This window comes from Prunus dulcis, chromosome 1 (genome assembly GCF_902201215.1).
Source record: "Prunus dulcis chromosome 1, ALMONDv2, whole genome shotgun sequence".
NCBI classification, from domain to species: domain Eukaryota; kingdom Viridiplantae; phylum Streptophyta; class Magnoliopsida; order Rosales; family Rosaceae; genus Prunus; species Prunus dulcis.
Genome location: NC_047650.1, coordinates 8206170 through 8275175, shown reverse-complemented (window position 1 = coordinate 8275175; position 69006 = coordinate 8206170). Strand labels below are relative to the sequence as shown.

The 69006-nt window shown below is 37.8% G+C and overlaps 7 protein-coding genes and 1 long non-coding RNA gene across 18 annotated transcripts in view; 5 read left to right on the top strand and 3 right to left on the bottom strand.

Moving 5' to 3' along the window:
* Nucleotides 1-4288, top strand: part of LOC117615200 (autophagy-related protein 18b) — a 5422-nt gene extending 1134 nt beyond the window's left edge. Inside the window, exons 5-11 of one of the 5 annotated variants that reach the window (XR_004583975.1) lie at nt 181-272; nt 400-512; nt 1103-1222; nt 1480-1625; nt 2159-2352; nt 3139-3204; nt 3772-3821. Coding sequence is in view for 4 of the 5 variants with exons in the window: in XM_034344239.1 (XP_034200130.1) it covers nt 181-272; nt 400-512; nt 1103-1222; nt 1480-1625; nt 2159-2275; nt 3139-3204; nt 3772-3913 (796 nt within the window). In the remaining variant the exon portion in view is untranslated. Of the gene's footprint in view, nt 1-180; nt 273-399; nt 513-1102; nt 1223-1479; nt 1626-2158; nt 2353-3138; nt 3239-3771 lie in introns of all 5 variants that reach the window. The other 4 variants (XM_034344240.1, XM_034344239.1, XM_034344242.1 and 1 more) reach the window with 4 other exon arrangements.
* A 5777-nt stretch (nt 4289-10065) lies between these two features.
* LOC117616766 (transmembrane protein 208 homolog) lies at nt 10066-14366 on the bottom strand. The gene is made up of 6 exons (XM_034346176.1): nt 14195-14366; nt 12336-12437; nt 12042-12235; nt 11443-11527; nt 10607-10672; nt 10066-10525 (listed from the first exon to the last, which is right to left on the bottom strand). The coding sequence occupies exons 2-6, from the start codon at nt 12417-12419 to the stop codon at nt 10433-10435; spliced, it is 522 nt and encodes a 173-aa protein (XP_034202067.1). The 5' UTR covers nt 12420-12437; nt 14195-14366; the 3' UTR covers nt 10066-10432.
* A 37-nt stretch (nt 14367-14403) lies between these two features.
* Nucleotides 14404-16833, top strand: LOC117616511 (50S ribosomal protein L6, chloroplastic). The gene is made up of 3 exons (XM_034345848.1): nt 14404-14702; nt 15347-15655; nt 16364-16833. Exons 1-3 carry the CDS (start codon nt 14668-14670, stop codon nt 16698-16700), a joined length of 681 nt encoding a protein of 226 aa, XP_034201739.1. The 5' UTR covers nt 14404-14667; the 3' UTR covers nt 16701-16833.
* Nucleotides 16834-17877: 1044 nt separating this feature from the next.
* On the bottom strand, nt 17878-22208 carry LOC117615625 (protein AE7-like). Its single transcript, XM_034344739.1, has 6 exons — nt 21956-22208; nt 20917-21048; nt 20620-20725; nt 20423-20522; nt 18495-18540; nt 17878-18366 (listed from the first exon to the last, which is right to left on the bottom strand). The coding sequence occupies exons 2-6, from the start codon at nt 21041-21043 to the stop codon at nt 18266-18268; spliced, it is 480 nt and encodes a 159-aa protein (XP_034200630.1). The 5' UTR covers nt 21044-21048; nt 21956-22208; the 3' UTR covers nt 17878-18265.
* A 4478-nt stretch (nt 22209-26686) lies between these two features.
* LOC117615726 lies at nt 26687-27550 on the top strand. The gene is made up of 2 exons (XR_004584052.1): nt 26687-27040; nt 27366-27550. It is a non-coding gene; the product is annotated as an uncharacterized LOC117615726 (long non-coding RNA).
* Nucleotides 27551-31463: 3913 nt separating this feature from the next.
* LOC117614958 (AFG1-like ATPase) lies at nt 31464-37937 on the top strand. 5 transcript variants are annotated; one of them, XM_034343906.1, is made up of 15 exons: nt 31464-31906; nt 32246-32540; nt 32633-32712; nt 33109-33209; nt 33379-33501; nt 33734-33803; nt 34210-34296; nt 34386-34451; nt 34580-34710; nt 34949-35000; nt 35102-35230; nt 35328-35418; nt 36135-36223; nt 36598-36791; nt 37522-37937. In XM_034343906.1, exons 2-15 carry the CDS (start codon nt 32315-32317, stop codon nt 37625-37627), a joined length of 1545 nt encoding a protein of 514 aa, XP_034199797.1. In that variant the 5' UTR covers nt 31464-31906; nt 32246-32314; the 3' UTR covers nt 37628-37937. The 5 variants fall into 5 exon arrangements, with proteins under 5 accessions (XP_034199797.1, XP_034199796.1, XP_034199800.1 ...); XM_034343905.1 differs by having other exon boundaries at nt 31467-31906; nt 32627-32712; XM_034343908.1 differs by having other exon boundaries at nt 31475-31906; nt 34580-34672; nt 34944-35000.
* A 1154-nt stretch (nt 37938-39091) lies between these two features.
* Nucleotides 39092-44392, top strand: LOC117636828 (putative clathrin assembly protein At5g35200). 2 transcript variants are annotated; one of them, XM_034371526.1, is made up of 17 exons: nt 39092-39220; nt 39303-39332; nt 39704-39847; nt 39930-39999; nt 40369-40466; nt 40768-40909; nt 40993-41093; nt 41363-41446; nt 41787-41837; nt 41950-42015; nt 42105-42170; nt 42276-42356; nt 42445-42522; nt 42936-43100; nt 43189-43264; nt 43368-43501; nt 43743-44392. In XM_034371526.1, the coding sequence occupies exons 3-17, from the start codon at nt 39770-39772 to the stop codon at nt 44151-44153; spliced, it is 1701 nt and encodes a 566-aa protein (XP_034227417.1). In that variant the 5' UTR covers nt 39092-39220; nt 39303-39332; nt 39704-39769; the 3' UTR covers nt 44154-44392. The 2 variants fall into 2 exon arrangements, with proteins under 2 accessions (XP_034227417.1, XP_034227407.1); XM_034371516.1 differs by having other exon boundaries at nt 39093-39220; nt 43368-43504.
* Nucleotides 44393-52105: 7713 nt separating this feature from the next.
* On the bottom strand, nt 52106-55663 carry LOC117615025 (tetratricopeptide repeat protein 1). Of its 2 annotated transcripts, none has more exons than XM_034343990.1 (5): nt 55313-55663; nt 54821-55000; nt 53762-53888; nt 53435-53548; nt 52106-52560 (listed from the first exon to the last, which is right to left on the bottom strand). In XM_034343990.1, exons 1-5 carry the CDS (start codon nt 55517-55519, stop codon nt 52445-52447), a joined length of 744 nt encoding a protein of 247 aa, XP_034199881.1. In that variant the 5' UTR covers nt 55520-55663; the 3' UTR covers nt 52106-52444. The 2 variants fall into 2 exon arrangements, with proteins under 2 accessions (XP_034199881.1, XP_034199880.1); XM_034343989.1 differs by having other exon boundaries at nt 54821-55003; nt 55313-55643.
* Between the last annotated feature and the right edge of the window lie 13343 nt (nt 55664-69006).

Below are 69006 nucleotides of genomic sequence, written 5' to 3'. Positions count from 1 at the left end.
ATACATTGTTTTCCAATAAAAAAACTATAAATGCTTTATTTTTTTTTGATACTTTTGTAAAATCATTTAAGTGGTGCAGAACTCACTCAGCCCATTGGATGGTTGTTAATCTATTAAGTGAACTTCAATTTTTTCTCCTTTCTTGTTGAGGATTTTGATATGCTTTTTTGGGAAATGCAGACTTGTTGTCATTTTACAGGACAAAACATATGTATATGACATAAATAGTCTCGGAATCTTGGACACTATTGATACTATACCAAATTTAAAAGGTGAATTGGGTCACATTTCTTCTTGTACCAGTATGTGGATTCACATTCTGTTCAACCAGCAATCTGCCTCAAAACTTATTCGTATAACATTATCTTTTGTCATTTTTTTTTTTTTCATTCTCCTCAGGGCTTTGTGCATTCTCTCCAAGTTTGGAAGGGTGCTTCTTGGCTCTTCCTGCTAGCATCTCCAAGGGATCTGTGTTGTTGTACAATGTCATGGACCTGCATTTACATTGTGAGGTTATGGAATATGATATTCTTTTTCATACATGACAGAAAGATGGTAAAATATGTATGACGTCACTTCATTTTGTTATCTAGATGAATTAATACTTCTGAAAAATGTTTTTCAACATGAATTCAGAGCTTTTGTTTTAATAAGCCTGAGTGTTCTTTTTTACCGGTAATGTGGAAGATTTGTGGTTTTGTTCCTCTTCTATCTTGTTGGTCAATTTTCGTGGTTCTGTTTCATCTACACAGCCAAAAGTATGCAGTAGAGGAAGCACACAAATTAGAAAAATAAATGTTTTTTTTATAAATTTTTCGGAAGACATTAAAAGTAAAATGGTGTAAAGTGGATCCTGCAGTATGCTTCTTTAGATGCCTGCTTTCAAATCCTCAAGAAAATCACGATGCTTTGCAACTGCATTTGAAAATATGTAGTCATATTTCAAGAGTATCTGAATTGAATTTTTTATTTAAAAAATAAAGGATCAATCTTCATGGAATTTTATGTCTTTATTTAGTTGTATTAGATATGCAGCAAAAGATACTTCTCTTTCCATCTTCTAATTCTATGTATATTTATATTTCTTGAATTTGAACTACAGATAGATGCTCATCGAGCCCCACTTGCTGCAATGGCTCTTTCTTCCAATGGGACGTACATAGCAACAGCATCTGAACAGGGGACCATTATAAGAGTCCATCTAGTCTCAGAAGCAACTAAGGTGAAGAAGAGCAAAGAATTTCTTTTATCAAATTGAAGGGAAACAGTTCCTTTTATCAAATCCAAGTAATATTTGTGGACCCGCACCTTGGATCTCAAACATGTGTGTATATTTATATACTGCATAAGAATTACTGTTCCATCATCTCCTTTCCTGACTTATAACCTACAGCCACTGAAGCAAGTAGTGGTAGTACTTTTAATTGACTGTACTTTATTACAAGTAATATGGAGGTCTAATTAATCCTTCTTTGGCAGTCTTATAGCTTTCGAAGAGGGACATATCCGTCAACTATATTTTCTTTGTCATTTGGGCCATCTACGCAACTGCCAGATATTCTTGTCGGCACAAGTTCTTCAGGTTCTGTTCATGCTTTCTCTCTGGGGTTCTCTATTTATCAAAGGTGAGAACTAAAACTGAACATGTCTTTTCGTAACAACTGAACATTCTTAAGTTAGCACATTGATGTTGCACGTACCACATGAAGTCCTAATATATAAGGAAACTGACTCACGTATTTGCTTAATGTTGTTGCACTTTTCTCATGTCCTTAGATAAGTAAAGCTCTAGGCCTTCAGTAGCATTTGCTTATTCTTTTATTTGGTATTTATCTTCCTTCAGCTAGTTGCAATTGCGGTTGCCCTAAAAGAGAAAGGAAAAGCTGTATTAATAAAATTATGTTCTGACAAATGATTAATCCTTATTTTATTTGTTGCATAAGTCTTGCTGTTCAATCTTTGTGTCTAGTAAACTTATAAAAGAGTCTGTTCAAAAAAGTGAATTTACAAAAGAAGATAAAGAGGCAGTTCCTTTCAAATCCTTGGTGTTCACGATGTTCATGCAGTACACTTCTTTATGTTTTCCAATGTTAGAGAATTTTTTTTCATCCTTCTAATTTTCATTTGTAAATTCAAATCTCTTATCTCTCTCTCTTAGCAGAAGCAAAAGATCAGGAAGTTTTCTTGGATCAATTATACCTGGCTCTGTTACGGATGCATTGGATCCAGCCCATCATGATGTACTTCATAATGCTGCACCAGCAGGAGTCAAAAGGTGGACCAGTTTATAACTTACAATACTGTATGCATTAGTACATTTTTCCACTGGTCTTCTTCAACACAGCACCATAGGTGTGGCATATCATGTGAATGGAATGAGACTTATCTGGGCAGTCTGGCTCAGATTCTAAAAAGTCAGTTGACTTCTGGTTGTTTCAAACTCTATTTTCTACTTCTAGGGGAAAAGTTTGCGCCTTTATGGATTCTCCTTTAAACTGAGTGCGGTCTTTGTCTACGTAACTGAACATCTCTTTGATATTAAATTATGGTATAGGCGCTTCTGTCAGACCTTGTGGAAACAATTGTCTGGATGAATACACCTTAATTTCTGGCCAGCCTTGTCTTTTGTTGCTTGTTCTAAGTTCCATAGAAGATTAAGTTTGTTATGAAATCTTTTGGTTATTGGCTTTTTGGTATATTTAAGGGTGAATTTCAAAAACATTGTGGTGTGATGCACAATGTGCACCGTGTACTTTTGGAATATAATACAGACCAGAGTTGCAGATTTAGATTTACGAAGCAACAATATGTTTGACTGCTATGTAATTATGAACTGCTTTCCAGTTAAGTAAGAGAAGTTATTGATAAGAATCCATTTTACATTATGATTATTTTGTTGTTGCTGTGGAATTGTGAACTTTCCAGTTAAGCAAAGGAGTTTGTTTATAAGAGTGGGTCTTTATTCTTTCAACTGGCCCATGGATTAGGATTTTGGTCATAAGCCATACCTGGGTTGTGGACATTTGGCAATTCAGATTTCACTTCTGATATATTATCCTTTCTTGCTATTGTTTTATCTTTAGCCCATTAATTCCTGAAGTCAAGTTTAGTGTTTCATTTTTTAAAATTTTTTAACAGCTATGCCGTGATTCGAAAGGTTGACAAGGTTGCTGATACATCAACTTCAGAAATTGTGGCTTGCAGGTTCGTTACCGGTTGTTGTCTGTAGTCTTATAAAGTTAAGTCTCTTCTTTGGTATTCCTTTGTTGACCCTCCCCATTCTCAATCCCTTTCTACAACTTAGGGTTCTGAATTAGCCAGTTGAATAGTGTTCTCAACAGTAAATAATGTACAAAGCATTTTTATGCAAAACGTTTTTCACATGCCCAACAGGAGTGGCTCTCATTGGGCCATGAACTACTGCTGGATTTCTATGAATGATTAAATTAGTTTGAAGTACCAACTCTCATGTTTAAATTTCTGGTTCGTGATCAACTGGTTTTCATTGATGACCACATAAACTTGACGTGCCATCTCTCTGAGTTATAAGTAAAAGTACATTATTTACCATTATGCACTATTGGGGAAGATGTGGAGGCAACAAATTCCTCGCACCTTTGTGCAGTGTAGGTTTTGAATACTGTTTGAATAAAGCTACTTAATAATCTTCTCTTTTTGAGGTTTGTCTGCTTATGTTTTATTTATTACAGTTGTCGATTATTTCTACCTTCTTATTGGCTTGAATTCTTCCTATTTGGACTTTCATTTCAGGGCAACTATTTCCATTATAACATACAATGGGTACTTCCAGGAGTACAACTTAAGCATCAACAATCAGAATGAGTTCTCATGGAGTTTGGAGCGTGAATTCAAGCTACTGACCGTCATCTCAGACGATGCCATCAGCTCCTGATGAAAGTGTTGAATGGATCATCTCTGAAACTAGGGGAAGTGCACGCTATTATTTAAGCCCAGCAGACAGAATTGTGCTAGTATGCTTCGAGGTCTAGTGACTAGCCTTGAAGGATCATGTAAATTGGGGGCGGTAATTGTTGACACGACACGGTAACAGTAGGTTAGTATTGGGCATATTTCGTGTCAGGATCTCATCCCAGATAACATATGATTAGTTAACAATTTGTGGTGTGCATAAAAGTGGAGATTTCTACATATATACATGTGAATAGTTGAAGCCCTTGACCCTTCCCAAAATATGTATCTCTAAATTGATCATAACGAGCGGGTGCAGCTTTTCAATAAAAGAAGTAATTATTTGGTTGGTCATAAATGGTTTTGTATCGTTTATGTAATGGTCATCAATTGTAAGTGCCCACAATTGTTAGTGTGTATGTTTCCGTCGGATCAAGAGCAATGACATCCAGCAGCACAATTGTTTTTGTATTGAAGCTCTCATAACGTGGGAGGGGTAATCTTCTAAAAGTTCAAAATTAATTCAAACCATTTTAGGGCTTAAGTTAACATACACACCATAGGTAAAATTAGGGGTAGGTATGGTCTGGATTGGATTGGTTTGACCTCAAAATCACGGTCAAACCAATTACAATATAATGATTTGAATCAGTTTGGTTTTGATAAAAGGCATGAAGGAAACCGAACCAAATCAAACCAATTTAAGACGTTTAGTTCGATTTGGTTTAGCCGGTTTAGGCCTAAAGCCCAATTCCTTCAAAACAAATTACTTTTTGAATACACCTAAATTTTGTTTGACTTTTTATTTTTAATGTCAATTGAAATCTGAATTGAATATATCCAAACTTTTACAAACTCTTTTAAAATCTGAATATACCCAAACTTTTAAACTCTTTTAAAATCTTAATTGAATACACCCCTCTCAGATTATATCTCTTGGAGATTGCTCTCATAGCCTTGGGCTTCTAATTAATGTGGAAGGCCAAGATGGTCCAGCCATGAGGGCCGTGGTGGTTCGGCAAGCTGCGGAACAATAGTAATGTTTGATGGTTATGGGATAAGTTGTGTGGTGGTGACTTATGGCCCAATTTGGTCCTGGAAAATGTGCATTTAATGTTGGCTCATTTCCCTAAAGTTTTTCATGGAAATGGAAAATGAAACCCAATGGGGAAAGAGGGTTACATTTTCCCCTCTATTTTCCCACGTGTCAGACAACCATTTCTCATGAACCAAATGCAGCCTTAGTTAAATTTAACATTGGTTTTTATAATTTTTTATCAAACGCACCCTTTCTCCTTGCTGACAACCAACCGTGAGGACACTATGGGGGGATGTGGCCACTGCCCCTCCTCCCCTACGCCCATCTTTCCCTTCCTCTCCTCATCTCCCATTCTTTTTCTCCCATATTTTCCTTTCCTCTTATCCCCTCTTCTCCTCCCATTCCCCTCCCCAGATAGTCTAGATCTGTTTGGATCTAGGTATATTTGTCTGTTTGTTTTGTTTGGTTGTTTTTGCAGTGTTTCAGGTGGCTGGTGTTGTCTTTGTCTCAGCGGTGGCGACAGTAGTGACTTTGGATTGTGTCTCTCCTTGGGAGAGTTGTGATACCTGGTGGCTGATGTTTTGTCTCTGTTTTAACGACGACGGCAGCAGCGACGCTGGTGGTAGTTGTTGGGATGTGGTGCTCTTCTTTACTCTGCGCCGACCGAAAAACTATGCTTGGTTATAGGAGGTTTTCTTTGTCAGGTTCTGAGTTGAAGTGGAGTGCTTCTCATGGGTCTTTTTATTGTTGTTTCTGTGTTCTCCTCCGTGTTCTCTCCTGGTTTCTGCTATAGTATTACTTATAGTTTGTATGGGTGTCAAAGAACTATGATTTTGCTCATAGAAGGCTTCTTTTGACAATTGGGATGTTCTGCGGTCCTCTCATGTGAGTTTACTAGTTGGGGTTTCTACGGTTCTCTCATGTGGGTCTACTGTGTTAGTCTCTAGTTGCGGTTCTCGTCGGAGGTCTTTGTGTTAGGTTTTGTTTTTGACCTGTTCTTTTATTGTAATGGTCCAAAGTGACCTGAATTGGACTCTCTTGTTAGTCCATGATGTGTGTAGTACTCTTTGCTTCCCTAGGATTTGTCCCATGAGGTTGTTTTAAGAAGGTTTTAATGAGGCTACTGTATCATGTCGCTCTTTGTACGTCTGTGGTTTTATGAATGAATTCTTCTTCTAAAAAAAATTTAAGTCCTAAATAACGTTGCACGGGCCACATAATAAATATCTAACTAATCATTTCCAACTTGGATTATAATTTAGTTAATTTATTTTAAGAAAAAAATTTTAAAAACCTAATTAATCAAAAGCCCTGCACCTAAACCTAAACAATTAAACTTGCTGTCGTACCACCATGCACAAGAGAGGAGGCTCTTTCTTTCAAACTCTCTTAGTGTAGGATCCGACGCCCATATATGCATAAGCTATAATTCTATACAGATATGATGCACAATATATACACAAAGCTAATGGAGTCAAAACTGAAATATATAAAAAGCTAATTTAGCCTTCTCTTTCATTCAATCGGTATTAATTCCCCCATCCTCAATCATCTTCATGGAGTCAAAACTGAACTAAGTTTTCATTTCAAAAGTCTCAAATTCAGATCCTTGTTCCAAGACGATGATGATGACAGAAGTCTCAAATTCTGATGCTTGTTTCCAAGATGATGACGATAAGAGTCAACAATGGTAGGACACAAGTTTAATTGTTTAGGGCTGCTGGGCTTTTTGATTAATTGAGTTTTAAAATTTGTTTTAAAAATTGGACTAAAAAGTCTCAACTTTAAATTCTATCTAAAATTCCAAGAGAGATTGAGTTTTTAAACAAAGATAACTTTACAAGGTTAAATTCCGTTACCCAAACAAGAAACTTTACAAATTCTAAATGTCTACACTTCAAGACCCAATTGACCGTGTGGTTGCTGTTTGTATTCGTGATTAGGGACCAATTCGTATCATTACAAACTATTTTATTTTTTGGTACTGTGAGTTTTTGCACTTAATGTCAACTGTCATTGAGTCGCGTGGCAGAGCTTCCAAATGAAAGGCTAGAAGGTTCTATGTCACACTCACACATTGGATCTTTTTGGTAAACTTATTCTTTTACCCATATGTTAGTGTTCGGTTTTCGTCTGAATATATTCTCGACATCGTTGGTTAGTTTTTATGATATAGATATACATATAGTACGAGAGCAGTGAAATGTTGGCTCACTTAAGAAACAAATTCTCTCCATTTTGTTTCTTTTCTATTGATCCATCGAATCATTTGTACAAAAGTGAATCATATTTAATTGAAATAAAATTACAATTATATTTGCATTCAGACCAAAAAAAACAGGAACCTAATAATACAAAGGATAATATTGAACATCAAATATGCCTAAGAAACCAATTCTATGTCGCATCTTTCAGAAATCAGAAAATCCACTAGAAGGCACCTCTTTCGCAATCACAACGTCGTACTCCGGATCGAAGAAGTTTTCAACTCCATGAACAATGAGTCGTCCATTGTTGAAGATAACCCAGTCTGTGACTTTGACTTGGTTAAGAGAAGGGTATGATGCACCGGTGCCGGGTAGGGAAGTAACAACGAGAGGATGACCCGGAAGAAGAGTTTCGACCTTGGAACCAAGATGAAAAGATGCCTCCATGGTATGTGGGTCGATCTTGAATGGCACAATATGGTACTTGAGGAGCGTCAATGGAGGAGGCTGAGGATACTTGGAGTTAAAGAAAGCTTGGTCATGAGGGCAAAAGAGCGTAAGAGTGGTGCTTTGGTTGATGAATTGGGTTCGGATCAAAGGCTCAAGAACAGTTTCTAGGGTTAGTGCCATGGCACGATAGCCTTTGTGAGAGAGTACAGCTGACACCCAACCAAGATTTATGGCTGATGATTTGGGTTGGTGTATTTGTTGATACGGTTGGGCACCTTGAATGGTAATAAAGAGAGTTGAAGATGCAAGTAGAAGGAGAAAACATGATATCGCAAACTTGGAAGCCATGGGAGAAGAAAACAAAGAACGCAAAGATGCTAGGTTGCTATATATAATTGCTTGCGTCTATAGGATCTGAGTGTGTGAAACGAAACCTGAAGGGTGAGGCTATATATACTGATTGCTATCCTAATCCCAATCCCATAGAGATTTCTACTCCTTTTTATTTTCAAACAAATATTAATTTACTTGTGTTTATCTCAATATCAATATGAACCTTCTCCGAAACCAACGTACGTTGTGTAGTAGTTTTTGTTTTTTTCATTTTTTTTCAATATGGGGAGATGCCACAAATTTGAAAACCCTCCAAATTGATTAAAATTAAAAAATTATATATATTAATTTATTCAACATAATGGGTTTAAATTTGGACATTTTATATATTTTTTTATTATAGAATATTTTCTATTGAGAGGGACGATAGCACACTAAACTCACACACTACATGTATACTAAGACTTGAACCTATCCGAGGGAGCAATTGCTCCAAACCACTAAAGTTGTATGAGAGATTAGGTTGTAAATTTAGGTTTCTTTTGGAAAATAAATAATATTTAATACAACAAAGACAAGTACCAAAAATAGGTTGTAGAATTGTACGTCGTTTAGGACTTCTAATAACATTTTGATAAACGAATGTATTTCGTTTTCCGAAAGAAAATGAAATCCTTTTACGATTTTGATTAAACCAGGACAGAATTTGGAAGACCGCCTTATTAGTGTATATATATATATATATATGCTTCACCCTCGTCAGGTTTTGTTTCACCAACAAATCCCTCACAACACTTATCTCTTGTGTTGCGCGCAATGGCTTCCAACTTTGCATTCTGTTATCTTCTTCTACTTCTCTCTTCAACTCTCTTCATAACCATTCGAGCCGCCCGACCCTACGAACAACCAAACCAACCCAAACCATCAGGAGGAATCAGCGTTGATTTGGTATCAAGCGTGCTCTCTGACAAAGGGTATCATGCCATGTCACTAACCCTAGAAGCCGGTCTTGAGGCTTTGACGCCAACCCATTTCATAAACCACAACACCACTCTTACCCTCTTTTGCCCTCAAGACCAAGCTTTCTTGAACTTCAAGTATCCTAGGCCTCCATTGACACTCCTCAGGTACCATGTTGTGCCATTCAAGATCGACAAAGAAGGCAACTTTCCATCATGGTTCCATGGTTGACACTCTTCTGCCTGGTCATCCTCTCGTTGTTACTTCCCCACCTGGCACCGGAAGATACGCTTCTCTTAACCTAGTAAAAGTCACTGAATGGGATCTTTACAATGATGGACGACTGATTATTCATGGGGTTGAGGACTTTCCAAGTACTGAGATATCCAATATACGACGTGATTAACATTCAAGAAAATCCTCGAGAAGGATTTTCTATGCTGAAAGATGCACTAGAGATTATTAGCTTGTTTATCTTGCTAGCACTGGTGGCTGCTTTCACTTATGTACTAATTCGTTCATTTATTTTTCCTCAAAAGCCAAGGGATGGAGAATATGCACTTTTGTATTAAGGTTCTTGTTGTTTGAGTTTTATTTGTCCCTTGGTTTCTTCTTATAAGTCCTTATGTGTTGGTTTTAAGTCTTATATTATTTCCGAACTTGTAACGTAACATAATCAATAAGTTAATCTTTTGGAATAGTCCTACTATTGCACCGGAAGTTATGCGTTCAAATTTTCCCCTAATATCGCCTCCGTCATTCTTCACCTAATATCGCTTGTATCATTCGTAATTTTTTTTCCTTTTGCATTGGGCCACAAATTCACTGTTCTCTTGGGTTACAACAAAATTTGAAACTTACATCCCTTCCTCCTCAATCCATTGTTGTTTCGAATCTTATTTTGTGATAACCTAGGAACATATGAAATGCTTCAGATCATGGGTATAAATTATAACATGGACTATGAAAGCTTGGAACAATTTTTTACTTATATCTTCTTTTTCAAATGCATAGTGCTACTATATCTCCTGTCCAAATGCCAATAATTTATTTTTTGGACTTCAGCCTCAACCTGCAAAGCAGAGGATGAATTACTTATAGGGCATGCATTCTCTTTCTATGATGTATGTGTGTTTATCGTACAAATTTTAAATTTATATCAATTGATCTTCGAGAACTCTTTCATTTACGTCAAGTAATCGTAAGTTTCATTAGTAAGAAGTATCGAAAATCGAAAAGATCAGGAGATACAATTAAAACCCATTCTTCACCTATATATTTGTAGCAGTCTTGCCCAAATGTGAAGGTGCATCTCTATCCATTGGCTAAAACAAATCCCATTTTGAATGCGTTGAGTAAGAAACAAGCAGAGCATGGGCATCCAAACCAAGACACATTTCTTGGCCATCTCCAAGTCGGAATTATACAGTTCATGTACTCGGCCAAGGTACTACAACTCAGCATCAAGAGAACTGGTTTAGAGCAAAAGCTGGTAACTCATTCTGGAAGTAGATTATCTACTTCTTGTCTTGACAAACTGGCCTCTTGAAGCCTTCTTCTCCATCTTTTCCCTCTTCTTCCGAGTCTTTTCATCCTCAACACCTCCCTAATTCACACATAAATGATATCAAATTACACACAATTTCAAATATAATATTCTGTCATGCAAATACAGAAGAGAGAGTACCTCTGAGCCTTGCGACATAAATCCTTTAATGAAACCCCATGATTTGTATACTCCAAAACCTGGGATCTGGAAACCAACAAAAGAAAGTGTAAAACCACCTATTTCTGTCCCTCTTACAGAAGTTATTTGAAAATTTTCCGAGGAAAAAAAAAACCGAAAAAAAAAGACCTTATCTTATAGCCATATTTGTCTGGTATCTCTAATCCTTAAATGTTATTATACATAAATCTGGGATCTGGAAACCAACAAAAGAAAGTGTAAAACCACCTATTTCTGTCCCTCTTACAGAAGTTATTTGAAAATTTTCCAAGGAAAAAAAAAAACTGAAAAAAAAGACCTTATCTTATAGCCATATTTGTCTGGTATCTCTAATCCTTAAATGTTATTGTACATAAATCGAGCAGTCAAATTATGAGAATCTTCTAGTGACACCTTCTAAACCCATCAGATGAATTTCCTACAACAATACAGTTGCCAAAGACAAACTTTTGTGTTACTCATATAACAGCCTACTGCCCCTACCGACAAATGATAAAAATACAGCAAAAAATACCAGGTTAGAAGGGTCATTTTAACCCGTCAAGGACCAAGTGACAGTGCTGCATGGGAGATAAGTCCAATTAAACCAGAGCAATTTCTCCTTCTAAGTCAAAGCTAATATAGCGACTACTCTTCCTTAGTCATGGCCCTTTTACAAAGAAGATTCTAGGTCACCTGGGGGTAGCCTCCCTTAATAGGTGATGAATGCCCACCTATTTGGAAAATATACAAGCAAGGTTCTATTGCAGGAATGTATGAATGCATGACAAGAAGTAAAAACGTTAATCACATCTTACCAGCAGATAGGTGTACCAAAATTTTCCAGAGATTATGGACATGACTTGCACGAAGCTTGTGATGTAAATTACATCATGCATATACCTGCAAGACATGCGTGTGTGTTTGTATTAATACCACAAGAATACATGTTACATTTCTACAGCATTCAAAAGTGCCAGGGATGCTAGATGTCAATAAAGTAGGATAGAACAGAGTCGGTTGTTGAAATATAAAATTGTATGGTTTAACTTATTCATTTGTTGCTGTGTTCCCAAAGAAGAGAAACACACTGTACTCCAACTGTTGCCACACAGCAAATCCTATAACTTCTAAATAAAGTCTAACAGCTCTTAACGTTGAATATAAATAGATTTTTCATTTTTAGTACTTCAAATGAACATAAATTACATAATTCAGTACCATACTTAATTAAGGACCCCAATAGAGCACATACCTCAAGGGTCAAAAATAGTTACAAGGGTATGCCTATAATTCGATAAGAGCCCAAAATTCAAACCCTTGGTATTATCCTATCTAAAGCATTGTCTGAAAGGAAATGAACAAGAAATGAAGGTCCTGCAAATAATAAGAAATATCACTAGAAACAAAGACATACCCACACACTCCACCAGTGGTCATATCAAAGCCACCATCTAGAAGTTCCCCATCATTGCCATAAGAAGGAGTTGCCATCTGGGCAAGTTGTTTATAGGGGATGTAATAAGCCAGGGATGTCAGAAGCAAAGCAACCCAATTTTTCCAGGTGAAAGTAGAATGGAAAATGAGCATCCTTAGCAACACATAAATAACCTACATCCATTAACATAACATCAATATAACTATACTCAATGGGTTTTGAAATAGAAATTATGATTACCAAATACACTCAGCGACGGAGCATTAATCATACATTACAGGCCACAATCAGGCGACGGAGATTCGCCATGTGCCGGGTGTTCTCTTCCTTACGCTTCTTTGCACCTTGATTTGCCATCTCTCTCTAATCTATTCTCTGTAAGAAAGAATGTAACCCTATCAAAATTGAGAATCCTCCTAGTTAAGAAGAAGAAGAGGAAAGCAGATAAAGTTATGTAATGGACGAATTTGACCCTTGACAGGTTGAGTGAGCAGGTTAATATGTAATCCATTATGAAAGTAGGGCCCAGGACTCGCCCCAGAAACCCAATAAAAATGGAAACAAAGCAAATACGAGCTCCATTTCATCAGAAGAAACACAACAAAAATCACCAGAGCTGCAAGTACACAGAAATTCCTAATTTCTCAAAAATCCTCAACACAACTAACCTAATTACCAAAATTAAATAAACATCTTCATCATAAATCAATCAAAACAACCATTAACAGAAAGAACCACAATTGGCAAAGAGCAACTTAAATAATTTTCACAAATCAACAATTTCAACTCCAAACCCAATTTAATCCTACTCCGACGTCTATTTAAATATATGCAATATACGCATGTATCTATATAATATGTATTACATAGAAAGCTGTAATTAAAATGACATGGGAAAGCTGTAATTAAAATGACATGGGTACATATAAAACATGAACAGATCTGTTTTTCCAAATTCAAAACAAAAAACCCAATTTAATATTTACTAAAACTAATGGAATTCAACAGGGGAAGCAAAATTAAGCAATTCCTTCTTCCTCTAACCTACTAAAGAACCCAACAATATATTCTTTAGAAAGAAAACTACAATCACAACTAATATCACAAAGAACATACACTAATCAGTAAGGTCACCACATGGTCCAAGCAATATTAATACCAAGTGCATTTGAGGAAAACATACAATTTTGCATTAGGCCCCCTATATTCACCATCTTTTCATTCGTGTATAACTGAGAGTTGAAAAGACTTGCCGAAAATTAGAAAGCAATGTGCTTGGAGTTAATACATATATTGACTTTCGTAGTGTTTTGATGTAGGTTTGGTAAATGAACCAAGCTAATGCACATTTGTCACCTAGCTTACTTAATTCTTATCCACCGTGATAAACCAAACAATACAATTAGAATAATTTTTTTCCTGATTATTCATACAATTATACAGGAGACTGATGCCTTCTCATTTACTACATTGCAAATTACTTAATATCTAAAAATTCAACCTATATGATAAACAGACTTCAGAAAATCAAGATTATATAATTTTTCCCTTTTTCAATCATTCAAAGTTACAAATGAAACAAAATAAATAAATTTAAGACAAATATGAACATTTCACTACTCCCAACTATTTTCTCTTGTACTTGAGGAATTTTTCAGAGGATATCCCAATTAAATTTAAGAAAAAGCAGACCATGAAAGGACTCAAAAATCACAATAGATGATGGCAAATATCCAGATTCAAGAATTGAAACCCACATTCAAGATTACAGGAACATTGAAAACCAAACATACAAACTCAGATTCAAGATTAAAAAACTCAGAAAAGTTAAATAAATAAATAAATAAAGCACTAATTGAATTGCCATAAACAAAAAACTCAAAATTCAACACAGAGGTGATTCAAGCCATAAAAATTGGTAGAAACCCACATAAACAGAGCAACAACAACAACAAAAAATTCCCCAACATATAGTCGAATATCCCAAACAACAAATAAGTATGTTTTCGAACAAGTCATGCCATCAAAATACATAAAAAAAAAATAATAAAAAACCAACATATCAATCTGCAAAAAATGGAACCCACGATGGTCCAGTAGAGAGAGAGAGAGAGAGAGAGAGAGAGAACTACCTGGGTTCGGCTGAGAGGGATGGGACAATTGATAAGAAGTTAAGCTGATACTGGAGGAAGACTACCAGAGCAAGAACGTCGGGTAGAGACCGTAGAGTAGTTGTGATGGTCGGCTTTTGGAGCCTGCGGGTTCTTGTTTTATTTATTTTATTTAGTGAGAGGACAGCTGTCAGAAGAATAAGGAGGGGAATATGGAGGGCAAAGAGAAAATGGCCACAGGAGAATTGAACCAGTTACCGATTCATTCATTTTCAGCCATAGGATTGATACATTGAATTCCAGCCGTTGATAAAGTGCCTGCACCGGTGTAGCCACTGTACCACATAATCGTCTAATCTTTAACCCCTCCTCTCCTCATTCTCACGCTGCACAGTTAGTAGCTCCTCTCTGCTCTCAGGTTCTATCCCTATCTCTCTCTCTCTCTCTCTCTCTCTCTCTCTCTCTCTCAGGCTGATGCTAACAAGCTCTTAAGAATGGCTTCCTCAATTACCTCATCTTTGCAAACCAGGTCAGTTTCAAACCCTACTGGGAATTTCATGTTTGCTTGTACTTTTCTCTTCAATAATTCAAGCATTGTTTCAGTTGTTCTCTTTTTGGGGCTTATGGCATTGAACCCTTTTCTTGTTATGACATATGGGTTACAATGTGTGGTAATAATTTGCAAAGTTAGAATCTTTTTTTTACCATTTGAAGCCTTTTTCAAACAGCTTGTAATGGCATAATGATGGGTTTTGTGTAAGGAGGCATAGCAGGATTTGGTTTTAGGGTTGGCTAAACCATTTCCAGTTAATTTTGTTTATTAAGTATAATTCTTTTTTTTAGCAAAAAACACACATTTAGGGGCTAGAGGGACATAGCCAGCCAAAACCTTATTCTCAAATGTAAATGCATATTAATAAAGAAAACACAAGTTGAGAAAAAGAAAGGAAAATTGACGAAAAGATAAGAAACAAATGTGCAATGCAAATACAGAGTTAGAGAAATTAGTGTTTAGATTGTGTTCTTATATTTTGAGAGTTTTCATTACTTTCAGTAGCTAGTATTGGAATTTGTTTGCCTGACTTTCAGCATTTTCTGATTTAATGGTGAGTTCACCAATTGGAGTGGAATATTTCTGATTTAGTGAATAGCTCTTTTCCTATCATGTTTCAGCAATTTGCGGTCTGCCTTTTTGGGCGAGAGAAATGGATTCTCTGTTTGTAGTGTTTCTGTAACTCATGTTGGGTTTTTGAAAAAGACTATAGAATGTAAGGAATCCCGAATTGGAAAGCAACCTATTGAAGTGCCATCCAATGTGTCAATCAAATTGGAAGGTCAGGCTTTGGAAGTAAAGGGACCATTGGGGCAACTTTCGATGACTTACCCACGAGAAGTGCTGGTTCAAAAGGAGGATTCTGGGTTTCTAAGGGTCAGAAAGGCATTAGAGACTAGAAGGGCCAATCAAATGCATGGGCTTTTCAGGTAAGTTTCTTCCATCCTTCAGCCATACACTTTGAACAAAAATCAGTCGTCGTTATTCTTCATGGTTTGTTCTTTCAATTTTGTTTTCTGGTGATGTCTTAGAGCTCCAAGTATCATGATAATCATGGTTTGTTCCTTCAATTTTGTTTTCTGGTGATGTCTTAGAGCTCCAAGTATCATGATAATGGATCATATAAAAGAATAAGTTTAATGAGATCGGGAATTGAAAAGGGTTTGTGGTTAATGGTTATTATGATATTCTGTATTGTGATTGGATGTCTGCTTTCACATGCCATAGGTAGAATGAGTACTTGACCAAGGGGCAAGTGGTTATTTTGCTTTCTTTCTTTTCTGTGAAAAACAAAGAAAAAAATAGAAGAGAAATTTGTCATTGTATTTGCATCTAAAGCAGGCATTAGTATGATCAAGAAACCTCTCTCTCTCTCTCTCTCTCTCTCTCTCTCTCTCATGTGCCATGTTGTTATGATGCTTTTATTCCCAAAATATTCTATATTTTTTATTTTCTGTACAACATGAATGCTGGTGGTTTGGCCATGTAAGAGGAACATGTACAAGTCTCACTTGAGATTTACAGAATCCGGCTGACCCTTAGGATAGTTACAGACACCATGGTGGTTGAGATTTACGAAAAGCTATTGAGCCTCTTTCAACTGGCCCTTATGTTCCTATTTGAATACTTTTTCTTAGGACACTGACGGACAATATGGTGGTGGGAGTGTCAAAAGGATTTGAGAAGAGGCTGCAATTAGTTGGCGTCGGTTATCGAGCAACCCTAGAAGGGAGGATCTTGGTATTAAGTCTTGGGTTTTCCCATCCAGTTAGGATGGATATTCCTGATGGCATACAGGTGAAGGTGGAAGAGAATACCAGAGTCGTTGTCAGTGGATATGACAAGAGCGCTATCGGCCAGTTTGCTGCGTCGATCAGGAAATGGAGACCCCCAGAACCATACAAAGGCAAGGGTGTGAAATATGCGGATGAAATTATAAGAAGAAAGGAGGGAAAGGCAGGAAAGAAAAAGTAATACTCTTACATTGTTTCAAATTTGTGTTCTCACATTTGTGCTTGTCAAATATGTGTCAGAATTCTCGAATGTACTGACATACCGTAAGCAATTCATCGTTAGTTTGTGTTTAATTTTTCCAGTATTCTGTTTACTTGGATCCATTCCAGTTCTCTAGTAGCAAATAAAAGCTAGGCAGACTGGAACAACAAGGATACTCGCGCACCCAAATTCAAATGAATTACAAAAGAAACTGCCATGGTGAATTCGAATGAAGACAACAAGAGGAAATGAAGTAAATAATGACAAAACCAACTCGCTTAGAAAAACACAAAGCCCTTGATCTCCGGCCGACACCATTAAATTGAAGTTTAATTATTCGTTATCTGAGAAACCCATTTTTTCCAAGCCAATTACAAAGTCTGATACTGTTACCCGAAATTTGCCGGCCGTTTAGAGATTGGCTATTGAGATTTATGTGATTGCAAGCGTGTCACTATTGGAAATAAAAACCTCAACAGAATGAGAGTGTAACTAATAAATTGAGCGCCAAAAACTGAATCAAACAACTGTGAATTGGGTGGGAAACTGACCAAATATAAGTTCTTTTCCATGCCTCGAGCAAAATGAGGACTTCAATATTTCCCTAGTACAAATAGTAAAAGCCAAAGCAAGCCAGAACAAATATAAAGTAAAATAAACAGTCAATATAAGTGAAATGAAAGTAAAACAGATAATGAATTACAAGATTGGAATGAAGATTTCTCGATTCAAACCAACATAATTTAGATCGGACAGCAAACAATCACAGTACAACAGTGTGGGAGTTTTGCTTGTTGAAACATAGTTCTTACTAATCAAAATTGAGCTGTAACATCATGACTTTGGCATTATAAACCTATATTTTCAACAACTGATAGCAATTGACTCATATGACGGAATAGACGAACGGTACAAATGGAATGAAACTACGAGGACGAAAGTAAAAATTTGTGTTAAACAATTGGTCTAAATTAAATGCTCTATTGATCACCAACTGGTCACCGAACACACAGGGATGTTCAGTAGCTAATAACAAAATACACCAATTTTCTGTGTTTTTGCTTATACAGGGGTTTAAAACCTTACTTCCAAATATTAAATTAATCAGCTGGTAAGTGTGCAGTCCTTGTGCACCAAACACATCACCATTGAAGTGTAAAACATAAACCAAACAAATGAAATTGTTTTGGCTATAGCAATAGGTCACCTGGTGAGTAAAATAATGTCCTCAACTGTCAATTTGCATAAAGGTAAAAGCAAAGAAAGTAAATTCACAAAAACTAATGCTATGCTGTGGTAATACAGTACAACTTCATTGGACAGGAAAACAATGCTCAAATCTAAACAAAGGACATAATTTCTTTTAATCCATATAATCCCATTTAACTGGCCACTCAAATTATAAAAACAGAAGCGGTCACAAGATGCATGAATCACATGGGAGAAAGATAGTATACTGATGACTGGACCAGCCGGTCATTCCAGATGGTGCTCATCGAGATTACAAACCTAACTCCAGCATTTACAAGCGTGACGCAACTCATTCACTCATATGAAGGAGAAAGGCATTCGTCAACCATATCCAGAAGGCCTGGGTTTTCCAATGCCGCTGCCACCCGTTCTTTATCATTCAGTTGCTTATTAACTGCACACACAGTAGAAATTAAAAGCATGAAGGTTATGCTAAAATTTATGAATTTTTTTACTAAGAATACCAATGCTTCAAAACATCCACAACGTTAGTGTATGAGAGAGAGAGAGAGAGAGAGAGACCAGCAGCTTCAGTTGCATGAGATCCGGGTGCCACCCTAATATCCACCTGACCACAGGAAAAAAAAGGTTAGAAAATAAGCATTATGTTTCCAGAAAACAGAATCTCTGGATTTTCTTTTGAAAGGCTGAGACTTTAAAATTCCACCAAAAAATAATAAAGAATTTAAAAATCAATTACATGCACCAGAGAGAAGAAACAACAACAACAACAAAAAATTGGGAGAGGGGGGCCAATGACCCTTCTAACGGAAAACAGCAAGCAAGGGCTAACATGAAGTCAACAAATGGTCATGAATCACAGGTAGCAGACAATACTGACTGACAACTTGAGATGATAGAGCTATTCCAATATTTGGAACAAAAGGTTTGTAAAAGAATCCTCTCTGAATGGCATCGTAAGAGTCTGAGAAAATGATGGACTAGTTCACAATACACAAAAGTTGAAGGAGGGTTAGTTAACTACTTGTTTTTGGTCATAATTCACTTTCGATATCAAGTGGTTGTTGTAAAAAATATCTTGAGTGTGCGTTTGTGTGCCTTCATGTCCGATAAGCATATATTCTTAGAGGTGCACATACCCAGAGTAAGCTTTGGTGTCCATTTTCAATAATCTCATGATACATCACAAAAAGCACACCTACTACTTGTATGTCGAGAGTGGACATCAGAAGATACAGCCATTACAGCTACCAATTACCACTTCTAACACTAATGCTTTTTTAACAGAGCTAGCTCCAAGAGGCCCTTAAAGGCTCATTTTCCCTAGAAAACACCTATACAAATAATGTTTTTAAAAGATCTTCACAAACTTCAGAATGTCTTTAACATTATATCAAAACAGTAAATAAGATAACTGGACACAAAAACACCCTCAAAGAGCAAGATGCAATGGAATTGTTAATGACTTTCAACAAAATTTGAGAACCTATGCAGTTCTGCCAACTTCTAGGCATTAATTAGACAGAGATACTATACTGGCCTTGAGGTCAATTCACCATATCCAGAGTCTATATCTCATGATCATTTTTGCTACCATTAAATAATTTATTTGTGCACAATAGTAAAGAGCTAAAAGGTCAGTTAACCAGTCAAGCTTCAAAAAAGAAACAAAATTTGAGAACCTATGCAGTTCTGCCAACTTCTAGGCATTAATTAGACAGAGATACTATACTGGCCTTGAGGTCAATTCACCATATCCAGAGTCTATATCTCTGATATTTTTGCTACCATTTTTATTTATTTGTGCTATAGTACCTAAAAGGTCAGTTAACCAGTCAAGCCTCAAAAAAGAAAATAAACAAAATAACAACACAAGAAAGGTTTGTCAAAATATTATACTACTGTAGAGCAGCACATCAGGAGCAACGTTTTCCCTTCTTCCTCACTAATTAATTCACCCAAGTTAAGAAATGGTGCATAACTCTTTCACACGTATGTTCAAACAGTTGATTTCTTACCGAGTCATACAATAATCTTGTGGCAAAACTTTCCGCCAATGCATTTTAGTGTTTCCCTTTAAGATTAAGACAACTCCAAATGTCATTTTCTTTGATAGTTCAGTTCAGTTTGTTGAAAGCACAGCTGTAGTGCAGAAAACGTATAAAGAGAAACACATGCTTGAGATGAAAATATTGGAAATCCACGGTAGAAAAGAAATGCAAAATATCAAGCAAAGGAAAGTGCTGGAAAAGAAAAGACCAATCTCAACTCAGGCATTAAGTGTCCAAAAATGATCTGGAATATTACTCCCCCCACACTAATCACATAGCGCATAATAATATGGCTCTCCAAACAAACCTCTATAGTTTTACCCCCAAGTCTCATAAAGTCAACTGACAGCTACCTTCTTCTCTCAACTCAACAGCTTAAGAGTTTAACACGAAGAATATTGTAAAACAAAGTCAATCACAAGAAGATAAAGGTCATACCTTGTAACGAGAAGGCAGGCTCCTCAAGAGTTTAACACGTAAGCAAAGACCAATAACTGTTGCCATACTACAATGTTCCACAGTAGGAGTAAATGTGACTCTGAAGAAAACAATTAGCATTTATTCAACAGGGTTTATAACGAAACATTAATTAGTAAAAAAACTGTTCAAAATGAGCATACAAATTTTTTTTCTACCTGACAGAGCCACGACTATCATCTACGTCAATTGCATCTTCTGAAATTACTTTGAGCTCTTCCAAAGAGTAAGGGTGTTCCGGGTCTTTTATATCTCTAATATGATTTAAGAATTGTTAAGAAATACTAAATTCGTATAGGCATACAAGTCGAAATACAAAACTACTTTCAAGCCTAAGTCATAGGTTAAGCCAATGAAGAGCTTAATATTCATTCATAGAAGGCATCAGAACATAACTAGATTCTGCATGTACATATACAGTTACATGCATGCGTGCAACTATACAGAAAGGATATCAAAAATTTCTTGTTGGTCAATGGGTTCAACAGCGTATTCATCTGCAGCAGCACTTGGGACACTACGAACCCGACGCTCTTTCTTTTCGTAGACGACTGGATTTGCATTTATTAACCCAGATACCATTTTCCCTGGAGAAAACAAATCAATAAAGTAACAAACGTAGAAACAAAAATGAACCAATCTGTGAAAAACATGGATATGAGACAGCGGAAATTTCAAAGAATAAAAAATTATATAGATCTATCATACGAGCTGCTAGATGATACTTGGTCTATCATAAGATCAGGATCTTACTCAGAATAAATTGTGTGATGATGAAATTTTGTATCTCATCATATGATGCTATTTTCTTACTGTCCTAGAACAGAACCAAGAGCCATACGACCCAGCAAAACAGAGACAATGGGGAAGACATTTAAGTACAATCAACAAGTTCCCCAAACAAAACTACTATCACAAAATCTATATATTCATGAGATTTTTTATAATCACTCAACTAACTGAACTTAATGATCAATTGAAAGAGCTTCAAAATCCAACCCTGTACACCAGCATGACATGCCGCCAATATCAAACATGGAAAGCACAGAGAGTTTCTGCTAAAAAAAATATAGAGCAACAAGAAATTGATCAAATTTCTTGAACCCAGAAGAATATCAAACATGGAAGCACAGAGCAAGAACGTCACCATATGGAATTAAATTAGAAAACCAGACGAACCAATAATATTGAACACCTAGAAAAAACTCAACAAGGGTTCAACCAGAAAATTAAAAAGAAAAGTTGAGAACTACTAATAGAGAAAACCATCACCGATTAATACTTGTACAGTCAGAAATAAAATGAAACTACAAAGCAATTGAAAATACCAGTACTAAAATGCATTAACATGAGGAGAAGAATGCATAACTTTCTTTCTTCTGCGGGTTTTACATAACAGTACTAAAAACCCCAGAAAAAGAAGATTGCAAAATAAAATTCGAGAACTATCTGCTGTTTCAAAAGGTGAATGTAGATACAAAAGAGATAGATTACCTGAAAAGGTAGATTCTTCGAAACACTTCAGAGAGCAGAAGAGGTGAGTAACTACAGGACCCTTGCCAGAAACAAAAAACTGAGATTTTGTAAGAGGAGAGAGATTGAAAGACAGAGAGAAAAGGCGAGGCGTGAATGGCGGGGGAAGAAATAGAGAAGAGGGAATCGAGGAGAGAGGCCGGGAGGGAGAGAGGAGAAAGAGAGAAAGGCCGTTGGTGGCTGCGGGTTGAGAGAAGTGGCGCCCACCTTGATGGGACCCTTTACAAATTTACTTAATTAAGAGCATGTACGATGGTAAATACCCGTGGTTATTCCTGCGACTTCGGAAGAAAAAAAAATTATTTAATTTTCACAAGTTGGAAAGCATGGAAGAGTAAATATAAAATTACATGTCACGTCTACAACAACTAATAATGTCCTGGCGTCCGCACAAGAGAATTTCTGTCTAAGGGAATATACAAAGGAAGTATACAAAATTGTACTATAACAACTTAGGTGGCATGTTTGCCATGATCTATTCGATCATATTTTCCCTTATAATTGGAATCAAAATTGAAACTTACACATGAGCCAATTCGGTTCAGTTTTCATAGAAAGTGTCTAAAAGAACCGAATCAAATCGTACCTATGCAATTCCGAATTGATTTGGTTGGGTTCCGATTTGGAAAGATAAAAGTATGAATCTATGAAGAAGAGAGAAGCAAGAAGAAGAGAAAAATACGAAGAAGAGAGGAAAAGGTTGAGGAGATAAAAGAATAGATAAATAAATGAAGAGATAAAGAGGAAGAGAAATGGAAAGAAATAGGCGGAAAAGAGAGAAAGATTGAAGCGCAACAAGAACATATATTGTTCACCGAAAAGAAAAAGAAGTTGGGCTAAAGATGTTTCTTTTTATAGAAAATTTGGGATAAGTCCAAAATTGAGAACATAAGTTGAGTCGCATTTGCTTCAGTTGATATAAGTCCTTTGACTTTTCTGTCAAATAGGATTACATTCATTTTTAAAATTTTCTAATATAGATCTATTTTTAAAAAAAAATTATCTAGTTATTCCTATTATGCCCTTGAATTATAAATTGTGTAGAAATTAATTTATAGTACAATAATGAAGAGATTTTATTATAATTTTAATATAGAGATATACATAGATTAATAAATCCCATAACCATTGCAAGTTTTTCTGTCTTGCTCTTTGTCTCCATTTTATTCTTTCTTGTTCTTCATCTTCATCTTTTCTTCATCAATTTTTTGCTATGTTAATATAAATATTCTTCTTCTTTTTTCTTCATCTATTTTTTACTATGTTAATGTATCTATCTTCTTCTTCTTCTTCTAGGTACCTAGGTAGAGAATTGGTGCATTTCATATTGTACCTATTATATGGGTTAATTTAGGTTGTACTAATACTAACAGAACATTGTCTTTGTTGGGTTTTTTTTTTTTTTTTTTCTCATCAGAATAGGTATATCATATTTTCTTTTTTAATCTTTTTATTTTTTATTTTTTATATGCTTATGGCAGTTTGTATGTACCTAAGTTTACCTTATTGTGTAGGTAAAGTAACATATGTATGTTTTTCTATGCTCCCGACTTGATGTATAGTAGGTGTTTTAGTTTATGCACATGAGTTTAGGTAACGATTTTGTTGTTGTTCATCTTATAGTATATTATATACTCTTGTAGATATATTATCCTATGGTGTATGTATGTTGTCCTATTGCCTATTGCATAGGTATATATGTGTTTTTTCTTATTTTCGACAATGTGTAATAGTATTTTATGTACTTTTTTTTATAGGTAGCATGTAACACCCCGACCCCAAATTAATCCCTTATTTAATTATTTAAGGGAAATTACAAATTTACCCTTGAGATAGGGGTATTTTGGTCATTTTCTTACCCGGAGAGAGTTTGGGGCAGTGACTAGTATTTTTGGATAGGTCATACTGAGTCGAGTTCATAGACAAGTAGTGGGCTCGAATCGGAGTTGTAACGAGAGAGATATGGTCAAAAGAAACTCAGTGGCACAATCGTAATTATTCCGAAATGGGATTTTTATAAAAATCAGATTTCTCTCTCTCTCTCTCTCTCTCTCTCTCTCTCTCTCTCTCTCCCCTTCGGTCTCTCTCTCTCCCCTTGAAACTCCGGCCACCGGCCACGGCTGTGGACGGGGCCGGTACCAAAATGATCGGGGCGTCGTCCTCTTCCAGCCTCAGCCGAGTCCCGCCTCCAGCCGCCGTGGTTTCGCCGAAAAATGGAGAAGAAGCGGCTGGTGTTATCCGATCTTCGCCGCCGTCGATCTCCCTCTTCCCGCCACCGATTTCGACGAGCGAGATATGGTTTCTCACCTACTTTCCATGCTCTAGCTGATGGTTGGGTAGGTTTGCATCGATTTTGACCATAGATAGCTCGGTTTTCAAATTGGAATTCGGCCGATTTTCGGCCTCAGTGTTCGGCCACTTCCAGTCAGTTTTTGGGGTAGGTCCAAGAACAAAAGTGGTTCCAAATATGATGTTATACCTAGGGTAGGAGTTTGGAGAGGTGGTTTTGAGATTTTCCGGCGATGCGTAATCGCTTTAGACACCCAGCGCTGCCCGCGCATGCGGTGGTGCGTGGGCGTGGGTAGTGCAGTGGCACTATGTCTTGATGCGATCTTTAGGTTGTCACGAGCGCGTAGGAATTCGCGGATCTCAATTTGGATACCGTTTGAGCCTCGAACGGATTTTTCATATTGTGCGATTTCCGGGTTCAATATTGTTGAGCCTTTGGATCGTAATCAATTTCAGATATGTTACTCTAGATAATTCCAGAATCGTGTAGGGTTCGACGGATTGTGAATCGGAGTCCCGGATACTCCGAAATCGAGAACCCTAGGGCTAGGGCTTAGAAATTATGCGATTTCACGATCGTGGTCAATCCGATCGTCCGATTCAGGCCAGACTTGCAGGACATGGTTATTTAAATGTGAGGAACTTATAGGAACTCCCGGATTTGCAATTGGAGGTCGTGGATCCCACGAAGTTCCGTATTGACCAATATAGAAGTTTATCACCTAGTGAGTCTCGGGTCTTTTAAGACAGTTCTAACCGTCCGAAATGCTTAAGTGGGCATAAGAATGACTTTAAAGTTAGTGTACGCCCTTCTAGGAGCCAGGGGTCAGGGTTTTAATTAAATACTTATACCGAGCAGTTTTATTAATTAAATATTCATTGTGGTTTAATCAGGCACCCGGGGCCAGGCAGACCCGCAAGAGGGACCTTCAGGAGGTCCAGCTAGCTCGGACCAGAAGTGAGTGGACTTTTGTTTTATAAATGAATTTATGCAAATGAATTTCATTATTTGATCTTGAACAAGTTTTATTGATTATGGCTTTCCTAGCATAATTTGTTGAAGTTAAATATCTTTATTTATTTGCTGCCTAGTTGAAAATGCTAAAAAGATATGGAAAGTAAAGATTGAGATATTTATCAGATAAAATGGCAGCAGAGTTCTAGATTTAACAAAAATTTAGTTATTCATCAGATCTTTCAGAAATTTTATATTTTCTTAAGCCACCTTAAGTACCCAGTTATAAAAACAGGTTGCCTTCAGATAAGACGATGTCCACGGACATCCAGGTTGCCTTCAGTTTTTTCAGCACGATTGACATTTGCCTCACAAGTTTTGGGGACGCCTGGACCGTGGGAGCCAGGAATGCGGATCAGGTTGACTACGGTCCCCTGAATCCTGCCAGTTTGTGGCTCGGGTTGACTTTGTGTCACCGAGACCTACCAGGGGAATTGACGAATATCAAGAATTGACGGATTATCGGGAATTGACGGATTATCGGGAATTGACGAATATCAGGAATTGACGGAATTAAAGGGGTATACCTAGGTGGTAGTTTAAAATTGATTTCAATGCTTTTAAGAGAGTTATATTGACCTTGAGTATGATTGGCATGTACGTATATAATTATGTGAATGCCTTGATTTTAGTATGAATATAATGAAGAGGAAAATTCAGTTTTTCATAACTGTTTTTACAGTGGGGTTAGTATGTTCATATGCTATTTTTCTAAACTTTGTTTTGGGTCCACTCACCCTTTTTGTTGTTTTGCGCCCCCAGGCATTAGACATGCACATGAATCCACCACCGGGCCGTTTTCCATCTTCCACGCCTTTTGTTTGATGTAGAAGTTTTGTTTTGTAAAAGGATTAACTCATTTGTAAATTCTTAGTAGTTGCTCTGATATTTTGCCATAGATTGAGAACTGAACTGTTGGAATGTATATTTACTAGGGGTGGGCATTGGAACCGCAAAACCGCAAAACCGAACCAAACCAATCCGAAAAAAACCGAAAAAAACCGTGTTGACCAAAAAAGTCAAAAACCGAGACAAATCCAAACCGAACCGGTTCAGACCGATTTCGGTTCCGGTTTTCCACCCTAAGGAACCGGTCCAATCCGAACCGGTCCAATATAATTAATTTTTATATTATATTTATATTTATATTTAAAATATCAAATTTTGTAGGCCCAAACCCAACTATTTCATTATACCAACAAAAAGCCCAAATTTCCCAAGTCCATTGCCCAAGTCCAACAAGCCATATTTTAATATCCTAATCACATCAAATCTCACTTCACTCTCTCTCTTTGACGCACTCTCTCTTTTCCTCTCAGATTTTTTTAACTCTCTTTTTCTTTCTTTCTTCTCTCTTCCGCCTCTTTCCCTCTAGGTTCTTCAACTTCTTTTTACTTCTTTCTTTCTTAACTCTTCTGCCTCTTTTCCTCAGTTTTTTTTTCTTCTTTCTCTCTTATTCTTTCTCCTCTCAATTCGTCTCCATTTTTTTTCCCTCTCTTTTTCTGATTTTCTGTTACTCTGATTTTTTTCTTCTTGGTTTTATGTTTCTCTCTCTCCCTCTATATCTCCTTCTTTGCAACTCTGTTTTTCAATTTCTCTTTTTTTCTCTCTTCATTTTTTGTTTCTCTGTACATATGTGTTCATCTTGTAGATTTGGGTGAAGTTCTTGTAGATCTGGGTGAAGTTCTTGGAGATTTGGGTTAAGTTCTTGTAGATCTAGGTAAAGAGCCAGTTCAAAGCAGGTCAGCGTCTCTTATCTCACCAATCCCTTGTGAAGATATGTATTTTTGTTGTTGTCAACAATCCATTTTGGTGCTTTTATATGGTATTGATATTTTCTATGATTTTGGGCTGATGATGTTATTGAGGTCTGATTCTCTCTTCTTTTTTTTTTCTTTCAATTTTTTCCTGTTGTGTTTTGACAGACATGTTCTCTATTCCTGATATCATTCCTCAGTGGCAAAATCTTTGAGCGTTGTTGTAAATTTTAGACGGGAAAGAAGCTCATTCATAATTCAGAAAAATAAAATAAAGTTACAACTGACAATTTGTTGCTCTTTGAAATAGGTACTGAAGTAGCATGGATAAAAAGAAAGACTGAAGATGTTGCAGAAGATTGAATATGTTCTATTTCTGTAATTTGTTTGTAATTAAATTTGTTTATTTTGTTTTGTTTTTAGGTTGTAAGTTTTATTTTAAGGCTTGATATTTGTTGTTTTGTCAAAAAATTGTATTAATGCTTGATGGATTCATTCAATTTGCAGTGCGTGGATGTGAATTGGGCCAATCGGTAATAATTAGGCCCAAAAGGTTTTAAATATCAATTGGGCTGAAACTTACAAAAAAATTTAAGAACCAAAAAAAAAATCAATTAAGCTGTGTGTCGGCCCAAACAGTACAAATCGGAACCGAACCGGATCAAAATGGGTTCGGGTTGGTCCAGTTTTCTCAAGTATTTTAGTAAAAATCTGAACCGGACCGGACTGGTGAACAGTACCGGTTCCGGTTTTAAATTAATGCAAAAATCGGTCCAAACCGGACCGTGTCCACCCCTAATATTTACGTATGCTGGCAGTTGGTTTTTTAAATATATATATTGTTTTGGCAGGTGTAAATGATTGGTATTGAGCCAATTACAAGGAAAACTCTGCCGGTTTTTTGGTAGAAGTCAACCTTGTTATTTTATCATGTTTTGTATAGAAGGGCAAATAGGTCATTTGTGCCGACATTCGCCAGGTGTCGGACACGCACAAGGTCCAGTTCCAAATCCGAATTTGGATCGGGTCCTGTCATAGCATACAATTTTAGTTGTCTATTTTTTGTATATGACTTATAGGTAGTCTTCTAAATTATGTTCTTAACTTATAGTAGTCTTCTAATTTATATTTCTAACTTATAGGTAACACTATTTATCACTAAATTTTTTTCGTTGCTAATAATAACATTATTTACTTGTATGTCAAGGATATAATTTCATGTGGGTGCTTGTCTAATCGATCGGTATAATATGTGGGACTTTACTTTTCATTGATTAAATTGTATTTTATCCATATAGTAGGTAAATATTATCAAGGAAAGAATTCAAAATTTAAATTCTAAAATTCAATTACAGGGAAATAATGCATTAAATTTAGATTTTCAATGTGTTTTCCTTATTTACCTCAAAGGGTAAAATTGACACTACAAAAAAAGTAATAAATGTCCTGGGATGAGTCATAGCATCCGTGTTGTGTGTGTGAGTTTAATATATTATCGCCCCTTTCAATAGGAAAGGTCATCGACTAAACCCAATGACAGCTAATAGTTTTGGACCTAGATTTAAGAAGCCTTTTATTATTATTATTATTATTATTATTTTTTATATAAATAAAATTTTAAAATTTATACAAGCAATAATCTACTTTAAACTAATCTAAACTACGGGGAGGGAGATTCGAACTCGGGTGCAGAGTGGGAAGCACATCCCTCTAGCCAACTGGAACTAAGACGCATTTGCCTATTAATTGGGCTTAAATATCTCAATATTACTTGGAATTACTAATATGATTTGAATATTAATTAGACTTATTAATAATTTTGGATGCCAATAGGGTCTAGGCCTTGACTTGTAGACTACTGGTATCATGTTTAAACCATCATAGCTCCATTGTAATGTGTGTGAGAAACCTTTCTCCCCTATAGTTTGACTATCACATGTATTCAAAATTATTTTTTTGGGATATAAACAAATAAACTTAACATAATCGATCTCATTCGAATGGTTTTTTTTCGCCATTCAGTTCACCGGTTCAAATATCCACACTTAATTTGCCTCACAAAATATTATTATACTATTTACTTTTAGCTTTTACATTTACTATTATCTTTTATAAAAACTATGTGAGAGAGATTTCCCATTTACAAGCTCATTTTGCAGTTCGCATTGAGGCTTATCAATTTGATCTCTAGTGTACACACCCTCTCTCTCTCTCTCTCTCTCTCTCTCTCTCTCTCTCTCTCTCTCACTCTCTCTCTCACAGACACACACACACTGGTTGTTTCTTTCCTTTTCTTAAGAAAGCCAATTGACATAGTAGTATAGATGCAAAAAACTAAGGCCTCCAAAATAGTCAACAAAAATCCTAGTTCATTAATTACCAGAAAAATAGTCCCTCAAAGAAGCACATAATGAGTAATATCATTGTAGGGGCTTTTTCTTCCGGCAACTACAAATAGGATGGGCTACCGTAAAGAACAAAATAGATGAAATTACCCCATGTGTCTGAGTTCAAAGATCATACCCCAAGAATGTTTCGAAAGGATAGTGAAACCTTAGGAAACACCTTGGTCACCTCCACCAACAAAAACAATGGCTGCTTATAGATGGATTCTTAGTGCTTACAGGTAGATTCTTAGTTTGGCATGAGAGCTTGTGGCATAGAAGCAAAGTTGTCATGAGTTCAACCTTAAAAGGAGAGAGCTATGAGCTTAAAAAATAGGGGTTCTAAGAAAATGGGGGGTAAGGATTATCAGAGGGTTTGGTTAAGAAGAGGGGAGAGACAAGAAGAGGGCAATAGGTGGCCTAAGTGATTTTCCGGCAACTCGACATAGGTTCTGTCAAATATCAAAACAGTCTGCCAAGGGGAAAAATAAGGGGGAGAAGGATGAACTGAGCATGAAATTGCTGGGTTTTGGAAGTAAGAGAGGAAGCTTGCTATCTGGATGTGGTTGTCCATTTGTTGGGTAGAAGAGGCCTTATTTATAGCCGCTGGAAGCTATTCTTTTCCAAGAGACCCTAATGGTTTCTATCCAATTTGGCCAAGCTTTTCCTTTCCTTTCTTCTCCATTCTTTTGACTTATCTTATAATGGTAAAAATCCCCTTTGCCAAATCTCACAAAATTAGGTATTTTTGGGAGCTCAATGCTCTTCCCGCAGCTGCCTCAGTGGAGAACTCCTATTCTCAATCATCACCTTCCTTTCTTCCCTTTATTCTTTCACGGCCGATCTGATGAAGGAAAGAAATGGGTATACACGCTGGTTCGAAGGGTGCCCTTGCTCCTGGCAGCCTGGGCGCTAAAATCCCTTAGTCCTTTGAATGCATGTGCTTGAAATTCGTTCCCCCCTCTCCTCCCCTCCCCCCCATTCCCCCAAATAAAATGTGCTGGAGCTTCCCAGCAGCTCTACGTACGTGGACATCCTTGCTCCCTTCATGACTTTTGTTTTTCAGCCAAGTGCTGAGGCTTTTGCAGGTCTTTATTTTAGTTACATGGGCCTTTTAGGATAATGAGTTGGTTTATCAAATAAATGGGCTAACCTCACCAAGTGTTGCCCTATTTTGTTGAGGTGTTGGGCTACTTTCTCTCTCTCTCTCTCTCTCTCTCTCTCTTATGTTCACCCACATGTTTGGCCTCAAGAAATGGGCTTAAGTTTCGAGGCTCCCAAACAACCCGAGACTTCCATTTCTTGGCCCATTAATGGGCTTCATGACAACTTGTTACCATCTATACCACAACCCACTCAAGCAAGTCCCGGACATTTGAGTGGCTTGAGCTTACTTAAGCTTGTAGCATGGTTTAGGTGGGAAATAATGATCTCCCGCTTGGCATGATACGCTTTTTATTATGATGTTCAACGGGGTAATTAGCATGAATTTGCAAAATTAGTGCATTTTAAATCTTCATCTCAATTCCTAGTACGACAGATTATTTATTTGGCATAGCATGTGGAGTGTGACTCGTGTATGACAGACTTTTGCATGTTCCAAATTGGATATTTTCTCAATAATGTGTCGTATTAGGCCGGAAATTTATTTGGTCCCAACCATAAATTTTTTAGGCCTCAACAATCATATGATCATTTAATCAAGAAATTATAAAATACAGTAATATAACCACATAATATATTTTATATACGTATTATAATATAAGTATATCACAAAACTTATTTTTTTCTTTATTAATAAATGTGTATAAAATATACCAAATTACTGTAATATTATAGTATTCTATAATCACTTCTTTCAATCAAACATAAATCATAGGTTTGACAACGATCTATCCTATAATGCCTATCTGATTGAAGCCCCCATACGGATCAGAGGGCCCCATATTTTTTTATAGCTTAGAATTGTGGCGACCCGGCTGCCGCCCGTCATCAGGAGAGCATGGGTTTTCTCAGCGGGCTCCACATCCCCATGCCCATCCTGGTTTTAATTTTTTCTCCCAACAAAATCGAATATCTCATATTCTCCTTTTTGTAGCAGAATAAAAAAATTCCAAAACAAATCTGAACAAAAAAACATTTTCTTTTTCCAAACCAAAACAACTTAGGGATGATGACGATGATAATTACGTTTTTACGTTTGTATTCCGAGTCAAACCAGCACAGAGGCCAAAAGCCAACAACCCAAAAACCTCAAAAGAACTCGGAACTCTCATTCTCTCTCTCTCCTCGGATTTTGTTGGACTTCTGTTTTCGTGTGCTACTACTAATACATGGCAATCTACTTGCCTTTTTAGTTATTTGCTAGTTTTGTTGTCGTTCATCTAAAAGCAGAGGACTTACACTTTTTCATCTCCTGGTGAAAAGCTCATCAATTCTGGGCACTGTTTCTTCTTTTAACATTCAGGTGCGTTTTTGTTTTTGTTTTTATTTATCTGGGTTTTGATTAAATTTTCTTTTTATGGCAATCGGGTATGAAGTGGGCTTCATGCAGATTAAAGACGAGATGTTATGGTGCCTTTTTTAGTTTATAGATAAATTTGAGTTTTCCACTTCAGCTGTTCTTAGTTGTTGGATTTAAATATCATCTTTAAACGACCCATGAATTATTGTTCGTTTTTTGTTCTCTATTTCTTTTCAAATTGATTGACTTATTGTCAGGTGTAATTATTATTAAGTATTTTCTTATCACACTCAAGAAATTTATTCTGCTTCACATATGAATTGTTTGATGCCATTGTTTCAGGGTTTGGTGAGCTTTACCTCTTGGAGTATCTAAGCTTACTGAAATTTCTGTCGGAGTTCTGGATTGAAAATGAGAGCAATTGCTCGATCTATTAGCCAATGTAGATCAGCTTTACAGCATCAAGCATGTCAATACTCAAGTGGTTTTGTGAGAAGGCAAAAGCTTTTGACAAACACCTATAATGGGTTTGTTTATAAACACGCTAACAATGCCGAATTCGATATCTTTCAACGACCCAGGTTTTCTGTGATCTCAAGAGCTCTGTCAATAGATGCTGCTCATGTTACTAATGGAGGTACTCTTCTATTTTGGGTTGTCTTATATACCTTTCTTTCATCATTAGTTTTAGTTTCCTCAATTTTTTGTTGGTTTTCGGATTAGTGGCAGATGTAAACAGAGCAGGGCCACTTGTTGAGTATGAACGAAGAATTGCCGCTGGTGAACTTGTTGATGGTGATGCCTGCCAGGTATGACAAACAACTGAGCGAGTGCATGCTTATCAATTTCGTAGAAATAAATGAGGAAAAGATTAAAATGAATACTGTTTGGGCATCTTGGTTTCATTCTAATGCTAAATGATGCAATAACGGTGTATGGAAACCTTGGAATTGAACTTCATGTTTTCATGTACTGTTTGTTACCGGGACACGTTATTTAGTGGGAAGTTCACCATTGATTTGGGCTAAAAGATTTGAACTTCAGGTCTTGTTTAGTAAATCCTGTGTTAATTTTGGGGTGGTCCTGTTGAATAGCAGCTCAATAAACTGTATTGAGTAAGGCAATCAATATGTCTTACCTATTGGTGTTGTGTTTTTTTTTATTTTTTATTTTTTTATTTTTATCGATCTGACTCATTTTTGCAGGTAGGCACCTTAAGAGAACTTCAAAGGCTCTATGATGAACTTGTTCAGTCAGCTGATGCCTGCCGATTGGATAGGTATACAGCTTCTGCGAAATCTGGAAGGTAATCTTTCATAACTTGTTTTTTTTTTTCCCACCACTTGTGATCCAATTTTAAATTCTATACTGATACAGCATTTCATTAGCTTCGTGTTGAATTTTGTACTTTCCTACTTTTAGTTTGTTCCATGTTGAAGTAGTAACCAATTGCTTATCCATTTGTATGAATGCAGGAGTAGGTGGTTGTGGTCTCGTTTCATCCCACAGTCTTCAAGCTCACCAGTCAAAGGTCTTTATCTTTATGGAGGGGTGGGCACCGGGAAAACCATGCTGATGGACTTGTTTTATGATCAGCTGTAAGTTTGAAATGCATGTTTGGTTGTTCTGTTATTGTTTGATTTCCATAGATATGCCGCACTGTCATTCATAATTCGTGAGAAACAGCCATTGTAAATTTATTATTATTAACAGATTTTGGTGTCGATCAAAATCTTATTTATTTCTGTTCTTGATTATCAACTTGTCCACCTTCTCTCTCACCATAGATTGCTGGTTTTATCTCCTAATACTTTGATTTTCATTTGTCAGAAAATGCAGTTGGAGAAAAAAGAGGATTCATTTTCATGACTTTATGTTGGATGTCCATAGATGCTTGCGAGTAAGAATGCAATTCTATTATATGGGCTTTTATTTGTCATGGACTGAGAAATATTTTCTTACTGGAACATAAGCTCTGTGTTTGGTAAAAGTGTTATAATTAAAATGTTTAACCAGAAAAAAATACATATTGGAAAGTATATGTCTTCCCATCATTATAAATGTAGATTACATCATCACGCACAGTAGCACATTTGGTAGTTTGGCACACCAACTCCTGGATGGATGAAATCCAAGCAGATTATTCTGACAGTACAATTGGTTTTCATACTTCAGGATTAGTAGCTCTTTTTTTCAGTCATTTGATCTTCGCACACCTTTGAATGAAAAGAATATTTGTTGCATTGGTATTACGTATTATACAAATTCCAGATTAAGGTTAACATGAATGTTTTATAATTTCTCAGAAGCACGAGGGTGTAGAAGATCCACTTGAAGTGGTTGCAGGAGAGATATCCGATGATGCAATCTTGTTGTGTCTGGATGAATTCATGGTAGAGCACTAGTATTTACAACTATGATTAGAAATCATCTCTGATTACTAGTACTTTTGTTGTACTGATTGTCTTGCGGTCTTTCATAGGTGACTGATGTAGCTGATGCATTAATATTAAACCGTCTGTTTAGACATCTATTCAGCAACGGTATCGTAAGTAGTTTACCTCCATTTACTTTCTTGTGATCGTAGTCTTTTATACAATGTGATTTTATGTATTCTCTAATTAAAATAATAATATTTTTCTTTGTTTTTTCATTTTTGGTGTGTGGCAAGTGTAGATTCTTGTTTCCACCTCCAACCGTGCTCCAGATAAGTTGTACGAAGGTGGACTACAGAGGGATCTTTTTCTACCCTTCATTGCGAGTTTGAAGGTATGTATCTGGATGTGGTCTCATCTGCTTGTTGTTAGGTTAGTTCAACCCTGTGATATTAGTATATGTTTGGCACAAAACAAGATAAAATGTGGCCAAGCCACTTGTGGCTTGACTAAACCTTTAGTTGGGTTTTATTTTGTATTAGAAAAACCTGTCTCATGTATGCGGTTTTTTGGAGTGTTGCATCCGACACCAATACTCGTGTGTCCTGCCCTCCTAGTGTGTTATTTAGTTTGCACTTCATAACAAGGGAATTTTTTGGTTGTAGGAAAGATGTGTAGTTCATGAAATTGGTTCGGCAGTAGATTACCGGAAACTGACTTCGGTGAGATATCAAGTCCACTAAGATTTGTTACCTCCACATGTTCAGGTGATTCTGCCTAATGTTTATAAATTTCTAATTTCATGTTTGCACCTTAACTACAGGCTGAGCAAGGTTTCTACTTTGTTGCCAAAGATTTGTCAGGCTTTCTGATACAAAAGTTTCAACAACTGATTGGGGAATACGAAGCTGGCCCACAAGAGGCAGAAGTAGTAATGGGAAGGACCTTAAAGGTACTTTCTTGGTTGCCTTTTGGTGAGGCATGTGAAGACAATATTATATAGTCCTGTTGTTTTTTGGATCTGACAATATATTTTTTATTGCCGTCAGGTTCCACTAGGTGCTGATGGAATTGCCTATTTTCCTTTTGAGGAACTATGTGACAGACCTATGGGAGCTGCAGATTATTTTGGATTGTGCAGTAAGTAAAAACTTAGCAGATTGGATTTTTTTCTTGCATATTAGCATATTAAATTAATTTTGGGAAATGCCCTTAAATACCACTATTACTGTAGCAAGTTCTCAAATAGCAGTATTACTGTAGTAAAGTTCTCAAATGGCACTATTACTATAGCAAATCGACAATATCTACAGTTTTGACAGAATACTGATACTTTAGTTATGTCATATCAAAACTATTTGGGATTGTTTGCTATTGAAATATGGACGAATTTCAACAGCATATCGAGATGATATCGATATAATGGGACTATTTACTAAAGTGATTCTGCTATTTGAGAACTTTATTACAGTAATAGTTGTGTTTGAGGGCATTCCCAATGAATTTTAGTTAGATAGTTGAGATATGGCACTATTGGGGTGAGACTTGAGTAGGGATGCAAAGCAGTATTCAGCACTCGTGCAGTCCTACATTAAAAGTAGGAGCTTCATGATATAAATCTGGATGATAAATTAGTACAGATGTCCTTATGAACCTTTATAAAAAAGGTTTTGCTTGGATGCACAAAGATATGGATTGAAATATTTGCTTAAATTTTGGGTCTTATTTATTGGATCCCCAGTAGTTTGTGCAACCAAATTTGTGGAGTTATCTTGTCCTTGTGACTGTCGAACACCCTACTCTTTTGGTAGTTCAAGAATAATTTCGTCTAAAGGTTCTTCATTTTCCTTTTACAGAGAAGTACCATACCCTGGCATTGGAGGGCGTCCCAATATTCGGACTCCACAATAGGACAGCAGCATATCGGTTTGTCACTTTAGTTGACGTATGCTACCTGTTTCTTCATGATTAGTTTGCCCATTTTCATTACAACTTACTTTTGGACTTCATGCTTCTGCAGCCAAAGCATTTGGGAATAAGATTTGTTCATATCCTTGGTTAACCTCCACTGGATACTTTTGTAACTGCATTTGAGTTATAGCTCATTTGCAGAAAGGAGTTTATTTAATTTGAACTGATTGTGGAAATAAGACATTCATTTCAGTCTACAAGTGTTGGATAGATAGATTTAGTGCTTTTTTAGTGTATTATCATTCTTGACAAGTTCATTAAATGCACAAATTAAATTATACTATCATCTGTTGTCTACTCTCCCATTGAGATGTTGAAATAGTATTAATTTCATCAATGCGGTTACAGGTGATGTACGAGAACAAGGCCAGACTGTTGTGTACTGCTGAGGGAACTCCATTTGAACTCTTTGAAAAGATTGTGACGATCTCTGATGCCCAACAAATGGCACCTAGAACCTCTTCGAGGTCAAGGAAAAATGATGATTCTGGGCTGTGTGTGGATAATGAATTGGGTTTTGCTAAAGAACGTACCATTAGTAGGTATGTTACTCTGCAGAATCAGTAGTAGGAATATTTTTTTTAAAATACAATATATGATGATATATGATATTTAATATGGTAACTATGAATTTGGAACTATATTTCTACCAGTCTCATTTGCCTGTTATTGCACATTAACATGTCCTTTCTAATTCATGACAACTCATAATTTTCTCTTAAATATGCATTTCAGTTAGATTTAATTGTCAGGTCAATATGCAATCAATTCTCTTGGTTTGGGTTGAAGGGCGTGGAAGAAAGTCTGGTGTGTGTACTACGTGTTTCAAAACTTTGTTTCATCGAAAAATCTTTTTTTGGTTTGCTTATTTTCAGACCTGCTTTAGTCTGATTCTAACCTTTTACAACCTGCTTTTGTTCTCTCTTCCAAATACAAAATCTTGATATTTATACGGGACTGTATCGATGATTACCTAAGCACGTAAGAACTTGTTCTCTGTGGTCAATCTGTGTTCCTAGGTCATAGATAAGTAACTGAAACTAAGCAGCTTATGGTGTAGTGTAGGATATCGAGCTACAATTATCATAACAGTTTTACCAATTCTATTATCTTTTATATATAACCTCCCGGAAGAATTGGGAAGGGAAAGGAAGAAAGCACTTGTCAATAAGTCTATTTGCATTTTGTATTTAGGTTGTATGAGTGTAGTTAATTTGGGTCTCTCTCTATTTCTTTCTATTGCAAGTACTGATTCTGAAACCATGAACGCAGATTAACAGAGATGAATAGCAAAGAATACTTGGAGCACCATGCTGCAACGATTGGAGAGAATAATTCACAGGAAGGCGCAATTCACGATAAAACCGTGCAAGCATGATGCAGCAAAAAGATCCAACGTCTTCTAAGTCCATCCAGTTAACCATTTGTGTAAAATAGTGTGATTACGTGTTAGCAATTCACCAGGTTTAGTGAGGGGTTCCTAGTTAAAAATAGGATTCACTAGATCTATTTTTTTAGTCTGTTCAATAAATGTAATCTCATTTGCCCTTGTCATAAACGTTATAACAAGCAACAGTTCTACTGGTTGACGCCCCTGTTTTTATAATAAGGCTCTGAAATTTTGAGCCTTGATTATTTTCATGCAACTTGCAGACCGTCATTGAAGCAGAAGATATGTTTCTGAGCTATTGAACTTGGTTCTGAGAATTACCTGGATGAGTCATATTATATTAAACAAAGGCTTTCAATCATTTTAGTTGTTTTATAAGGGCAAATGATAAAAAAAATCCCTAAAATACAAGCAATGTCTAAACCGGCCCAACCTATTTTCAAAAGAACAACAGTACAAGTTCAAGATATAAAGACATCAAGAAAAGTAGAAAAGTTGAGGATGACATATTTTCTTTGTAGTACACGTTCTTATTTTTGTTTATATCCCGTTGTCTTTATTATATTTCCCTTGTTTTGTGTTGTTCTTATTATATTTCCCAGTTCCAAGCAATATCAGCATCCACATCACATAAGGAAGTCTTTTTAATCTTTATTTTCTGGTTTTCTCGAGCAGACTTCTAGTCCAAAACACGAAAACACTATTATAGTTGTATTATTATCTTGCTAAACTAACTATTATTCACTCTTTGGACCTTCTACCCATGCAATATTGATAGGATAAGTTCCCTATCAATTGGATGAATTTGGTACCGGAAAGGGAAATAGGGCAAAATATAGATCTCTTCGACAGGATCTGACCTCCAAAGCTTAAAGATGTTTTTACTTTAGAGCTTCTCCAATTGATTTTTTTTTTTTTTTGGGTCAAGTGAACAAGAAAACGTGTGCGCTCCAACCAAATGTCTAACATAGATGTGAACAACAAGAGAGGGAAATGTGTCAAAAATGATGCCATCAAACTCAGGCGTCAATTCAATTTTGTGATTATAGAAAATTTGAAGATTTTTGGTGTGGAGCTCCTCCTCAGTTTTAAAGAGCCAAACAATTCTCGTCATGCTCTTATAGAAAACGAAAGAAAGGAAAAAACTCGTCATGCTCTTATAGAAAAGGAAAGAAAGGAAAGAAAAAAAAAAACCCACCTTATGGCATCTACAAATAATTATAAAGATAAGAGTCCAACACCAAATATAGCAAATAGCAATATAGAATCCTGGAAACAGCAATAGACACCAATCGATAGCCTATTGGATTTGGAAATACAAGAAGGACGTATTGACCCAACAACTCATTACCCAAAGCCATAATAATTCTAACATGCAAAATGGGTTAGTTTCCTAAATTAAGAAAAAAGTAGTCATTTTTGGATAATGATTTTTATTTTGAGTAATTCCACCCTAAAACCCAAAGCATTTTAGGGGAAACCCAAATCTAGATCTACCACCTTCTCACCCCACCCCAATGCCATGCCACCAGAGCTCATGGTGGGCGGAGCAATAACTGCTGATGATGTTTATCATCCTGAGTTATGTGCTTCTGTTTTTTTTCATATAGGTTTTGGAAAATAATTATTTATTCTCATTGCTTTAATTCCTCTTCTGGTTTAGGCATTCTCTGGCAGGCAACCAAACCCTCTGGTAATCGCATGGTTTTGGTTTTTTCCTTTTCCAACCATTTAATTCGTGTATATACATATGTGTGTGTGTGTGTGCCCCCATCATCTTCTTTGTATGTACATGTACATGTTAATATTCATTGCCAATGGGAGCAATTAATAATACAATGTACAATAATACTATGTATAACTTGTATGGCCTTTTTCTTTTTGCCCATTCTTTTGTTTCATTTCTTTTGAATGAAATTGTTCTTTCAAATATTAAATACCATAGCCTAATTAGGATTATTGTGTATATTTTTGTGTGATTTTGAAATGAATTTTTGTTCAATTTTGTTGTTTGATAAAGATCAGTACTTGGGGGTGAAATTGTTTTGTTGGTGTTTTCTTCAGTTTGTTCGGAATTGTTGCTTTGGGTTTAGAGATTATATATATATATATATATTCTCCTGAAAGGGAATGGCAGCAGGCAGTCAGCAAAGCTTAAGAAAAGCTTTGAAAACTGTTGGATTGGCAAAAGCCAATGGCGATTTCAAGGTAATTAATTTTACATCATGCAACATCATGGTTTATGATTGACAAGTTTTGAAAGGGATATTTCATATATGTACTACTGCAGGCACTGGATGTTGCCATTGCCAAGGCCACAAGTCATGATGAAGCATTGCCCAAGGAGAAACATGTTTTAAGTATGTGAAACTTTCTTTCTTCCTGGCCAACATGCATTTTCTGTGGAGTTTATATACGGTTGTCATTCGGTCCTATACAGTTTGATCCATGGTCTGCAAACTCCTGTTGATAGCGAAACTGACCGTTCAATTTTTCAGTACTTTTTTTCTTTCTTAATTGCACGGATAAAATGCAGGGAAATATTACAGCAATGAGTGATTTCAAGTATCTAATATATGTCGATACAAAATGACAAGTTTATTATGTATAATTTTGAATGATATACACATTTGCTTTGTTGAGTTGATTTATGAACAAAATTCAGTTCCAAAATTTTTTTATTTATGGGCTATTACTTTAAGTTAATCATTGTGTTCTTCTGTTGCCAGCTATACTAAATGCAGTTTCGGCATTTAGACCTCGTGCTGAAGCTGCTTACTGCATCCATGGTCTTGCAAGGCGTCTTAGTAAGACTCACAATTGGAAGGTATGTCCCTGATGACCTTGGTTCAATTTTATTTTTACTAGAGCAAGGATATTATACAAATACTAAAGCAAGAAATGGAAAAAAAGAAAGAAGAAAAAAAAGGCCATGCAATTTTCTTTATTCAATACCAACTTTTTAACTCCTCGTTCTCTATTGCTGATAAGATTGTTTTATTACTTGTATTCCTGCTTCAAACTCCATATGGTTCTTGTTTATGATGATCTCCCTCTGAAAAGGACATCCCCTTATTTGTTAGTATATGAATATATACAAACAATCTCAGCTTCCAGTGTATGCCTAGGTAGCACTGAAAACCGTGATTATTGTACACCGTGCTTTGAGGGAAGTTGATGACACATTTTGTGACGCTGTAGTCAAATATAGCTGGAGTAGAGGTCATATGCTGAATTTATCTCATGTTTGGGATGGATCAAGTTCAAGTGGTATGATTCCTTCAGTAATCTTTTCTTTCAAACGAGGGTTTTTAGTAGCGGTAACTGACTATGGAGGTATATTTGGCATGAAGCATTGGATTTTTCTGCTTGGGTGCGGACATATGCATCATACCTTGAAGAGCGTCTGGAGTGTTTCCGCGTATTGAAGTATGATGCCCAGAAAGATCACTCGGTATGAAGTTTGAATTGGAACTTTATGTGTAAGCAATGTAATTTTTAGGGTAAACCAACTATTGTTTAGTATGAGCTTTATGCATTGGTTTTAACATATTAACTTATGAACAACTCAAAAAGAAAAGGAATGTAGCCCTTCTGTGTACTCATAAACCTTGACCATGTTATATTGGTTTCATGTTGTTTCTATTCTCTTTTCATATTATGGTCAGTTTTGTTCTGCTGTTTGGAATAAAGGGTCTGATATCTTTGATACATTTTCCCCAGAGAACTAAGGAACTTGATACCCCAGACTTACTAAGGCAATTACCTGCCTTGCAACAGCTTCTATCTCGCCTTCTTGATTGTCAGGTGCGAACCCATGTTTTTCCAGTAATCGTGCCTTATACTCTTTGAAATTTATGTGCCATCGTCGTCTTCTTTTCCTCTGTGTTTCAACCTTTATTTTTCTTTTTTCTTTTCAGGCTATATTGATTGATTGAAGTTGTATTTCTTGTAATCTTATTGGTTGTAGTTGTATCGTTTTGGTTTTGTTCTGTTGAAAATTGATGGGAATCTTTTCCAACAATGTTATGCATCTCACCCTTATATATAATAAAAGTATATGTTTCTTCTGTGGAATCATGTATACATATAAAGATCTAAGAATGCCTTATAATTACTGAAAAACTGAAGGTGTCCTATTTTGCAGCCAAAGGAGGGAACTGTATGTAATTGCTTGATTCAGTTTGCCCTGTCAATGGTAAGAATTATCAAAACCTATAAGAATTACAATAAAAAAGACAAAAGAAAAAATAAACTAGCTTAATCTAATACCATTTCAAACTAACCTCCTTACGGTGTTCCTCCATCAGGTTGCAGGTGAAAGTGCTAAGTTGTATGCTGCAATTACTGATGGCAATGTCAATTTATTAGACAAGGTGGGTTGTGGTTTTTGTCTGTGCAACATGATGGGCGGTTCCTAGCTTCCAAGAAACATCAATGTATCACTCACTTTATTTTCTGGCAGTTCTTTGAGATGCAGCACAATGATGCAGTCAGAGCACTCGAAATTTATAAGAAGTCGAGAAGCCAGGTATATGTCATCTATGATACGTTGCTTATGTTGTCATAATATTGGTTCCTTGAAAGATCTTGTATCAAATTTATATTCAACATTGGAAACTTTATGTTACTGCAGGAAGAGAGGTTATGTGAGTTCTTTGAGATCTGCAGGAGCTTTAACTTTGGACAGGCACTGAAATTCATCAAAATTCAACAGGTTGGAGCTTTTAATGTGTCCATGTAGTTCTGTACTTGTTAGTGCCCTTCAATTGGGTTGTCAGTATGGGTAACATTTATAACTGCAGCCCCCTGCATCATTCTTGACTACCATGGAAGATTATGTGAACGACGCTCCCAGCAGTTCAACGCTTCAACATACGCAAGTATGATGCTTCAACTCTTTGCTTCGGGGCTATCTTGTAATGCACACCCCCATAATTTGGCAAACTTATTTGATGCAAAGGAAGCTAATTTCCTTGTGAAGAAAATCAAATTGTTTTGCATGCTTCTTCTCTTGGCAAGCATATACCACTATAAGTTTATAAAATAGTTCTGTTGAAATTTGTCTCACACACATACAGAGGCATGCATGCACAAGTACTTCCATAACTTCTAACTGCATTGCATTTTCATCACCAAACTTTCCTTCTTTTAAAAATTCTCAATTATTGAACTATGCTGCATCGATTATCATTCAAAGTGGATTATGAAAACAATGGATATATTTTAGGCAATTGGGATCTTGATTTCCTTCATTAATCCTGAAGCAAATTAACAACCATAACTTGTTTGTCAGATCAATGAGAAGGAAGATGCTGCTCCCCAGGTAATTCATCTGGTAGAAGGTGATTTGTTAATTGACCATAAACAAGATGATAACGTAGAAGAAAAATCAAATGCCAACGGGACAGCCCCTGATCAGAGTGAGGCTGCTGGCACATCACAAGTGATTGATCTTCTGGTAAATGCTTATATGAGCTACTTTGTTTGGCACAAAACAGACAAATTTTTTTTTTCCTTCTACTCATATGATCTTGTCATTCCATTAGAGCTTCGATGAATTACCCCCAGTAACATCAGAGTCAGATGAGCAAAATTCTCTCGCACTTGCAATTGTTCAATCTGGTAACTCGTTTTCCTTTCGTTTAAATTGATATATAGTAACATGAAGTGTCTTAGTGATATATTGTTCATTTCCTTCTACATTTTATCACATAAAACCCATCAGATTCCAAACCAGATGGTCTCAATTCAACAAGCTCGGAGTCTAGTTGGGAGCTTGCACTTTTTACAGCTCCAAGTTCTAATGCAGATGCAGTTTCAGCACCAAGTTCTAATGTAGCTTCAGCTGAAGAGACTAAGGTGGTAAGTCTTCCGTTGTCATGTCCTGACACTTCTACCTAAGGGATGCCCCCTTGCTTATTTACATTTGAATTAGGCCAATTCGGTCCAAATACAATCCACTTCGATTATAAATCGATTCGGATTTGGATTAGGCCAATCCAATCACACCAAGTTATAACATGTTGTGAGGAAGAATTACTCAGAAGATTAGGGTAACATGTACTTGGTCACTTTTAATTCTGTTCTCAAATATATGCAGGCTGTTGGACTGGACAGATTGACACTGGATAGTCTATATGATGGTGCAATGGCAAGTACACCAAATCAGAATGGCTTCTACCACAGACAGGCACCCTCTAATCCTTTTGATGATGCCCCAATTAGTCCTTACCAATTAGTCCCACTTCCCCAAAACAACATGCAAATGGCTATCATGCCCCAACAACATGTACAAGACCAAGTCCCATTTTATGGTCTCTATAGCAATGCAATTCCAACAGCCTCAACTAACTCACAAATGCCTTTCATGACCCAACAACAAGCTTTCATGATGCAGCAGCAACAGTTAGCCAACATCAGTGATATTCCATCAAATTCTTCTGGCAATCCCTTTGCTATTGAGCAGAGTTATTCTCAACCGCCGCCAAACTCTTTCAATGGCTTCATTTAGTGGAGGATCACAGGAAATTGTTGTGGTAATTAAACATTTCTACCCCAAAGGTTTGAGACATTTGCAGTGGAAGAAGCAGCACTCAGTGTCATGAACGATTTTGATGTTAGAAAACCAATTCTCCATTGAGTTTACTGGACAGTTGATCAGTACATAACTATCTTCTTCTAATGAGAAAATGGTTTGCATGAGTTTGTTGAAATATAATTAGTTGAGACCAAATTGGTCTCTCATCTGATGCCTCTCATGAAGTTTATTATGGGTGAGATTGGCTAGAAATCAATCACCTGGCTAATGAAATGCAACCCAAGACCCTTTCCCCCTTTCCCCCTTTTCTTTTTCTTCTTTCATCTTCTTCTTTCTTTTGGTCCTAAGAAAAGAGGAACTTGTTAAACTTCAAAAACATTAAAATAAAAAATACAACCATACCTTGTAAGTTTCATTTTTCTCACCCAAATTGTCAACAATGAACTCCAAAAACTCACAAACCATCTTTCTAATTTTAGACCATCTCACTCTAAAAAGACCTACCATCAGGGATACAAAACACATGAATAAAATACAGAAATAATTAAGGCTCACAAAAATAGAACATAAAATCCTGGCTCGTTGAAGTTTGCTTGAGAGGGAGTTGCAGGAACTCATGGTGTCCATAAACCTGCTTGAGATGAAAATCACATAACACAAATGTTCCTTTGGAAGAAGTTTAACCATACAACACAGAATGATGAAAATGGACAAGGAAAAAAAAAGGGAACCTTTCCAAAAAGCAAAACTGCAGAACTTCATGATTTGAGACACACTCAACAACTTGATTGCCTTATCTGAAGATATGAGAATGTGTAAAATGCATTTGACCAATTCCTCCATAAAATTTGAAGCTGCCAAGAAACCTGAGTCTGTTTCAAAACCATAAATGCTTCCAATCTCCCACCAAGCCAACTCTAGGAGGTACACTATCAGTATGACAACCATAATCTCATGAATTACTATTTCCTAATATCTGCATATTATCCACAAATTAGGAAACTAGTAAAGGTAACTGGTATTGGCACTCCAAAAAAGTGATCATGTACTCCTCTAGTATAACAACATAAGGGGAAAATTTCACTTGGAGAAGTGCAGAATAATACTTTTGGAGTGCCGATAACAACTCTTTAAGTAAATAATCATGTAGGGAAAAGGGAACTGAAGTATCTCGACTCTGTTTGTACCCATTGCCTAAGAGTTCCTCAAGTTGAGTAAAAACAACCTATAAACCCACCTGCAAAATTATTTCAACATTTTATTACATGCCCCTGCAGAAGCAACCTTGAATGTAAACTGATAAGGAAAAGATATAACAGAGCCTAAGTGTAAAGTATAATTCATTGAAATTCTGGTTAAATCTAGAGAGACGCCAGAAGAGAGGAGGAGATCGTGGTTTGAAAAGCTCACCATGCATCCAATGCAATGAAATCAATTTTCCACAACCAGACATACAACTGCAGGCACATAGCTTCAACTGCCTCCCGCCACCAGCATATGTCTCATGGAACTAATAAAAAACAACTTTGGTCAATGCCGGAGGCGACAAGTTTTAGTTTTTTTGGAGATGTGTTTTAGAAACAAAACTGGTACCTTGAGATGAATGACTGACTTGAGTTGTATAAACTTCACACCACCACTGCACACTACTTCGAAACATTTAGCATTTGGGGATACTTTGTAAGCTTACTGAATTTGATTCCATCCAGGTTGACAAGTCGGGTCTCTGTTAATGAGCACCCTCAATCTTGAACTACATATTTAAACATAAATATGTTAGAATATAAAGAATACTTCAAAACTCAGAATTTATTTGTTTTAACCCAAATAATATTATAACTCGTAGCTTTATTTCAACTGGTTGACTGATTAACTAAAATGAGCAAGGAAGAGAAAAAATCTAATGAGAAATGAAAACAAACAGCCAAAGCATTCTTAATAAATATTTACATGATTCTCGATTATAAAAGGTACTCAATCTGATGCTTCTGATGGAAACAAATCTTAGCAGGTTATCATATGGTTTAAATAATCAGATATCTTATTATTGCAATGTGCAAAATATTCACACACAAAACACTATTTTGTGGTTGGAATCGAATTCCTATTATGAACACTAACTATGGCATAGGAAATAAGAAAGAAATACTGCATCACAACAGGTAATTAAGTTAAATGAATAGTACGAGATACATCAGGAGTAGTTGATTTAAGACCCAAAGAAAAAATCGTACCTGTGATCTTTGGAATATGTGAAATCTTGGGCCATTCTGCACCGCTCTCCTTGTTGCATCTCTCTTTTAAAAGGGGACAACCACTAATGTATAATATCTCTTTTAACTTGGTGAGATATTGTACAGCTTCAACTGTAGGTAGATACATCAGATTCGCACACCAAATTATACGTGGATACTTAAGAGATGCAAGGTTTCTCAGCCACTCTGGAAGAGCCTCCATTCCGTCAAAGGATAGTATTTCCAAACATGTTAGAGAAGTAAAGTGTTGAACTTGTTCAGGCGGAGACTCGAGCTTAGGCCAACCCCACAAACTCAATCTTTCAAGTTGTGATACCTGAAAAGTAGGAAATGAATGGAGCACCATCGAAAACCGACCAATTTCCAACTCCTTCAAGCTGGTGAGGCAGTGTGGGGATGCTAATCCACGGGGTAGACTTTTCAATCCAGCACAAAATGATCTCTTCAACTCACGGAGGTGGGCCAGGTTGTCTAAGCTCGGAATAGTTTGTAGACTAGGACACCTGCTTAATGTCAATTCCTCAAGAGAGAAGAATTTTTAGCCCATCTGGTAAATGCGTCAAGTGTTCACAACCATAGATACGCAGTGAATGGAGCGAGGTACAGGATTCTAGGCCAATCAATGGACTTGTCCCATGAAAGCCCTCGATTTCCAGTTGACGAAGGGATGCAAAGCCACGTAAAGTTGGAACTGACTTTAGACTCCTGCAATACTTTACAGGCAACTTCAGGAGAGACGTAAGAGCATGTGTGACTGGTTCTGGTTGTTTTTTAACATCACTTCTGGCAGAGAAGCAAGCCCCCTCATATAATTTTAAGACTCGTAAACCTTTAAAGCTCAGTAAGGCATTAACAAGAACTTCATCTTTCACAAAAACTGAGTGTAATTCATGACCACATTTTTTTGCAAGTAGCACTGAAGTTGGAATTTCTGCCATATGTGGAGTCTGGTTGAAGTCTTTACCCATTGATTGTGATATATGCTTTGCAAGATCATGGAAAAGATGGTGCATTCGGTGATAATATCATGATCATCCTTGGTAACATCTTGAAAAAATGAGTTCTTGGATAGAATTCTAAAATACTTATCACCTATGTCCTCCATGTCTAGATTATCTTCGCTGGTAAAAAGGTGCAGCAACCCCTGAGCCATCCAAAGTTCGATCAAGTCATCCTTTTGAATTTCGAAATCTTTGCTAAACATTGAGCAATATGCAAAACATTGTTTCAAAGATATGATTTTAATTGATCAAAACTCAACTTCAAAACCAATAATATTCTTTCTTTCTCCTCCTTCTGATAAATCCCATATGTTACATTCTTGAATTGAGCACCATCCATCTCTCTTTTTAGAACGCATCATATTGCCCAAAACTTGTTCAAACATGAGTTTCAATCTTTATCAAATGACAGTATGTTACAAAATGAAAGTAAAATAGTAAAAAAAGAAGAGGAAATAAGAGCTTTATTAATTAATGAGTGACAAATTGATAAACATACCTTTGCCACTAATGGTACAGCTACACATTTTTTAGCAATCCCCCTTGCAATCGTCCCTTCATCGTTAGTTAAAGGAGCACTCCCATCTGGAAATGCTTTATCCTTTAATATGAGCCAACATTCTTCATTTGATAGTTTTCTCAAATGATGCCTAGGAAGTGTTTGCCCAATTGATGCAACACTAACACTTCAGGTAGTATTTGTACCAAAAATCGTATTTTTGCCTAAAATGGAAGATAATGTTCCATGAACATCAAAATGGCCAAAATATGGCTAGACATGCATTGCTGCAGTCAGTTGGATTGGGCCCAAACTTCAACTTCCAGCTCTCAAATCAAGTTTCATCTTTCATGAAAGTTGTTCATCCAACATATCCAAATTTGGGTTTATTCGGATAAATTTGGAATCCTCGGGACATCAAACATCAGAAGCATACCAGCAACAGCGAAAGCTAAAAACAGTGGCAATTCGGGCCAGCTTCCAGTCCTCAAATTAACATCCGTTATTCATGAAAGTTGTTCATTTGGATGTCTACTACGACATATCCAAATTTGGCGTCATTTGCACAAGTATTGAATTTTCAGGGCATTAATCATGATTTCTGACTGTGACAGCAGTCTGTGACGACCAGTCAGTTGCAACCATGCTAAATCAGATTTTTTATTGCTCAAATGGAATTAAGTTCTTCATGAATGTTGTTCCTACTTATGTGGAGAACAACATATCCGAAATTGGCAGGAATTGGATCAACCTAGCATTCCCAGTTTATTATGCATCAAGGCATGTTCGGAGAAGAAATTTAGTAGCTGCTAATCAAGTTACTTCATCAATGAAGGGACTTCATCACAAGTGAGTTGATTCAAAGAAGAATAAAATAATGATGGGGTGGATGGAAACCTTTTAATATTCTTTGTGATGAAGAATATTAAAATAAAGCTAAAGCTCAACATACAAGTTAAAAGGTTGAAAGAAAGAGAAGAAATAATGCAAGTAGAATTAAAGAATGAATAAAGAAAGAAGTAGAGATGGTGGTCATTATTTCTCCATTTCTTTTTTCTTTTAGTCAGCTACTTTGGCTGTCACTCACCAATCAAAGGCAAGTGGACTCATACTTTGGATTTCTTTAAGTCTAATAGTGACAACTTTTGTCATTTCTCATCCAAGCCTCTTAGCAGCTTTTTTGGGTTTGCTTGTATTTTTAGCAACCCACTCACCAAAATTAATGGCAAGTGGGTACTTCAAATTGGGTGCTGGTCCCAACACTCAACCGACCTCATTCTCTATAAATTGAAGGAGAAATCATCAACAAAAAACGACTCTCTCTCCAAAAACCCGACGCAACATCTAGAAAATACTTGAAAAAACTCAAGATCCTTTCAAACAGGCTTACTTGATATTCAGATAACCAACTAACAACTCCTGCATTTATCTTTTGTTGCTCTGCCATCTTCATGGTATGACATCTTTTAAATGATCAATTTGCATTTATGTATTACTCAAACTAGACAGAGAAATCTCCAATATTTCTTGTATTGTAATTGGTGTTTTGAATTAGTTAAATGGAGAATTCTATGACTCTTGTCTTTCTTTGCTATCAAGCTAAAATTGGATAAAGAGATCTTGAAATTTGTCTTAGTTATTTTTATCAAATATCTACTAATTTAACTCTTCTCACATTTATTTCCATAAAATAGTTTACTTTTCCGCCTTTATATCATTCAAGTCCATTATTCGGACCCAAAACAGAGGTCTAGGCCCGAATAGGGCTCTGCTTGTCCGAGAATAGGGGCTAGTTCAGGCCCGAACTATATCATTGGGCCCGAATTGATTAAAACCTTGACCCAATCTAGGGTCAATTTGGATTTAAGATAGGTTTCTGAACTCAAATAGGGTAACATTAACCAGACTTTAGTTTCCCTCTTGTTTGATCAGGTATTGTTCATATCTATCAAACTAACAACGCACAAATGAAAGAATATTGAAGTCCCCTTGATTGAGGCATAGAAAATAACTTAGCCAGGCCAGTACCCCCTTGGAGCACAATGACTTGAGCAGAAGTCCAGAATAAGCACAAATCCAATAAGTCAATATCATACACTACATATACCAGATCTATTGGGCTGGTCTCATATCCAGTAGTGGCACGCCTACGCAATTCAAGGTCAGGACAAAAGGAAGTGCTTTCAGGGTATGGAATCAAAATCTAGTGCTATATTTCATATATCTTGGGTAATTGTTTGGTATTTTTAATGGATTTGAGATATATGTGCGTAAGGAAGTGCTTATTACATATTTGTAATTACTGAAAAACTGAAGGTTTTGTGCCATTTTATAGCCAGAGCTTCGTGCACTTTTCTTATAATAAGAACATACTTAACATACAAAATTCCATATATATTGTAATCTAAAGAACCCATAAACAAACTGCAATCGAGAAAGTGAAAAGAGCAAGTACATTTATACCACAAGTTCAAAATGATTATTGTGACAAAATACTTCAAAATATTGTTATTTCAATCGTAAAAATGTCATGATATGGTTCAATAGTACAACATTCTTGATAGATGCTTGCGGTACCTACCCTGAAAATGCACCTTTGCCTTCTCCTATCTTTTAACAAATATACAAAAAGTGTTCAATATCAAAATGTTTAAATAGATCTCTACCACACAAAAAAATGTATAATTAGATGCATTCATTAATCTTGTGGTGTTTCTCAATGCTTCCATCTCTCTTGTGCTCCATGATAATGAAGACTACGGTGATGTTTTCTTACATCAACCTCCCTCTCCATCTCGCTTTTGATGAACTTCCCACATTCTTTTCCCATCCTTACTAAAGAAATAAGGCTTAGATATGAGAAATGGAAAATAGCAAACAATCCAAACAGTCCAAATAATAAACATATAAACATCCATATGCAAAAAGGACATGCTCCTACTGTCTTCTAATAAATTTTGCTCAATACTGATCTTATAGCACATATTTTCAAAAGAATAAATGCTGATGATAAGGTAATGATCTTATCTAATGCTTATCACTTATACTAAAGTTTTGCTGGGCTAACTGGAAGTTGCAACATATGTTGCGAGAGTATGATACTCAGAAAAAATGAGCACAGTGATAATGCAGCATGTTGAAATTAACTATCAATATTCCCAATTCCCAGCAACCTACATTATGCTCTATCATCGAAACCAGTACACAAGCCCGGGAATTCTCAAAGTCAAATAAGCAGAACACATCAAAACCAAAAGACAAATAAGCAGAAATCTAAAAATCAAGAAAGACCCATGAAATGATGAAGAGCATACTTAAACAGAATGTCATACAACCAGGTTTTGCAAATCTACAACTAATAAAATAAAGCCTAATTAGAAGTTTGACAACCAAGATATCTGAAAAAGAAAAACCATCCCACAATTAAATAAGGCTTCCAACTTGTACATGTAGATCTTTTAAAACTAACTTCAACACATGTTTCTCAATTTCTTTCAACAATTTGTTTTTAACAACTAGTACCTAATTTCTTTTAACATGTTTCTCAATTTCTGATTCCTTTTTATTTCTTATGGGTCATATTTGTCAGGTCCGCATATTTACAAAGAATTCCTAAACTAAAGCACTAGATTACGAAGATAAGATTGCAAAGAATCATCCTAACCCAAACACCTAAATGATGCAAGAGTTCAAAATGTAAAGAGAGAAAAGTATTACACAGAAGCCCTAACTTTAAAAAAGAAAGAAAAAAGTATGTGGAAAAACATGACATTTGAGTTTGAGAGTATGGAGCAGTTTCAACCAAAGAGACAGGGGAAGATACCTGTAAGTGAGAGAGTAGAGAGCAGCTTTAGAGAGCCCAAGCAAGTGATTTGGAGGATGAGACAACTTTTCTCTTCCTCTAGAAGTCAGGAAGCTTCCAATGCCCATGTAATAAATAAGGACTATGGGTAGAGTGTGGAGATGGAGATGGGGAGATCTGAGGTTTTTATTCCGATTGTGAAAAAAGAATATAAATCATGTAATTGATAAGGACAATATGGTTAATCCAAAAAGTTAACTAAATGGTACCGCCTGCTTCTTAAACCAGCAGTTTTTAAAAGCAGCTGATGCTTCTTAAAAACCGCTGTTTCTGACCATTATTTTGAGGGAAAAAGTAGCATACTCATGTTTTACCAAACACAAAAAATTTTAAATTTTCGGATAGAATCTGTTTATTTTAAAAGCAATGTGTTACCAAACTAGGCCTAACAATTTTGCAGAAGACCCCACAAAACAAACACAAGAGAGCTCAAATGAAATGAACATTCATCAAGTAATAATTCCATTCATATGTAGAAACCCTAATATCTTAAAATTCATCATACCAATACATACTATCCACAAATGATTTTATCAACTCTGCATTTACTTGTAATTACCAATCCTGCATACACGACAAAGCCCATGCTCCTTCAGATCACCACCCTGATTCTTCCCACATTGTTGTAGAATATGACCACAACCACACTAACGTTGGAATGAAATAGAATAAGAGCCAGTGTTTGGATCTTTAACAGATTTGAAGTTGTCCACGCTCATTCCAAAACGGCCCAACAAAGAGTTACCCATATCTTTCAGCTTCCCTGCTCACATACAAAAATTTCAAATGCTTAGTCTACAAAAGATTTGTTTTCCTTTTGAGAAACATGAAATTGTAGTGAAACTGAGGAAAGTACACAATTATACATCACAGAGGACAATATGCTAGCTAACAGCCAAGTCTAAAACTTAACAGTGAAGTATGCCACAAACATGCAACATATACCAGTCTCTGGCATAGCAATTTAGAAACATCATATCAACTATCACCAGAAAACACAGAAATGTGAAGAACTGTCGCAGACATGAGATAGAAGAATTATGATCTACACGGTCCTATTATTATTAAGTTGACATCATCCACGAGTATAAAATATTTGCTCAAACGCTCCTTCAACAGCAACGTCTTTCAGAAATTATGAACAAGTTCCAGCAAAAGGTTAGTGTTCCATAAGCAAAGATCATCAGCAGGCTGATTTCAGGATTTGTTTTCTTTATTTCATATGTTAGTCTTGCCTTATGTCACAAAGTCAGAAAAAAGTAGTTATACTGGTCTTTGGGAAAGTAATTAATTGACTTCGCATAAACGCATTGCCTATTTGCCCCAACAATACAGTCTAATTTCCCTGTCCTTTGTTCTTCGTTTATAACTAGAGGAAAGAAGTCATGTGAAGGCTAGAAGAGTGGTCTATCTAAGACATGGATTAGGTTTTTATTGTTTTTATTTTTATTTTTATTTTTTTTGGGCATTGCTCATGGTACATACAGCTGTTGGGAACAATTTGATCAATTGGCCACAAGAAAAAGAAAATAAAACCATAAACCATGAAACTATAAACAATATAAATGCACAACAAAATAATTTATCCAACTTACCAATCATCTAATTTACCAAAAGAAAAAGAAAAAGAAACTTACCAATCATCTCCTCTTTCATCTTTTCTCTCTTTTCTTCAGCCAGCGGCCCCAGGCGACGAATGGTCCTCTTCGCTTGGTCATTTGAGGGATCGAGTTCCAAGATTTTTTTCATATCTGCAAAGTAAAAACAAAAATTTAGCAATACATATGAGTATAGAACTACAAACCCACATACATGAGAGGACAGAAGTTGGTTCTAGTGAGCTGAAAAAGGGTCAAGAATAGTGGAGTACTGTCCAGGAAATTGAACGATGAACTGATGAAAGATATCAATTTAGACTGCAGTACAAGGTTAAAATTAAAAAGTGGCATTAAATCCAAACTTACCAGCAATAGCCTCTTCGAAATGCTCTAGTTTTTCATGTGCTTCTGCTCTTCTAAGCAGAGCTTTCATATATGAAGGATTTAGTTCTAGCGCTTTTGTGCATTCCTTGATTGCATCCTCATATTTTCCCTGTGATATTAGGATTCCAAGATTGATAATAATTCAGAATTAAGAATGCATAATCAAGAAGTTGCTGGCGTCCTGGAGTTATAATAAAAAGAATAAGAAGCCTTTTAAAACCACGTAACAAGACAAGTAAACAGGGGAAAAACTAAAAGTGAACAGCTTACAATAAATATCAGCAGTTCTACTCAGTCTGGACATAGGAAGACATGTGATCATAAGATTTGGTAACCATTGTCATCATTTAAAACATTCAATATTAGAATTTGTTGCCTTTCACAATAAATCTTAATCCTAAAAATTAATCATCCTTCGAAAGTCCCCTAATAAATCCAATTTCATTTTATTTAGAGCAAAAAATAGCTATTTTCGCTGAAACATATCTATCATCATTTCAAATTCAAAGATTAATAAAAATGTCAAGTCAAATGATGAAGGAAATTGATCACATCCTTGCTCATTAGACCAATCTATGAATCACTTGAAGTCACATACTTTTACCGGAACAACTTGCATGCTCCAACAAAGACTACCAAGAAAATAAGGTTGGGAAGGCAAATAGCATCCACTTTGAAATAGTAAAAGCAACATAATGTCAAGTATATCAAAATAAATTTTCCTACATATTTGGTGTCATAGCTTGTCCAATATGCGGACATCAAAAGGGCATTAGAGGCCAGAAAAATTGTAGGCCAATTAAACAAACTCTAAAAGTACATGAAGCATGCATCAGTGCATGCAACTCTGTCAAACATGAAGTGGAACCATCAAGAATTTTCTAAAAAATAGAAAAACTTGAACTTGTCTAAACAAAATATGAAAGTATTAGGCATGTGTATTATTATGTCAATATCAATTTATCAACATAGAATGTGAAAATCAAGAAAAACAATGAAAATTTTCAGGATATTTCCACCGATTTTAACCACATCACATACCAATTTCGAACAACATATTGCACTGTTTGCGTGACATATTGAGCGTAATTCCACAGATGATGGCATGTCAGGCGCAAGGTGTAAAGCAAGCTCATACTGTGATAATGCCTCTTCATATTGCCCACTGCCAAACAGTCTATTGCCTTCCATTTTCACATCATTTGCTTGTTCAAACGCCTTCTGCTTCAGATGCAACCAGAACAACTCAATCAAATTTATTTTAACAGGAACATGAGAATCGTAGCTATAAAACCAGATTACCGATCACATAGGAAACACTGCATATACAAAGAGAGAAAAAACCTAATTGGGTTTTATTGTAAGCAATTCACAGTAAGATTTCAGATTCCACAACATAACAATTTACCAAAAAAAATTCATTTTTCAAAATTTGTACAAAATTGAACTCACTGATCAGCTCCAAGTAACAATAAATAATTGATTCCCATTCGATTACGAATTAGCAGAAAGATAGTATTCCGAAGAAAGTACCTGTTTCAATGCGACGTCGTCAGCCTGAGAGAGACTTTGCTGTTCCTCTTGTTGTTGGGTTTCGTCATCGTTGTCGCTACCGTTGGATCCGAGTTCTCCGTCACTGGCAGTTTCGAAGCCATCGGAGGCATTTCTGTTGGTGGAAGACGAGGGTTTCGGAGAATTCAAATCGCTATGCTTTTCTGTCTCTTTTTCTTCGATCAGCATCGCTTTGTCAGGAAATTGATTTCTTCCACGAAGAGCAACAGAAACGGGAAAAGGTGACGGATTGGCTGCGACGATAGCTTTTCTTGTGGAGATTTTATATACGAAAATGACGCAGATGACTTTACACTCCGTGCTTCCAGAGAGCTCCTTTTTTTTTTTTTTCCCCCAAAATAGTATAGCCGTGCGGCTTTATTCGGGTTTTATTATTTTAAAAAAATCGTATAGCCGCACAGCTTTACTACGGTAATTTGTTTTTAAAAATTGTATAGCCGGTCGGCTATACTTATCTTGAGACGTCGGCTCTCAGGCGCTAGGTGTAAGAACCCAAAACAAAATATCAAAAAGAAAGAAAATATCTAAAAAGGGAAGGAAAATATCTTTTAGCGAAATGACCAAATTGCCCTCGCATATTTTAATGGGGGAAAATTTGACTTTTTAATCGAGAAAGAATTTGGGAATTCCGCTTACGCCGTTGCGTAGAGCACGGCAAAACGAGTCCGTAGACACGGAGTAGACCCGAATCGGAGTTGTAACGAAGGAGTTATGGTCAAAAGAGTCTCAGTGGCAGAACCGTAAATATTTTGAAGTTCAGTTTTTATAAACCCAGCTGCACTCTCTCGAACCATCTGGACCAGCCGACTTTAGAGAGCGATTTCTCCCAACTCAGACCACCGTTTCAGGCAATACCGGTCCCAAACGAACCACCTCACTTCCCTCTATCAGCCCTGCCCCTCCTTAGCCTCCATCCGCCACTGCAGTAGCCGGAAACTGCCGCGAAACAGGCCGGGTCCGACAGTTTTTCCGAAAATTTGTGGAAGCTCGTTCTCCTTCGTTTCTCAACCAAATCGATCGAGTAAGGTATGGTTTTTGACCTATTTTTCGTGCTCTAGCTGATGGGTATATGGTCTTTGATCGATTTTAGCTCTAAGGGGTTCGTTTTTCGACTTGAAGTTTGGCCGAAACTTCGGCCCTTCGAAACTACCATTTCTGGTCACTTTTTGGGGGTAGTCCAAGAACAAAAGTGACTCCAAATGGGGTGTTTTACCTAGGGTAGGAGTTTGGAGTCTCGGTTCCACGATTTTTTGGCACACCCGAATCGCTTTGGACACCCGATCTGCCCCGCGCGTGTGGCGGCGCGTGGGTCAGGGTGGTGGCATGGTCTGGCCAGTTTTGAGGTCCTCGTGTCGTCACGAGCGCGTGGGATTTCGCGGATCTCAATTCGGAGTCCGTTTGAGCCCCGAACGGATTCTCCATATCGCGCGATCCGTAGGTGCAGTGTCGTGTGATCATTGGATCGCGCTGAATTTTGGATAGGTCGGTCTATGTGACGTCAGGATCGCGTAGCATTCGACGGATTGCGAATCGGAGTCCCGGATACTCCGGAATCGCGAACCCTGGGGCTAGGGTTAGGGTTTTAAGCGATAACGCGATTTTAGCCAATCCGACCGTCCGATTCGGACCACTTTCGCAGAACTTGGTTCCCGCCCTATGAGAAACTTTCCGGGAAGCTCAGCTTGGCCATCGGAGACCGTGGACCCACGGGGTCCCGGATCGGCCTATCGAGCAGCTCATGGCTTATCGAGGTTCTCTCTTGAGGCCGGCCTAACTGTTTAAAAAGCTGAGGCGGGCATAGGAATAACTTGATTAAGTGTTTGTATTTCTAGGAGCCGGGGGCAGGGTGTTTAGTTGAATTTCGTTTTATTCAGCAGTTTATTAATTTAATCTTTCGGGGTAATCAGGTACCAGGAGCTCGGCAGAAGTGTAAAGGAGACCTTCGAGGGGTCGAAGTAGCTTGGACCATCTGTGAGTGGACCTTCTTTCATAAATCAGATTTCATGAATGAATTGATGTGCTTTTATATGAATTGATGTGCTTTTATATAAAATAGATTTTATAAATGATTTTATATAAATGAGTTTTATAAATGAGTTTATTTGAGTAAGTTTCTTCATTCAGTCTTTGAGTAAGTTTAATACGATTTTGAATATGATCAGTACAGTAATAATTCTATAAGTCGGTGCTGCTTATTTACCAGTTACAGAAACAGAGTTTGAGTTATGAATCAGTTAAGACCGCAGCACGACTTGAGTTTTACAGTTATTATTCAGATATTTCTTTTTTAAAAGGACTTTATTTTAAAACCACCTCGTACCCGTTTTTCTTTATGGTGATTACCCAGAGTCGGACCGATGTCTACGGACATCCAGTCTGATTATAGTTCAGGCAGTGCACTTGACTTGCCTCACGAGTTTCGGGGACGCTCGGACCGTGAGTGCCAGGATTTGCGGCTCGGCAGACTTGGTGTCCCGAGACCTGCCAGGATTGCGGCTCGGCTGACTTTATGTCCCCGAGACCTGCCAGGATTGCGGATCAGGCTGACTACGGTCCCCTGCATCCTGCCAGAGCGACTCGAGTTGACTTGGTGTCATCGAGGAATCTGCCGGCGGGCAGGCTGATCATAGTCCCCTGATTTCGCCAGTTTGCGGCTCGGGTAAGTCTGTGTGACGCCCGAGACCTGCCAGGGAATTGACGGTTATGACAGGGGTACAAATAGGTGGTATTTTCAAAGGATTTTGAGTCTCTTTTATTTAATTATGATTTTCAGTTGTTTTATATCAGATTTTCTGATTTTCCAGGCATTAATACATTTATACAGTTTGTTCAGTTATGCAAGGCTCGAGTACAGTGCTTTTATACAAATTTGATTTCAGTGTTTTATACAACCTTGATTTCAGTGCTTTTGAATAAAATTCATCGAGTTTGATTATAATTTATATGGAATGCTTTGAGTTTAGTAAGCTTTAAATGGAAGGTGCGTATTCAGTTTATTTAACCATTTCTATAGAGGGGGTTATTTTGATTATTAAACTGTTTTCAAGAATTCTTATGTTGGTCCACTCACATCTTCAAACTGTTTTCACCCCCAGGCTGTAGACGTACGCAGGATCCACCACCGGGCCACTCATAACCTCCGCGCTTCAAGTCAGGTAGAGTTTATAGAAAATCCCTAAAAACCTTGAAATTTAGAAAATGCTCTGATATCTCGTTGAAACTGAAAAGAAAACTGGAGTTGGGATTTTGTTATTTGAATTATTCTGGCAGTTGGTGTGGATTAGTTGAATGTTTAATAGGGGAAACATTTTGGGACTGATCAAAATACAGGGGAGATTCTGCCAAATTTTCGGCAGAAGTCTAAGGGAATTTTAAAGAGAAATTGAAGTAAGAGAGCAAAAAGGTCATTTGTGCCCGACATTCGCCAGGTGTCGGACACGCACAGGACTTGGCTCGAATTTCAAAGTGAAAATTGGGTCGGGTCCTGTCAATTTGGTATCAGAGCATAGGTTTTACTTCCTGTAGACTTTGCACTCTGTGCATCCTCGTTTTCTTCTCAAGTTGGGCCCAAATGGTGGTGGTATCCATAGGAAAATTAGACAATTATCTCGATGTAAGGAGATGAGATTTTCAAATTGGACAGAAACTGCACCGGTGTTTGAACCGGTAGAGAAATCTTTGTCAGAGGCTTAGCAGGAGCCGTATTTACGGTACTTAGTGGACAGGGAGATCCAAACCTCCAGTAGATCTTGGAACTGTTAGCTCAGGCTTGAGAGAGGTGAATCCAGTAAAAAGGATTGAAAGCTATAAATTTTGGTAATGGTTGCTTTCAGTAGTAAGGGAAGATTGAATTGGAAGGAATAGAGTAGATCAGGGAGGTTCGGATTGTTCTACAGAAAAGTAAGGGTATTAGTGGGATTTGGTTAAGAAGTGATACCAGGATCCTTCTATTAATACGTAACAAGTATTTTCATAGACGGAGTTGATAGTCAGTCCTATCTATAAGTCTACAGAAGATGTGAATAAAGGAATTTTTGCAGCAGAATAAAGGATAATGGTTGAACCCGAATACTGTTTCTATTAATAGAAATTGGAGAGTAAGAGGTAGTACCTAGTTACGATAAGGTTAAAAGCCTCCGTTCAAGGTATAGTGATCAGTTGTAATTAGTCAATTTTGAGGCCGTGGTGATGTCTGCCCCAGCTAGATAATGGGCAGACCATAGGGTACACCTTGTGCACAATATTTGGAAATAGGTTATTTGAATCAGAAAAAGTTGAAGAAAGGTATCAACAGTAGTGATCATAGTTTCCGGGCATCGAATTGTCGTAAGTATGGAAGCTGTCGACCTGGAGCTAGTTCCAGTGAAGGTACCTGTCAGTGTAGTAGTATTAGAATTTGTGATGGGGCCGGTGTAGTCAAAAACATGGAGAGACAGGTGTTGATAAACGCTAACAGGAGAAGTTGCCCTAGTATGCCAGATGTGGTGGGTACCATTCTGGACTCTGCTAGCGGGATACCAGTCTCTATAGTTTAGAATTAGAAATCCAAGTTAAGTTTCAGCTGGACTTAGGTAAAAGAAGCTTTTGGGTCTTGAATTTAGACAGATGACCAGCTGAAGAAAATGACTTAAATTGTGGGAAGGTTATTAAGACATAATGTACTACAGTTTCAGAACGATTTGAGTAAAAAGGATGCTGGTTTGAAATTATGCCTTAAGTGACAGTTGTTGGATTCCTTGAATTAGATGGTCTCAATAAATGCCTTACTCGAGACATAGTATGGATTACCCAAGTATGAAGATAGAATGTTAAATAAGGTTTATTGAAATCTGGAAGTATTGTAGGAAATAAAGAACCTGATTGAATTAAGCAGAAAAAGACTCTAAGTAATCCAGGAATGACAAGGGGTTAGGCAGATATTAGAAGAAGGATCTGCAGATAAGTACTCTTCGATATTTAGTGACTGAGAAAGGTAAGGAAGTAAGGAAGCCAATCCTAGCTATATCGGACCCAAGAAGATTATAGAATGTGTAAAACACAAGCAATTCAGATTTTGGAAGGGAAAGTAATTAGCTTTCAGTGAGATGTGCAGTATAGTAACCCGAGTAGCAAGTACATGAGCAGTTTTTCCCCCTCCGGAAAGGACAGAGATGCAAATTTCGAGGACGAAATTTTTATAAGGGGGGTAGATTGTAAGAACCCAAAACAAAATATCAAAAAGAAAGAAAATATCTAAAAAGGTAAGGAAAATATCTTTTAGCGAAATGACCAAATTGCCCTCGCATATTTTAATGGGGAAATATTTGACTTTTTAATCGAGAAAGAATTTGGGAATTCCGCTTACGCAGTTGCGTAGAGCACGGCAAAACGAGTCCGTAGACACGGAGTAGACCCGAATCGGAGTTGTAACGAAGGAGTTATGGTCAAAAGAGTCTCAGTGGCAGAACCGTAAATATTTCGAAGTTCAGTTTTTATAAACCCAGCTGCACTCTCTCGAACCATCTGGACCAGCCGACTTTAGAGAGCGATTTCTCCCAACTCAGACCACCGTTTCAGGCAATACCGGTCCCAAACGAACCACCTCACTTCCCTCTATCAGCCCTGCCCCTCCTTAGCCTCCATCCGCCACTGCAGTAGCCGGAAACTGCCGCGAAACAGGCCGGGTCCGACAGTTTTTCCGAAAATTTGTGGAAGCTCGTTCTCCTTCGTTTCTCAACCAAATCGATCGAGTAAGGTATGGTTTTTGACCTATTTTTCGTGCTCTAGCTGATGGGTATATGGTCTTTGATCGATTTTAGCTCTAAGGGGTTCGTTTTTCGACTTGAAGTTTGGCCGAAACTTCGGCCCTTCGAAACTACCATTTCTGGTCACTTTTTGGGGGTAGTCCAAGAACAAAAGTGACTCCAAATGGGGTGTTTTACCTAGGGTAGGAGTTTGGAGTCTCGGTTCCACGATTTTTCGGCACACCCGAATCGCTTTGGACACCCGATCTGCCCCGCGCGTGTGGCGGCGCGTGGGCCAGGGTGGTGGCCCGGCTCTGGCCAGTTTTGAGGTCCTCGTGTCGTCACGAGCGCGTGGGATTTCGCGGATCTCAATTCGGAGTCCGTTTGAGCCCCGAACGGATTCTCCATATCGCGCGATCCGTAGGTGCAGTGTCGTGTGATCATTGGATCGCGCTGAATTTTGGATAGGTCGGTCTATGTGACGTCAGGATCGCGTAGCATTCGACGGATTGCGAATCGGAGTCCCGGATACTCCGGAATCGCGAACCCTGGGGCTAGGGTTAGGGTTTTAAGCGATAACGCGATTTTAGCCAATCCGACCGTCCGATTCGGACCAATTTCGCAGAACTTGGTTCCCGCCCTATGAGAAACTTTCCGGGAAGCTCAGCTTGGCCATCGGAGACCGTGGACCCACGGGGTCCCGGATCGGCCTATCGAGCAGCTCATGGCTTATCGAGGTTCTCTCTTGAGGCCGGCCTAACTGTTTAAAAAGCTGAGGCGGGCATAGGAATAACTTGATTAAGTGTTTGTATTTCTAGGAGCCGGGGGCAGGGTGTTTAGTTGAATTTCGTTTTATTCAGCAGTTTATTAATTTAATCTTTCGGGGTAATCAGGCACCAGGAGCTCGGCAGAAGTGTAAAGGAGACCTTCGAGGGGTCGAAGTAGCTTGGACCATCTGTGAGTGGACCTTCTTTCATAAATCAGATTTCATGAATGAATTGATGTGCTTTTATATGAATTGATGTGCTTTTATATAAAATAGATTTTATAAATGATTTTATATAAATGAGTTTTATAAATGAGTTTATTTGAGTAAGTTTCTTCATTCAGTCTTTGAGTAAGTTTAATACGATTTTGAATATGATCAGTACAGTAATAATTCTATAAGTCGGTGCTGCTTATTTACCAGTTACAGAAACAGAGTTTGAGTTATGAATCAGTTAAGACCGCAGCACGACTTGAGTTTTACAGTTATTATTCAGATATTTCTTTTTAAAAGGACTTTATTTTAAAACCACCTCGTACCCGTTTTTCTTTATGGTGATTACCCAGAGTCGGACCGATGTCTACGGACATCCAGTCTGATTATAGTTCAGTCAGTGCACTTGACTTTGCCTCACGAGTTTCGGGGACGCTCGGACCGTGAGTGCCAGGATTTGCGGCTCGGCAGACTTGGTGTCCCGAGACCTGCCAGGATTGCGGCTCGGCTGACTTTATGTCCCCGAGACCTGCCAGGATTGCGGATCAGGCTGACTACGGTCCCCTGCATCCTGCCAGAGCGACTCGAGCTGACTTGGTGTCACCGAGGAATCTGCCGGCGGGACAGGCTGATCATAGTCCCCTGATTTCGCCAGTTTGCGGCTCGGGTGGACTGCGTGGCGCCCGAGACCTGCCAGGGAATTGACGGTTATGACAGGGGTACAAATAGGTGGTATTTTCAAAGGATTTTGAGTCTCTTTTATTTAATTATGATTTTCAGTTGTTTTATATCAGATTTTCTGATTTTCCAGGCATTAATACATTTATACAGTTTGTTCAGTTATGCAAGGCTCGAGTACAGTGCTTTTATACAAATTTGATTTCAGTGTTTTATACAACCTTGATTTCAGTGCTTTTGAATAAAATTCATCGAGTTTGATTATAATTTATATGGAATGCTTTGAGTTTAGTAAGCTTTAAATGGAAGGTGCGTATTCAGTTTATTTAACCATTTCTATAGAGGGGGTTATTTTGATTATTAAACTGTTTTCAAGAATTCTTATGTTGGTCCACTCACATCTTCAAACTGTTTTACCCCCAGGCTGTAGACGTACGCAGGATCCACCACCGGGCCATTCATAACCTCAGCGCTTCAAGTCAGGTAGAGTTTATAGAAAATCCCTAAAAACCTTGAAATTTAGAAAATGCTCTGATATCTCGTTGAAACTGAAAAACTGGAGTTGGGATTTTGTTATTTGAATTATTCTGGCAGTTGGTGTGGATTAGTTGAATGTTTAATAGGTGAAACATTTTGGGACTGATCAAAATACAGGGGAGATTCTGCCAAATTTTCGGCAGAAGTCTAAGGGAATTTTAAAGAAAAATTGAAGTAAGAGAGCAAAAAGGTCATTTGTGCCCGACATTCGCCAGGTGTCGGACACGCACAGGACTTGGCTCGAATTTCAAAGTGAAAATTGGGTCGGGTCCTGTCACTAGGCGTGTCTCTTTTTTTTCCTATAAATAGTTTAGCCGTGCGGCGTTACTAGGGTATTCTTTTTTTCTTTTAAATCGTATAGCCTAGCGGCTATACTTATCTTCACACGTGGGCTCCTAGGCGCTTAGCGGTCTCTTTTTTCTATAAATCGTATAGCCGTGTGGCTATACTCGGGATTTTTTTATAAAAAAATAGTATCGCCGACCGGCTATACTGATTTTCACACGCGGGTGCCTAGCACTAGGCGGTTCCCTTTTTTCTATAAATAGTATAGCCATACCTGGGATTTTTTTATAAAAAAAGTATAGCCGTGCGGCTATACTTGTTTTCACACCTGCATAGGCGCTCTGGTTTTTTTAGCGGGTTTTTTTATATTTTTTTTCAAAATAATATAGCCACGCGGCTATACTCGGGGTTTTTTTTTTTTTTTTTTTTTAGACTCAGTAAAATACATGTTTTTTAAAAGGAAAATGTACAATACTCTTATTGTACACGTACTGTTTGGGCCTAAAATGCGTGCGCCAAGATTAAAAAAAAAAAAACGAAAGCCCCCAGCCCAAGAAAACCTGAAAAGGAAAGCTGTCATCTGGGCTTCGAAAGGATCAACCCACGAATATTGTTTGGACTCAAGCCCAAAAAAGAAACTAAAGACACACTCACGTGGCTACCTCAGCTTTGAAAGTCAGCATTTTCAGCTAAAAATTCTTTATATGGGAAGGGACGTCTCTGGAAAACTGCCAGAAACTAAAGATCAAAGAACCCATCTATACTCAGAGATTTTCTCTCCAAAAAGAGACGCCATCTTCCAAAGGGTTCACAGGTCACGCCTTCCCAATTAGAGCGGAAAAGGGGGAATTATTCAGGAAATACAAACAAATTAAACCAACCGCCATAAAAAAACCCACACAAACGGTGGCGTTGGTTGAAACAAAAGCAGCCACCCAGGAAACCAGGGAAGGGATCGCCATAGGAAAAGACTACTGAGAGCCTATCTGCCATAAATGATAAATCTTTCCTGCTTTACGTTTTGAGAGATCTTGTTGCCGCCCATTATTAAAGTTTAAAATCACCTCCAAAAGAGGGTCTCTTATAAAAACAGAAGTAGGCAAAGAGAAGAGGACACATTTTTTTCAACACATCAAAAAAAAAAGACAACAACAAGAAAAGCCAAGAGCTCACTTAAATCCCAAGAAAAGCTAGCCTTAGATTAAAATCCCAAAGTTCAGACTTAGAAAATAAGTCTTTCAAAACGAGATTTCTCGTTACAAATTTGGTTCAGCAAAAGCCAAGACAAGCAGAGTTTTGAGCTTTCACAGACGTGGAGACTTCAGCAAAAATTAATGAAGAGTTCTGTCCAAGCAGAACAACTCTCTCGTAGCGCGATCCCTAGCTTACCGGATCATCAAGAATAGCCAATTCTGCCCCTTTCAAACTGAGGAAGCTGCAGTTCTGCCTACTCAGAAGGCCTCACGGAGAGTGAAGCAAAGATAAAGCTCTGCCAAAATCCAACTTTGGTATCGATTTATAGGCCAGCCTAGCATTTGAAGCCACAAAGCAGTACGGACCGACCCAGAGACGTCCAGTCCGGCCCAGATTGGAACCTTCCATCCAAGCAGAAGTGGAGTTCCAGCCATCTTTTAGTCTCCTCAGAGTCAATATGTATATTTATTGTTTTGTAAAAGGCAGTTCTGCTTGAAACAGTCTCACTTCTATTAAACACTTCTGGCCAGAACAGCCGTTTGATACTAAGATAAATTGTGAAAGTCCTCACCAGTCTGAGGCAAGAAAAGAACTTACTTGGGAGATATTCCTCACCCAAATTCACAATCGTTTGATTTTTAGAAGTCAGTAACTTGGGGCGCAAGTTATCTATTCTAAAAGAAATCTGCTAGGATTCACGTCGCTAGCAGTGGCACGCTCGCACACCAAAGAAAGCTGACTTGTTGACCAACACATGGTCTCCAAGCCAGTGGGGAACTTCGCCCTTCCATCACAGGAGCAAACATAAAACGGGTGAACAATTTGGCACGCCCAGTGGGACATCTCAGTATACACACTCTGACAGGGTTGTTCACGGATTTACAAATACAGGAAGCTCTAGCCAGAATCCACATCAAATATGGAGGCAAACCAAATGGCTCGCAGGGAAGGTCCAGAGTCAGAAGAAAGCGATGCTAGACAGTCAGCTCGCGGAAGTACAGGAAGTAGGCGTTCTAGGACTAGCTCCAGGAGGATGAATCAAATACAGGAGTCAATGCTCCGACAAGAGGTCACGGTACAAAGGAACCAAGAAACTCTCAATAGTATGACAGCAATGATGCAGTGGCAGGTTAACAGGCAGTTCCGAAAAGACCGAGAAATCGCCATGGCCAGAATCCCAAACCCTGACGCTGTAGTCCAGCAGTTAGATCTGCCTTACGGTCCTCCGCCAGGATTGGCATGGCCATACCAGGAGAATCCTTTAGTTGCACAGGTTGCTGGATTACCAGATCACAGGGAAGTCCAGGCTGGCCCAAGGGAAGGAATCCCTCCTAATCAAGAGCAGGAGGTCCCAGCCCGACCAAATGACCTTGCATTGGTTCAGCAGAACCAGCCAGAACCTCAGCCCATTCCACCCTTGGCGGCCCAGCATGATCAACCTTTGGCATTTCAGCCAGAACCGCCAGCAGTGTTGCCATATAGACCCAGAAGGATGGACCCTAATCCATTCCCTCCACCCGCAAGAGGGAGAAGGGGCAGAGGGGGGAATAACCTTTTTGCTAACCAGGACAGGAATAGACCCGGGGCAAACTGGAGGAATCACCTAGATATCGAAGAGCAGGAAGGGCACAGGGAAGAACCTCCACTCAGACCATACAGAATGGAGCCCAGAATCGATTACATTCAGGCAGAACAGGGACAGAATCTTCCCCCCGTCAATGCTTTGAATGACATAGGGGCATTGCAGAGAATGATCAGGGAAATCATGGAACCCGAGGCCAGAAGAGGTGAAAGGCCTACATACAGGAAACCATATCCAGCCTACATCGATCAAATACCATTACCTCCAGGCTTCAAAGTACCAAACTTCACCTTGTTCAACGGGGAAGATTCCCATGCTTCCTCAGTTGAACATATAGGCAGGTTCTCCGTCCAATGCATAGCTATTGAGAACAACCCTTTGTTGAAACTAAGACTCTTCGGCAATTCTCTCTCCGGACAGGCTTTCACCTGGTATACTAGCCTGCCAGCCAATTCTGTGCAGACTTGGGAACAGATGGAGAACGTCTTCCATGACTATTATTACAGGGTCCAGCCAGAAGTCACCATTAGTGACTTGGCCGCCCTCAAAGCAAAGCGAAGATGAACCAGCCCAAGACTTCATAACCAGGTTCAGAAAGCTCAAAATGAAGTGCCGAATCCCCATGGAAGAGAGACATTTCATCCAGATGGCCCAAGCTGCCCTTAAAATCTCTCTCAGAAAGAGGTTCGACGGAATATTGTTCGGGGACCTGGCAGAACTGGCTGATAAGGCATCCAAATATGAGGAGCTTACTCAGAGAAGAACAGCAGAGAAGGAACTCCTCTAAAGGCACTTATTACAAAACCCCTTCCTCTTCAGTCCACCTGATTGGGGTGGAATCACAGGAAGATACAGAAGAGTCAGAAGAGAAAGAGGTTTCGGTGGCAGAAATGGCAAAACTAAAACATCCCTATTAGTTGCAAAGCCCTTACAAAGCCACCTAAAGACCAAAAGCCACCACCATTCACGGGAGGATTCGTTCCCAACAAGCCAATGCAGAACAAGGTTTACTCTTTTGATTTAACCAAGGTTGATGCTTTGTTCGATGAAATGCTGCTGCAGAAGGCAATAGAAACGCCCCACAGAATACCCAAGCCGGAAGAACTCAAGGGCAGACAGTACTGCAGGTGGCACAACTCTTGGAACCATTCCACCAATAGTTGTGTCGTTTTCAGGGACGTGATACAAGAAGGAATAACGGCAGGAAGGTTGAAACTGGCAGAAAAACCTCCATCGGTCACGACAGATCCTTTCCCTCAACCACAAGTCAATATGGTCAACTTGAATTGGCCAGAACAGAGAGAAACTCAGCCAATGACAGATACTAGTTGTAGCAGAGGCAGAAGGATCATAAGGGAGACCAGCCAGAAACCAAGAGCCACCATATCAGCTGGGGTAGTCCTTTGTAGCAGGTGCAAGTGTGAAACAGAGCTAGAAGTGGTTTTAGACAAACAGAATCAACCCACACCTAGTGTCTTTGATAGGATTGGAACCTCACCCCAGGGCAAAGCAAGGCACAGGAGCCATTTCAGGCCTTCACAATGCAGCGAAAGGAAGGTAGAACAGCCCAGGAAGGAGACATCAATCGAGGCACCCGGGAATGGAAAGCCCTTGGCAACAATCATAGAGGGCAGGTGGTACTCCGTAGGGAAAAGCGGCAGACCAACCATGGAGTTAACCAGAACTCAGAGAAGGAGAATCCAGAGGCAATACTGCACATATCTCAAGAGCCAGAATAAAACGCAGATACATACAGAGACCAATTCTGCCAGGAAAGGAAAGAATCCTGAAGCACTTCCCCACACAGAACAGGAAGCTTGTCGCTCAAGAAAGCTACCGGAAACAGAACTTTCGGCCAGATCTCCTGTCCATCCAGCCTCGTCGTCTGGCAGTCAACCCAACATCATGCAGGCACAAGGGGAATCCGAGCCTACCCCGCAGCAAGGGGAAGACGACCCCACGGAGGAATATGAAGAGGAACAATTGGACTATGGAACATTTGCAGAAGGACAGAATGACCCCCTCGGAACTGAAGAACAAGATGATTGGACCGAAGAATACGGGGAAGAACTGATGGAATTTGAGGAAGAATTGGATGCTGAAACAGAGGCTTTTGGCGCAGAGTTAGAAGACTTACTACAGAGTGACTTGGGAGTTAACATGGGGTTCATCCTACCAGAAAAATTCAGGGCCGCCGAGGGACAAGAAAGCACCTTGGAAGGAGATGTTTTCTCTCAGGAAAGCTTTGAGTGCAGACTGGCGGAAACAAAGGAGATGCCAGAGCAACAGGCAGACAACGCCAGAACAGGCGGAACTGCCAAAAATCCAGCTGCGGAGCAGTTTTGTTTCCCCAAACCAACCAGAGAAATGGCAAACCACCTCAGGCCTTTGTTTATAACAGCAAACCTCGGAGGCATCCCTATTTCCAAAATCATGATAGATGGAGGTGCAGCCATTAATCTATTACCCCACAGAATGCTGAGCAAGATGGGCAGAACAGAGAAGGATTTGATTCCAACACGTTTGACCGTCACCAACTTTGCTGGGGGCATTACAAAAATCCATGGCATCTTAGACGTAGATGTCATAGTTGGAAGCAAGGAATTGAAAATAGCATTCTTTGTGATAGATACCACTTCCACCACTTACAATGCACTACTTGGCAGGGATTGGATCC

Bases quoted from the DNA above. Each gene is read 5' to 3' on its own strand.
- LOC117616766 (XM_034346176.1), bottom strand. From the start codon at position 12,419: ATGGCAAATCAAGGTGCAAAGAAGCGTAAGGAAGAGAACACCCGGCAC. The intron at 12,236-12,335 runs GTATGATTAATG...TAATGGATGTAG, and splicing joins GCCTGATTGTGGCCTGTAAT to GTTATTTATGTGTTGCTAAG. The intron at 10,673-11,442 runs GTAAGATGTGAT...GTTGGTTTCCAG, and splicing joins TTTGGTACACCTATCTGCTG to ATCCCAGGTTTTGGAGTATA.
- LOC117616511 (XM_034345848.1), top strand. From the start codon at position 14,668: ATGGCTTCCTCAATTACCTCATCTTTGCAAACCAG. The intron at 14,703-15,346 runs GTCAGTTTCAAA...ATCATGTTTCAG, and splicing joins ACCTCATCTTTGCAAACCAG to CAATTTGCGGTCTGCCTTTT. The intron at 15,656-16,363 runs GTAAGTTTCTTC...ACTTTTTCTTAG, and splicing joins CAAATGCATGGGCTTTTCAG to GACACTGACGGACAATATGG.
- LOC117615625 (XM_034344739.1), bottom strand. From the start codon at position 21,043: ATGGTATCTGGGTTAATAAATGCAAATCCAGTCGTCTACGAAAAGAAA. The intron at 20,726-20,916 runs ATATCCTTTCTG...AACAATTCTTAA, and splicing joins TGACCAACAAGAAATTTTTG to ATCATATTAGAGATATAAAA. The intron at 18,367-18,494 runs GTCTCTCTCTCT...CTGTGTGTGCAG, and splicing joins TCATGCAACTGAAGCTGCTG to TTAATAAGCAACTGAATGAT.
- LOC117614958 (XM_034343905.1), top strand. From the start codon at position 32,315: ATGAGAGCAATTGCTCGATCTATTAGCCAATGTAGATCAGCTTTACAG. The intron at 32,541-32,626 runs GTACTCTTCTAT...TTTTCGGATTAG, and splicing joins TGCTCATGTTACTAATGGAG to TGGCAGATGTAAACAGAGCA. The intron at 33,210-33,378 runs GTAATCTTTCAT...GTATGAATGCAG, and splicing joins GCTTCTGCGAAATCTGGAAG to GAGTAGGTGGTTGTGGTCTC.
- LOC117636828 (XM_034371516.1), top strand. From the start codon at position 39,770: ATGGCAGCAGGCAGTCAGCAAAGCTTAAGAAAAGCTTTGAAAACTGTT. The intron at 40,910-40,992 runs GTATGATTCCTT...TTTGGCATGAAG, and splicing joins GGATGGATCAAGTTCAAGTG to CATTGGATTTTTCTGCTTGG. The intron at 43,265-43,367 runs GTAACTCGTTTT...AAAACCCATCAG, and splicing joins ACTTGCAATTGTTCAATCTG to ATTCCAAACCAGATGGTCTC.
- LOC117615025 (XM_034343989.1), bottom strand. From the start codon at position 55,519: ATGCTGATCGAAGAAAAAGAGACAGAAAAGCATAGCGATTTGAATTCT. The intron at 55,004-55,312 runs GTACTTTCTTCG...TTGCATCTGAAG, and splicing joins ACGACGTCGCATTGAAACAG to CAGAAGGCGTTTGAACAAGC. The intron at 52,561-53,434 runs GTAAGTTTCTTT...GTATGTGAGCAG, and splicing joins GATGAAAGAGGAGATGATTG to GGAAGCTGAAAGATATGGGT.